The following is a 72,089-nucleotide window of genomic DNA, read 5'->3' as shown; positions in this document are numbered from 1 at the left end:
AGCCCCAAAATTCGACTTTTCCTATAAAAGCAACCGAATTCTGATCGCAATTCATAATAATTTTTTTTTTCTTCTTATCATACGTAAACGATATATATATATATATAATTTATATTTTAATTTTAATTTTAATTCTAATAATAAGGGTATGTTAGCGAATGTTGTAAGGGTGTAAGTCGAAATTCTGTCCGTGTAACGCTACGCTATTTTTAATCATTGTAAGTTATGTTCAACCTTTTTATATTAATGTCTCGTAGCTAAGTTATTATTATGCTTATTTAAAACGAAGTAATCATGATGTTGGGCTAATTACTAAAATTGGGTAATTGAGCTTTGTACCATAATTGGGGTTTGGACAAAAGAACGACACTTGTGGAAATTAGACTATGGGCTATTAATGGGCTTTATATTTGTTTAACTAAATGATAGTTTGTTAATGTTAATATAAAGATTTACAATTGGGCGTCCCTATAAATTACCATATACACTCAATCGGACACGATGGGCGGGGTACTTATATGTACGAATAATCGTTCATTTAACCGGACACGGGAATGGATTAATAGCCACTAGAATAATTAAAACAGGGGTGAAATTACATTCAAGGGTAATTGGTGTAATTGTTAACAAAGTAGTAAAACCTTGGTTTACACGCAGTCGATAACCTGGTGTATTCATTAAACAAAGTATTAAAACCTTGTTACAATTCGAATCCCCAATTAGTTGGAATATTTAACTTCGGGTATAAGAATAATTTGATGAGGACACTCGTACTTTATATTTATGACTGATGGACTGTTATGGACAAAAACCAGACGGACATATTAAATAATCCAGGATAAAGGACAATTAACCCATGGGCATAAAACTAAAATCAACACGTCGAACATCATGATTACGGAAGTTTAAATAAGCATAATTCTTTTATTTCATATTTAATTTCCTTTATTTTATATTTAATTGCACTTCTAATTATCGCACTTTTATTTATTGTTATTTAAATCGCACTTTTAATTATCGTACTTTTTAATTATCGCAAGTTTATTTTATCGCACTTTTATTATTCGCAATTTCATTATCGTTATTTACTTTACGATTTAATTTAAGTCTTGTATTTATTTTATATTTTACATTAGGTTTTAACTGCGACTAAAGTTTTAAAATCGACAAACCGGTCATTAAACGGTAAAAACCCCCCTTTATAATAATAATATTACTTATATATATGTTTGTATTTTTATAAAAGTAAACTAATATAGCGTTAAGCTTTGTTTAAAGATTTCCCTGTGGAACGAACCGGACTTACTAAAAACTACACTACTTTACGATTAGGTACACTGCCTATAAGTGTTGTAGCAAGGTTTAAGTATATCCATTCTATAAATAAATAAATATCTTGTGTAAAATTGTATCGTATTTAATAGTTTTTCCTAGTAAAATATAAACTATTTCTTATACACTTAGCTTCGACATCAAGTATTTTTGGCGCCGCTGCCGGGGAACACTCTTAAACGCCGGAAGCGCAACGCTAATATAAAAATAAAAAAAAGGATTTTTTGTTTACTTTTATTAAAATTCGCTTTTATAAAAATACATTTTAAATATTCAAAAATATAAAAAGAAAAACAAAAATATAAGTATTTTTAAGATTTTGTTAAATATTTAAGTTTTATAAGTTTCTTTATTTTTATTTTAGTTTATAAAAAAATATAAGTTTTATTTAAATATCTTTTATTTATATAAAAAACAGAAAAAAATAAATAAATAAATAAATAAAGAAAAACGCGTTGAAATTATAAGCTGTCATCTGAATTTCTGAACCCCGCGACTCGCGGGGTTTTCTTTATAAATTACCGCAACTCGCGGAGGGTACCTGACACACGAACAGAAACCCTAATCCTGCATTTATTACGGTAATTATTAATTAATTATTATTAAACCCTAATTATTATTATTATTATAATTAATTTTATTTTAACTTTTACTTTTTATTTAATTTATGTATTTAGTATTAATTAGTTTTATTAAATTGTAAAATTAGTAGTTTTATTAAATAAAAAAAAATATAAAAATAATATTTTTATAAAAATTGTACTTTTTACAACTTTTTATATATTTTTATATTTTGTCCCTTTTTAATCGTTGTAGCATAACTTTTGTATTTTTAGCTCATATTTAATTTTAAACTTAGTTTTTGCTATAGTTATTTTTACTCCTAGATTTTTAGGCTTTGCCGTAGAATTCCTTAAGTGCTTTTTCTTTAGACTAAGATTTAGGTGCTTTAGAATTTTGCGACGCCTTTTTAAGTTTTAGTTTCTTTTTAAGTTATTTCCATTTGGGATTTAGTTTTTCTTGTAAGCTTTAATATTTTTAGACACCTTTTACTATGTATCAATTATCATTCCAATTAGTAATTTGAATTTGCGATTATAATTTTAAGTTAGTTGTAGTAATAAGGTTAGGTTAGTTAAGTATTTTTAAGTTTTGATAAGTTTCTTTTATTTTTTTTCGTCAATTTTTTTTTTCAACCATTTTTTCTTTTTCTACCTTTTGCGACGAACTCTTTTTCTCTCTCATTTCTCGCTATTCTAGTTTTAGGACATAGATTTTTTCCACTTCTTATCTAAATTTTCTTAAAATTACGAAAATTTATTTTAAGTGGTTAAATTAATAGACATCAAAATTTTCTGGTTCGTAGTAATAGTTGGATTTGTACGTGGACCGGGTTATTGGAGCCAAACAGTCCTCAATTATATTGAGACCAAACGAATCCTGCCCCTCTGCTGCATCTTTTGGCTATTCGAAACGTGGGCAAAATCAGAAAAGTCTATTGATTGGATAACTTATTATAATTTTTCTTTCCTTTTTAAAACTAATAGGATATTCAGTGAATGCACCGAGCAAGACGTTCATCACCTTTTGTACGTTCACCACCTGTAACTAGATCAAGACATTTAGCAAATATAACCGCCGTTGATTTTTCTTTAGAATCGTCATCCAGTCGACCAAGTACTTCAGTTCAAATTTCCGATAATCCATTTTTTGAACCCAACATCACAATTGAGAATCCGGAAAATATTCAGGAACGGTTCGTAGATCCTGAACCACTAAACCTTCCTCCGGAACCACTAATCATTCAAACAGAGATTGTTGAGGAACGAACCATTAAATCAGAATCATCTAGTGATACCGATTCAACAAATTCAATTATGGAGAATCTGGAACCTTTAAGTATGGAAGACCGAATGAGAGCTAAACGCACTGGCCAAGGTCACGCAATTACTCATCCAGACATTAATGCACCAGATTATGAAATCAAAGGACAAATTCTACACATGGTGACTAATCAATGCCAATTTAGTGGTGCGCCGAAGGAAGATCCAAATGAACATCTACGTACCTTTAATAGGATCTGCACACTATTTAAAATCCGAGAAGTGGAGGATGAACAGATATATCTCATGTTATTTCCCTGGACTTTAAAGGGAGAAGCCAAAGATTGGTTGGAATCATTACCTGAAGGGGCGATTGATACATGGGACGTTTTAGTTGACAAATTTCTTAAACAATTCTTTCCTGCATCTAAAGCCGTAAGACTTCAAACAGAAATTGTTACGTTCACACAGAAGCCAAATGAAACTCTATATGAGGCGTGGACTAGATATGGAAAGTTGTTAAGAGGATGTCCGCAACATGGTTTAGACACCTGTCAAATAGTACAAATATTCTACCAAGGATGCGACATCACTACAAGAAAAGACATAGATATAGCAGCTGGTGGTTCTATTATGAAGAAAACCGAAACTGATGCTTACAAAATTATTGATAATACTGCTTCCCACTCACATGAGTGGCACCAAGAAAAAGACATCATTAGATCATCTAAAGCAGCTAGAGCCGATTCTAGCCATGACTTAGATTCCATTTCCGCAAAGATAGATGCTGTGGAGAGACGAATGGAAAAGATGACTAAGGATATTCACTCAATACGAATTAGTTGTGAGCAGTGTGGAGGACCACATTTGACAAAAGATTGTCTCAGTATTGAATTAACAATGGAACAAAGAGAGAATATTTCATACATAAACCAAAGGCCTGGAAATAATTATCAGAATAATTATCAACCGCCAAGACCGATTTACAATCAAAACCAGAATTATAACCGAAATATTCCATACAACAACCAACAAGGTCCTAGCAATCAACAAGTATCCAATAATACTTACAACCAGCAAAGACCTAATTTTCAAAACAAACCACCACAACAAACCGATGATAAAAAGCCGAATTTAGAAGATATGATGACGAAGCTAGTTGAAACTCAAACGCAGTTTTTCACATCTCAAAAACAAACTAATGAACAAAATGCTCAAGCATTTAGAAATCAACAAGCTTCTATTCAAAATCTGGAACAAGAAGTAAGTAACCTAGCAAGATTAATAGGTGAAAGAAAACCGGGAAGTTTACCAAGCGATACAAATGCTAACCCCCGGAATGAAACAGCTAAAGCTATTACCACAAGAAGTGGTACAACACTTAAACCACCCGAAATACCTGTAACTTCTGATGAAACTATTCCTACTCCACAAGAACCACAACCTGATCAAGATAAGGAAAAAGAACCGGTAGTTGAAAAAGTTAATGAAGATAACACAGTTAAGGATAAACCTTATGTTAAACCATACCAACCACCACTTCCTTACCCGAGTAAAATGAAGAAAGAAAAACTTGAAGCCGAGCAATCCAAATTTTTGGATATGTTTAAACAGATAAATGTAAATCTTCCTTTCATTGATGTGATTTCAGGAATGCCAAGATATGCTAAATTCTTGAAAGATCTAATCTCAAATAGAAAGAAAATGGAAGAACTCTCGGCTGTTACTATGAATGCTAATTGTTCAGCAGTGCTGTTGAATAAGATACCAGAAAAACTATCTGATCCAGGAAGTTTCACAATTCCATGTTTTCTGGGTAGTCTTAGTTCAATAGAAGCATTGGCAGACTTAGGTGCTAGTATAAATCTAATGCCGTATTCACTATACGCTAAACTAGACCTTGGAGAATTGAAACCAACCAGAATAAGCATACAACTAGCCGATAGATCAATAAAATATCCTAGAGGGATAATGGAGAACATGCTAGTTAAAGTTGGTACTTTAGTATTTCCAGTAGATTTTGTTGTTTTGGACATGGAAGAAGATTCTCAAGTTCCTCTCATATTAGGAAGACCATTCTTAAACACGGCTAAAGCAATGATAGACGTGTTCGGTAAGAAACTGACCCTAAGTATAGAGGATGAGAGTGTTACCTTTTCAGTTGATAAAGCAATGCAACAACCACAATATGCAGATGATACATGTTATTATATTCAAACTATAGATGCACATGCAGAATTATTAGAAGAATTTCCAGAATTACAAGGAACAGGAGAATGTTCTTTAGGAGAAGGTAATGAACCAATTGATGAAGCTGAAATGTTAGCTACACTTATAGCTAATGGATATGAACCAGCAACAGAAGAAATTCAAATGCTAAAAGAAGAAGACAGATATCGATATAAATCATCGATAGAAGAACCTCCGAAATTAGAGTTAAAGCCACTTCCAAACCATTTGGAATACGCTTATTTACATGGTGAATCTGAATTACCTGTAATAATATCGTCTTCTCTTACTGAAAATGAGAAATCACAACTCATTTCTGTGTTAAAAGCTCATAAACCAGCCATTGCATGGAAGATTCATGATATTAAAGGAATAAGTCCTTCGTATTGCACACATAAAATCCTTATGGAAGAAGGTCATAAAACGTATGTGCAACGCCAACGAAGACTAAATCCTAATATGCAAGATGTAGTTAAGAAAGAGATTATTAAACTGCTAGATGCAGGTTTAATTTATCCAATTTCCGATAGTCCATGGGTAAGCCCAGTTCAATGCGTACCTAAGAAGGGTGGCATGACTGTCATTACAAATGAGAAAAATGAGCTTATTCCTACTAGGACTGTAACAGGATGGCGTGTATGTATTGATTATAGAAAATTAAATGACGCCACCAGAAAAGATCACTTTCCCTTACCTTTCATAGATCAAATGTTGGAAAGATTAGCAGGAAATAGTTACTATTGTTTTCTAGATGGATTTTCCGGATATTTTCAAATTCCAATAGCACCCGAGGATCAAGAGAAAACCACATTCACGTGCCCTTATGGTACTTTTGCTTACAAACGCATGCCATTTGGACTTTGTAACGCCCCTGCAACCTTTCAAAGGTGCATGATGGCGATTTTTCACGACATGATAGAAGAATGCATGGAAGTATTCATGGATGACTTTTCAGTCTTCGGTGATACATTTAAATCATGTCTAGTTAATCTGGAACGAATGCTAATTAGATGCGAAAAATCAAATCTAGTACTTAATTGGGAGAAATGCCATTTCATGGTTAAAGAAGACATCGTTCTTGGACATAAAATTTCAAAAGAAGGAATTGAAGTGGATAGAGCTAAAGTAGATGTAATTGCTAAACTTCCACATCCCACCAATGTTAGAGGAGTTAGGAGTTTTCTAGGGCATGCCGGTTTTTACCGACGTTTCATAAAAGATTTTTCTAAAATTGCCACTCCTATGAATAAACTCCTAGAAAAGGATGCGCCATTCATCTTTTCAGATGAGTGTATCAAATCTTTTAATATTCTTAAAGAGAAACTCACTAATGCGCCGATCATGATAACATCAAATTGGAATCTACCATTTGAACTAATGTGCGATGCAAGTGATTTTGCAATGGGAGCCGTTTTAGGACAAAGGATTGAAAAACGATTTCAACCTATATATTATGCTAGTAAGACGTTACTAGGAGCACAAACAAACTATACAACTACTGAAAAAGAACTCCTTGCTATTGTCTTTGCTTTTGACAAATTTCGATCATATCTCGTTCTAGCAAAAACGGTGGTCTATACCGACCATTCTGCTCTTAGATACCTATTTTCAAAACAAGATGCTAAACCAAGATTAATCCGTTGGATCTTACTCTTACAAGAGTTTGATATTGAAATCCGAGATAAAAGAGGAGCAGAAAATCTCGCCGCTGATCATCTTTCTCGTCTTGAAAATCCCGAATTAGAAGTTCTAAATGAATCAGCCATACAAGACAACTTTCCTGATGAATATCTATTGAAGATAGATTATAAAGAAATCCCATGGTTTGCAGACTATGCAAACTACTTAGTTTGTGGATTCCTTGAAAAAGGATTATCGTACCAAAGACGAAAGAAATTCTTCAGTGATATAAAACACTATTTTTGGGAAGATCCACATCTGTTTAAAAGTTGTCCCGATGGAATAATACGCCGATGTGTATTTGGAGATGAAGCTAGTAAAATTTTAAACCATTGTCACACAGGACCAACAGGAGGGCATTATGGGCCTCAACTAACAGCAAGAAAAGTTTATGAAGCTGGATTCTATTGGCCTACAATTTACAAAGATGCACACCTTCTTTGCAAATCCTGTGATGCATGTCAAAGGGCCGGAAAAATAAGTCAACGTGATGAAATGCCACAAAATGTCATCCAAGTATGTGAAGTATTTGACATTTGGGGTATTGACTTTATGGGTCCATTTCCAAAATCTAATAATAATCTATATATACTCGTAGCCATTGATTATGTATCTAAATGGGCGGAAGCACAAGCTCTCCCAACTAACGATGCACGAGTTGTAGTCAACTTTTTAAAACGTCTTTTTGCAAGGTTTGGAACACCGAAAGCTTTAATAAGTGATCGGGGTACTCATTTCTGTAATAATCAACTTGAGAAAGTTCTTAAAAGATATGGAGTAACTCATAAAATCTCCACCGCATATCATCCACAAACAAGTGGACAAGTTGAAAATACCAACCGAGCTTTAAAACGTATTCTAGAGAAAACCGTAGGATCAAATTCGAAGGAATGGTCCATTAAATTGGAGGATGCACTCTGGGCTTTTAGAACAGCCTACAAAACTCCAATTGGAACCACACCTTTTAGACTTGTTTATGGAAAAGCATGTCATCTTCCAGTAGAAATTGAACACAAAGCATTTTGGGCTTTGAAGACATGTAATCTTGATTTACATGAAGCCGGACGTCTACGATTAAGTCAACTAAATGAATTAGAAGAATTAAGACATGAAGCATACGAAAATTCGTTAATCTATAAAGAAAGAACGAAGAAATGGCATGATAAAAGAATCAGAAGTTCAAAAGAATTTAAAGAAGGAGACAGAGTTCTTCTTTTCAATTCACGATTCAAGCTATTTCCTGGAAAATTGAAATCAAGATGGTCTGGACCATTCATAGTCAAAAGAGTTTTCCCATACGGAACGATAGAATTAATAAATTCAAATGGGATTGAATTTAAAGTTAATGGTCACAGAGTTAAACATTACATACATGGTCCGATGGAAGTCGACAACGAAGTTAATCACAATTTCGACACCACAGCTAACTAAGTGTGGGGAGAATCAAGTCTTTAAAGGATAATATGTATTTCTGTTAGAGTTAGATTGTCTGTTTTCGTGTAGTTCTCGAAAATGGAACCCGAATGGTCTTTCCCTAGCAGACCCTAAAGAACTAGTCTTCTCCCCCCATTCTGAATTTTTATTTTTTTTAGGTTTTTACAAAATGAAGACTGCCTGTGAACTAAACCATGGTCTAATGCTACACGCTTTGATCACTAAAAGAAATAATGACATACTACCGAGTGAAATAGTATCAGTAATCAGAGAAAGAATGGACGGAGTTAGAAAAGAATCCAGATGCGAAGATAATAAGTTACAATTTGGTAAAGGAAAATCAAAATCCGCAGCGAAAAGAAGAGCACGACACCTAGAACGATGTCACAAATGCGGAAAATGGTCACATGGAGGTAAATGTTCCAATAATCAAACCTATTCAAATACCGAATTTGTTACTTTATGCAGAGACGGACCGTTCATATGTTTAGAAGAAAAGATACTGAATGCTCGAGGTTACGCCTATGTAGCCATGGAAAATCAATTAAACCGACTATCTTATGAATGGGATAGATCATATAACTAAGAAATAAATTCCACAGGTATGTCTATACAGTTTTTATTTTTATTTTTATTTTTAACCTTTTGATAATAAACGCTAATTTGTTCGCTAAAAAGTATTAAATTGGTATTAAATAAAATTAGGTTTGGCGACCAAAATTATTGATATCATTCAAAAATTTATTACATCACTGCGAAATTTAACGTTTATTCTTAAGGTATAAATATCTTTAATCAATCAACACAAAATATTTCAAAAATTCGTCATGAGTTAAATTAAGTCTTGGAACCAAAATTACTTTACCGAAAAGAGGGGCGCATATTTTTGATAATATTTGATTGATTAAAGTGGGATAAAAAGACAAAAAGATTTTTAATTTTATTTTTACCATGTTTTTTTAAAAAAATTAATATTTGAACCCTTTATAAATATTGTAAACTTTGTAAAATTAATATTTTTAAAATTGTAAATATTTGAAAAAAATTAATATAAGTTTGGTGTGAATTTATAATATGAATTTTTAAATTAATATTGGTGTGAACTTTTAATTTTTAAAATATGAATTTTTAATTTTATGCATTTCAAATTTTGAGTTTGGTGTGAATTTTTAATATTAATTTTGAATTTTATATTTAAGTTGTGTGAATTTAAAAACAAAAATTTACTTTATCTCATTAAGTTAAGAATATGATTTTTAAAATTCATCGTAAGTTGAAGACTAGGTCTTTGAACCGAAATTGCTTTACCCGAGGGAGGGATGAGAACTTTTAATATCATTATTTTTAATCTTATTGAATTAAAGTATGCCAAAAACATTAAAAAAAACCCAAAAATCTTAGCTTTTAAAACAATCGCTACAAAAAGACAAATTTTAAAATTTTGTCGAAGGACGGACTAGGACATCGATCCGAAACGACCTCGTCCTAAATAACAAGGGAAACAAAATTTTAAAATTAATTACTTAATTGTTTTAATAAGTTAATGATTATAAAAAAAAAAAAAATACCAAACTCCGCAACTCGCGGAGTTTGGAGCTTAAATCTCCGCGACTCGCGGAGGGACCGAAAATCAGAAAAAAATAAAAAGAGCTGAACGATCAGTGCACCACACAACTCAAACACTGCGAAAAATAACAGCGAAAAAACTCCGAAAAACCACCCAAAAACACCCCAAAAATCACAATTTTTAACCGTTAATCACCAAATCTTTTGCTAAAATCATGTTGAGAAGGATGCTATCTAAGAATTACTCAAGAAAAACGGTAAATTTCTACACCTAAACACCATTTAATTCGAAATTTGATGTTCTTGAGCAATTTTTTTCCCCAATTTGATTTTGATGCTTTTTAGTGTAATTAGGCTTAAATTGTTTATGTATTATGCTTGTATAACCTAGATTGATGCTGTTTAACATGATTAGAAGCCTTAAACTTCAAATTTCGAGTAATCTAGGGTTTGTGTTCTTGAGCAAATTTGGGGCTTTTTGATATAAACAGGTTATGGCCGATTTTTGTCATGAATTGTTGCTAAATTGAGTAGTGTAACATGTCTAAGTAGTTAAATGATCCAAACTTTGAGCCTAAACATGATTTTGAGAATTAAAGTGGACTTTTTCAAGTCTAAAATTCATGAACTTGATTTTTGAAAGATAATGCCATTTGAGACTTGTTTAATTGCTAGTAATGATTATTTTGACATGTTATTTGAGTTGAATTCTTATGAACTTGGCGAACATTTTCGTATATGCTTATTTGAAAAAGTGTAGATTTGATGAAAATATGAAAATGAGCTTAAGTTTGATATAAATTGATAATGTCATTGTAATTATTTTGATTGATGATTTTGCTGAAACTAATGCATATTTGGATGCACAAAAATTGTGTTTGATGTGTTTTGCAGAATGAAAGGGGTGAATCTTCATCCCAAGCCCGCAATGCTCCTGCTGAGAATTTGGAACAACAGGAGGTGGATAACTACTACAAGCAGGATATACCTCATCCAGTCATGACCTTTTCTGATATGCACTTGGAAGAGTTGCACCCGAACCTGAGATTTGACAGACTTTGGATAGATTATCCAAAATATCAAAGGGGTTTGCATACTCTTCATTCTAAGGTTGTTGAGGTACCAAGGGTCATAGAATGGGGACCCTTAGAAGCTGTAGAATTGGCCGGGCCAATTAGGGAATTACTTGTACAGAGGTATGGTAATTCTTCTTTTAATGACTGGGTACATTTATTCACCATACGTAGACCTGTATATAAAGTATGGTGTGAAGAATTGTTATGTAGTATAGAGTTGAATGATCGGGTAGCTAGTTTAACCGATCGTTCTTTTATTAGATTTTTGTTAGGCGGTTCGATGCGCCACATGTCTTTACTGGACATGGCTCAGGCTTTACGTATATATACGCCTGAGGAGTTAGCGTCTGCCGATTGTAGAGGATTGATACTAAACGGTAGAAAGATAGATGAAAATTTTGATACACACGGTGTGTGGAGTCAAATGACAAGCCATCACCGTTTCAAAGGGGGAAATTACTCTTATTTGGATATAGATAGAGCCGAATTAAGAGTGATACATAGGTTTTTAGCTAATTCGATTACACAAAGGGGTAAGAACAAGGAAAAAGTAAATGAACAGGATTTGTTTTACCATATGTGTATTCGAGACCCACAAAGCGCTGTAAGTATACCATATTGTGTGGGTTATTATTTATCAGCTATGGTTCGGGGGATGCGACCGCATAGCATAATAGGAGGTGGTATTTTTATTACTTTGATTGGTGAATATCTCGGTGTGGATATAAGTCGGGGGGGATTATTAGTAGAAGAACCAGAACCCCGCGATACTATAGGTTTAAATGTATACCATGGTACGAAAGTTTTGAAGAGGCGAAATAACGCCGCAGTACGATACCATGGTAGACATCCACAGGTGGAGAGAAACCAGCAGCAAGGTAATGTAGGAGGGGGGAATGAGATGCAAGAAATGCATAGGTTTATAGCTTCTCAGGAATACGAAAATGCTAGACAGAGAGCATTTGAAGATTGGCAAGTTCATCAGAACCAAATCATAGCTCATTGCCAACATATAGGTAGAAACTATATTCCTACACCGAAACCCATCTTCCCTCCCTGGTCTATAGAGATGCAGCCACCGTATCCTACGTATGACCCTGCCGAAGCATTCTATAGCACCTATGGTTATGCCTGGAACCCCTATTGGTACCAATATCATCCTTAGTATACTTATTATTTTTTTTATTTTTTATTTTGTAATTTGTAATTATTGATTACGTTTAATACTTTTGTTAATATTGTAATCATTTTTATAATTGTCTAACTTTTATTCTTAGATTTTAATAATTTTTGAATGTGGGGTAATATACCAAACTTCAAAAATATGTATATATATTTGCAGTTTATCTTATGTACACAACAGGGTAAAACAACGCATTTTCAAAGACTGGCATTAAGTTCAGCAAAAGCAACTAATTTTGACGACAAGATGCAAAATATATGTGAAATAACAACAAGACGGAATGAACAAATGATGTGCACCATTTATCATTCAGCAAACAAACGCCAATATATTTGGAAACTTTGGTAAAATTTAATCATTTTCACACAAATCACCCTCAATAATTTAAATTGTTACTGATTTCTTGCAAATGAGGGCATTGCAAGATCTTAAGTGTGGGAAGGGGTTAAATTCTTTCGGATTTTAAAATTTTTTACTTTATACACTTGGTTACCATTAAAAATACTAGTAAAGCAGTAGTTGTATTAGAATCTAGTGCTCTGTGATAAAAAAGAACAGCCCTAGTCTTATATACTGACTACCCAATTCTAGTAAAATTTTTCAAAATTTTCAATTAAACGAATTCAAAATCATGTTTATACATATTTATGAACGATAAAACTAGGTTTTAACACCGAAATTATTGTTACCTCGGAAAGGACATAAATTAAGAAACAAACTAAAATGTTAAAATTCATTTAAAATGGAATAGAGGACGATAAAAAGGAAAATAAAAGCCAAGTGTGGGAAAATTTACCAAGTTATCTTAAACATATGTCACATATATCTGTAACAAATAACTGAAAATACTTTTGCTTTGGACTAAACTAAACTGTTTTTACCCGATGAAAGAAAAGAAGAGATGGATCTACATGATGAATCAATTCCATCATTAAAAGGAAGTAAAGTCTTCCGAAAAAGACACGCGCTTCTTGATTTAGGTCATGAAGTTGTCGTCCAGACCAGCTGTAGGTTGACGAAAAATCTAGAAAAGTCATCACTAAAATCAGCAGGAAATCCACGAACCTCAGCATTAAACAGGGTCGCCAAGTGGTCAGATTTATCCTAACCATGAGAAGGATTTATCTCGTACAATGGGGGGCCACCATGCAAATTAGCTGGATAAGACTAATGAATCAGATCCCCAGAAAGGATAATCTCCTTAAAGATTAAAAATCAGCTTTTAAGACTGATATTACTCAATCCTAGAGATTGACCTTAAAGATTGAAAATTACAAACTCATGGAATTCAATGATATCTAAACTCGAGCTTGAACGAGAAAATATTTTGATCAAAATTACAAACCGATTTGTTTTCTGAAAACCCTATTTTCAATGCGTTCATTACCATTGAACGTAAAATCCTAGGAATTCACCTGGAATTCATTAGGTCACCTGAACTAAATCGGGTGTCAACCGTAAGAACGGTGGTTGCATAGCATGGTCAAAGACAGGACCTTGTGCCAGACCGAAAAATTATAAGGGTGAGCTTTACTATTGCTCCTACCAAGGATAGTAATTGTGTCCGACACGTTATAGACCATAATTAAAAGCATGTCAGGGGACATTGCCTTAACAGTTGCTTGTTCAACGCTTTCCTTTACAACCGGACGGTAGTTTACCGAAAGGTAATATACGGGACAAGTAAACTGGACGTGTTGCTTTCCAAATACAAGGTTAGCAAGTGGGTGACACAAAACCGCAAGTTTTGAGCTAAAATTTTCAAATCTGAAACCCACCAAACCCACAAAAATATTTTGCAAACACCGGTAAAGGGTTATTCCGGAAAACTTATCTAGGGTAAAAACTAGATTTCAAAGATCAAATGTTTTCATAAAGATCCAATTTCCTTAATGGATCTAAATTTTTGTAGTCATGTGGGACTGTAAACCATATCGTTACTACCATTGTTTATATCACCGTATAGAAATCACTGATGTACAAAGTGTGAAGAATAAAGAAGTGATTCTTGTATTTCAAGACGATATTGCTTGAGGACAAGCAACGCTCAAGTGTGGGAATATTTGATAATGCTAAAAACGAACATATATTTCATAGCATTATTCCTCAAGAAAGACAAGATTTTAGTTGCAATTGTTCTATTTACAAGTGATATTCGTTTAAATAATAAAAGGTGAAGACAAAAGACAGATTCGACGAATTGAAGACGCAAACGACCAAAAAGCTCAAAAGAACAAAAGACAATCAAAGAGGTTCCAATTATTGATAAGAAACGTCTCGAAATCACAAGAGTACAAGATTCAAAACGCAAAGTACAAAATATAAAATTGTACGCAAGGACGTTCGAAAATCCGGAACCGGGACCAGAGTCAACTCTTAACGCTCGACGCAACGGACTAAAAATTACAAGTTAACTATGCATATAAATATAATATAATATATAATTAATTATATTAATTATATATATATTATATATATATTATAAACCGTCGGTAAACAAAGAGCCAAACTCCTCTGAGCTGTAAAAGTAACCTCCGCGACTCGCGGAGTTTGAAGAGGTTTTCACCGCGAGTCGCGGAGCCCCAAAATTCGACTTTTCCTATAAAAGCAACCGAATTCTGATCGCAATTCATAATAATTTTTTTTTTCTTCTTATCATACGTAAACGATATATATATATATATATATAATTTATATTTTAATTTTAATTTTAATTCTAATAATAAGGGTATGTTAGCGAATGTTGTAAGGGTGTAAGTCGAAATTCTGTCCGTGTAACGCTACGCTATTTTTAATCATTGTAAGTTATGTTCAACCTTTTTATATTAATGTCTCGTAGCTAAGTTATTATTATGCTTATTTAAAACGAAGTAATCATGATGTTGGGCTAATTACTAAAATTGGGTAATTGGGCTTTGTACCATAATTGGGGTTTGGACAAAAGAACGACACTTGTGGAAATTAGACTATGGGCTATTAATGGGCTTTATATTTGTTTAACTAAATGATAGTTTGTTAATGTTAATATAAAGATTTACAATTGGGCGTCCCTATAAATTACCATATACACTCAATCGGACACGATGGGCGGGGTACTTATATGTACGAATAATCGTTCATTTAACCGGACACGGGAATGGATTAATAGCCACTAGAATAATTAAAACAGGGGTGAAATTACATTCAAGGGTAATTGGTGTAATTGTTAACAAAGTAGTAAAACCTTGGTTTACACGCAGTCGATAACCTGGTGTATTCATTAAACAAAGTATTAAAACCTTGTTACAATTCGAATCCCCAATTAGTTGGAATATTTAACTTCGGGTATAAGAATAATTTGATGAGGACACTCGCACTTTATATTTATGACTGATGGACTGTTATGGACAAAAACCAGATGGACATATTAAATAATCCAGGATAAAGGACAATTAACCCATGGGCATAAAACTAAAATCAACACGTCGAACATCATGATTACGGAAGTTTAAATAAGCATAATTCTTTTATTTCATATTTAATTTCCTTTATTTTATATTTAATTGCACTTCTAATTATCGCACTTTTATTTATTGTTATTTAAATCGCACTTTTAATTATCGTACTTTTTAATTATCGCAAGTTTATTTTATCGCACTTTTATTATTTGCAATTTCATTATCGTTATTTACTTTACGATTTAATTTAAGTCTTGTATTTATTTTATATTTTACATTAGGTTTTAACTGCGACTAAAGTTTTAAAATTGACAAACCGGTCATTAAACGGTAAAAACCCCCCTTTATAATAATAATATTACTTATATATATGTTTGTATTTTTATAAAAGTAAACTAATATAGCGTTAAGCTTTGTTTAAAGATTTCCCTGTGGAACGAACCGAACTTACTAAAAACTACACTACTTTACGATTAGGTACACTGCCTATAAGTGTTGTAGCAAGGTTTAAGTATATCCATTCTATAAATAAATAAATATCTTGTGTAAAATTGTATCGTATTTAATAGTTTTTCCTAGTAAAATATAAACTATTTCTTATACACTTAGCTTCGACATCAGTAGGGATGGGGGTGGTGGCCGACGGTCATGGGGGGCAAGGGTGGGGGGACCATCTTGGCCTTAGGTGGTGTGGTGCATGGTGGTAGTACATGGTGATGGTGACATGTTGGGTGATTTGAGACATCATGCAAGCCTTGGTACATAAGCATGCATAATACTTGTCTTATGCTTTCATGGGCTAAATCTTAATCACATGGGTTAATTAGTCCACTAACTAGCCCACTAAGTTGGGTGAGTTGGGCCATGGAAGTCCATTAAGGTGTTAAGTCCAATAAGGTAACTAGTAAGCCTTAGTAAACACTTAAGTATAATTAAGGAACCATAAAACTAAGTAATTGCCATTAATAAGTAACAATTACTTTTACGTAGCCATAATATCCCAATTATGGCAAAAGTTTAACGTGTGCCAACTTCGTAGCTCGCTTTAATCAATAAGTGACACTAACGGCCGTAAATGCAATCAAGGGTCACGTTAAGTAACTAAGTACCTAAAAACACATTGTAAGGCATTAACGAATGTAATTAACATAACTAATGATCCCATAATATAATCTATCTCAGTACGCACAAGTACGCAGTTTTGTGAAAGAAATAAACATAATTAAAAGTCGAAAAAGTCGGGTCTTTACATTACTTGTACTTAAAAATAAACTTAATCTTAAAACTAAAGCTGAAGAAGAGCCTTGTGATATTTGTTATAAAGCTAAACAAAGCAGAAGTCCTTTTTCTTTAAGTGATCATAAAACCTCAAGTTTAGGTGAACTTGTTCATCTGGACTTGTGGGGTCCTTTTAAAATTCAACCAAAAGAAGGTTTTAAATCTTTCTTAACTGTGGTTGATGATTATTCTAGAGCTGTTTGGGTTTTCTTAATTAAAACAAAGGATGAAGTGTTTGAAAATATTGTATACTTTGTGCAACTTATTCAAACTCAATTTCAGAAAAAGGTTAAAACTTTCAGAAGTGATAATGGAACTAAATTTATAAATCATAAATTTTCTAATTTTACAAATAGTAAAGGAATTATTCATCAAACCGCATGTGCATACACACCTCAACAAAATGGTGTTGTTGAAAGGAAACATAGGCACTTGCTAAATGTAGCAAGAGCACTTATATTTCAGGGGGGATTACCTTTAAATATGTGGTCTGATTGTATTCTAACTGCTTGTTATTTAATCAATAGGACACCAACTGATGTGCTAAATGGAAAGTCTCCTTATGAAATGATTTTTAAAGTTGAACCTAATTTCTCTCATTTAAAGTGTTTTGGGTGTTTATGTTTTTCTGTTGATTTAAATCCTAAAGATAAGTTTAGTAGCAGGTCAATTAAGTGTGTTTTAATTGGTTTTTCAAATGTCAAAAAAGGTTACAAATTACTTAGTCTTGAAGATAAAAGTGTCTTTTACTCTAGAGATGTAAAATTCTATGAAACTGTTTTTCCTTTAAAACTTAAGTCTGCTGCTACCAACAAGTTTTTAAATAAACACTTTTCTGATGATTTTTCAAATGATTCTACTTATTCACATTTTTTTGATGATATTTTTGAAAATCACACTCAAAACAATTCAAGTCCCAATGATGAAGGGAGAACAAATGATACATGTGATGGCAGTAGTGATAGTTCTCAGAATGAGAACAGTCCTACAGCAACACATAATGAAGATCAATCTTCAATCCCTGAGGGCAATTCTAATGACACTGATCAAGTTAATAATGTAAGAAGGTCTTTCAGAAACATTGTTTTTCCTAGAAAATATGATGATTTTGTTGTAGATGGTAAAGTTAAGTATGATATTGAAAGAGTTGTAAATTACTCAAATTTGAGTTCTGAAAACTTTTGCTTTGTTTCAAACCTAAATAAAACTCTTGAACCAAAAAAATATAATCAAGCTTGTAAAGATCCCAACTGGATTGAAGCTATGAATCTTGAAATTGAAGATTTAAACAGGATTAACACTTGGGAAATCACAGATTTACCATATAACTGAAAACCAATTGACTGTAAATGGATTTATAGAATAAAATATCAATCTAATGGAGAAATTGAAAGGTTTAAAGTAAGGCTTGTTGCTAAAGGATTTAGTCAAAAAGAAGGAATAGATTATGATGAAACTTTTAGTCCTGTTGTTAAACATGTAACTGTGAGATGTTTTATAACTATTGCAGTTCAAAATAATTGGCCTTTATATCAGCTTGATATCAATAATGCCTTTCTTTATGGAAAATTGAATGAAGAAATTTATATGAAATTACCTGAAGGATATTATACTGATTACAAAGATAAAAACAAAGTCTGCAAGTTAACTAAATCACTTTATGGTTTTAAACAAGCTCCAAGGTAATGTAATGCTAAACTTAATGAAGCTCTTTAAGAAAATAATTTTGTTCAGAGTAAATCAGACTATTCTCTATATACAAAAACTTCTGGAAATAATTTAATGGCATTACTTGTATATGTAGATGATATTGTTATTACTGGAAATGACATTGTTTAAATTGATCAATTCAAGAGTTTTTGAAGTCTAAATTTATGATAAAAGACTTAGGAGAACTTAAATATTTTTTAGGAATTGAAGTTCTTAAAACTGAAAAAGGTATTTGTTTATCTCAAAGGAAATATTGTCTAGAACTTTTAAATGATTATGGTTTGTTGGGTTGTAAACCAATGAGCACTCTTATTGAACCAAATCTGTGTGTTAATTGTGATCCTATTGATAAAGATCAATTGTTGACCAATATTACTGAATATCAGAAATTAGTTGGCAGACTGGTTTATTTAACATTAACCAGACCTGACATTTCATTTGCTGTTCATATTCTAAGTCAATACATGCATGCACCTTTACAATCTCATTTAAATCTTACTTTTAGAACTCTTAAGTACTTAAAAGGTTCTCCAGGTAAAGGAATTCATCTTGTTAAAGGTAATAATCTTGATCTTTATGCATATTGTGATTCTGATTGGGCTAAATGTAAAATGAACAGAAAGTCAGTTACAGGCTACTTGGTATTTTTTTGTGGGTCATTGGTTTCATGGAAAAGTAAAAAACAATCTGTGGTTTCTAGATCTTCTGCAGAAGCAGAATATAGATCTATGGCTAGTACTGCTTGTGAAATTATATGGATAAAAAATTTGCTTTTAGATTTTGGTATAAAAGTCAGTTTACCAGTTTAACTTTTATGTGATAATAGTTCTGCAATTCAAATAAGTGCAAATCCAGTTTTTCATGAAAAAACCAAACATTTTGAGATAGATTTGCACTATTTAAGGAACAAAATTACAACTGGTGTTATCAAAGTTTTAAAAATTCAGTCACTTAATAACTTAAGTGATATTTTGACCAATGGTGTTTCTATAAGACAACATCATCAGTTGTCTAATTGTTTAGGTCTTATTGATTTATTCCAAACTAAACTTGAGGAGGGGTGTTAAAATGTATTATTGATTATAACAAGTTTAGTTTAGAATATTATGTTTCATTTATTCATTTGTGGTATTTCTAGAATGTTTCAGGTTCAATGTTGCTGTCTCTAAAAGTTCAAGGACTCAAGGTGTCAAAAGGCTGAAAGATTATGAGCTGGATTGATGGACTATGCTTATTGGGCTCTTGAATTTAATTTATTGGACTGCTCCTATTGAAGCCCACATTCATTTTCATGATAGTATTTATACACCTAATTTCTTGTTAGGGTTATCATTCTGGCAGCTTTTTCATTCGATTGTTTTCATCTGCATATTCAATTCTCTCTAATCATCTTCTTGATGAATTAGTTCTTTAGATTCTGTAATAGTGATTAAGAGATCAGTTTTGTGTTTCAATCTTTTGTTCTTGAAAGATTGATTTCAGTTTCTGTATTTTGTAAAGGATCTTGCATAATTTGGAGATTAAGTGTTTGATTATGATAGTTATAGTTTCTGTTTATGATCTGTTGATAATTCTTTCAATAACACATACCAGATACATGTCGTTTCAATTATATGTCTCGATCATAGAACAAATGAATTGCATAACTCTTTTGCTTTTCTTTTAACAGCGGAAGAAGATATTACTATAAATATACAACTAGCGAGGAGCTAGAAAGAAATATAAATTACAAAGCATTTATGGGGTCTAGTAACCTTTACTCTATTCTGTTTGAATCTCGAATACAACCAATAAAAGCTCGAAACAACAATGCTACCAAAATCATGACAATTTCGAAACTTAGGATCTTTGAAGATGAAACTATTCTGAAATCATCAAATGTTCCATAAAGTAGCAATAACAATGACCCGGATGTGACATTTTGCTTTATTAACATCACTATATACATTAAAAGAGAGTCTCGATTAGCTAATAAATGTTTTCAAAACCCCTTTAATCACCGTTAGATTAGAAAATTACATTACAATACCCCTTGATCCAATGGTTCTTAATCATCCACTAAAAATATTATCTAATAAATCAATTTCTTAACAATGATATCCTTAATTGTCCCTCAAATTAGACGCAATATAGGAAAAGCACGGGAAGAAAATCCCTAATTATTATCACGAACAGAAATCTCGCCTAATTCCTCTTTTCTCTTATCAACCAACTCACTATTATCAACCCTATTCCTTCATCATCTGGATTAAATGATTTGTTGTAACAACCCGACTTCATAACCCAAAAACGCGTACCAAAAAAAAAATTTTAAGGCAGTGCATCTGGACGGCGTCCAGCTCAGAAGGGTGGGACGGCGTCCAGAGTTTTGGGACGGCGTCCAGCTCAAACAACTAGGACGGCGTCCAAGAAATTGGGACGGCGTCCCAATGGCCTTCCAGCCACTGATCACGGGTCCAACTCACACGAGCGGAAAACCCGCTTCCCGACACTTTCAAACGGAAACCTTTTTACCACAAGTCAATATAAGTGAAACTAAGAGATTTTCATCATCAAATCAAGTTTTACATCAACGGGTCCACATCGCCCATTTTACGAGTTTCGTTCTAAAGTAAAAGTTTCGACCAAGTATAAGTTTAAGTTCCAAACAACACTAGAGCATGGTGTTTGGGGTTAAACTACCCAATCTCGGTCGAACTCCAAAAGCTAACACCCAAAAGCATCCCCTAACAAAACAAGCGGGAGATCACTAATCCAATTGAACGCTCTTACCCTTGTCAATGCCCGAGCCTATAAAAAAGTAAACAACGAGAGGGTAAGCAAAGCTTAGTGAACGCAATAATTATACGAATACATATATAATTATACCTACTTGCATACACTTACACAACCGCAAACATGCTAGCAAACCACATTAGCTTATCGTCGCAATAACAAGCTATAATTCACCAATACCCCCAAGCTAGCATAACATCAGAATATAAATATAACTCGAATAATATAACATGCTTACAACACAAATAACCATGGTTAACCAATAGTACAAGGGAACGGCGCTCGCGAAAACACCATCGGTGTTCGTAAAATCCGTTAGGGCACTTAACACCTCGCACCACTAACCCCTAGGGTGGCACCTTAACACCTCGGCACATCACCCCGAGTGGCATCTTAACACCTCGATGCATTACTCATTATTTTACGGAGTGGTGTCTTAACACCTCGACACTACACTCCTAGGTGGCATCTTAACACCTCGATGCTACACCCGAGTGGCATCTTAACACCTCGATGCTACACTCTTCACGTGAAATATGGTGTCTTAGCACCTCGACACTACACATTTCACGCTACAACAAATAGATACATTATATACCTACACATATAATTATTCCACTCACCTCAAAGTCTTCGTGTAAGATAACCGAACTTGCAACGTCAATGTAACGTACCTATTACATTTTAGCACATAATCAATTCACAACTCAAGTCGGTCAAGCAACTCACTTAACAATCTAGAGTCTTTTGACCCTAAGTGCAATCCCGACCCATTTTGCACCTTTAACCCTAATAATGGGTTAACTTCACCAAAAACCCTAACTTTAGCCAATTAAGGTCTTAACACACTTTTAACCACAAAGTTAACTCGTTTTCATACATGCAAGACAACCTAGGTCATCAAAGACCCATTTGACCCATTTCTAGGTCAACATACCCATTTAGGTCACCCACAACCCAAATGACTCCCACTAACACTAACTATAGGTGTACTAGTGATCTATTAGGCCTTTAAGACCCATTTACACATTTCAACCTTTCCAAAACCCTAAGTTAGTCACCATTTGGGTCTTCATGACCCAAACTTACCCAAAAACCCTAAATTACTCACAAATGGGTTTTATGTGCAATACAAACCCAAACCCTAACCCTCAAACACATTAACTAAGGAAATCAAGTTTAGGGCTTACCACAACAATCAAAACGTAGCTAGGAGGAGATGAACAACTTTAACTCCCGAGTTCTAACCCGAAATGAGCTTCTTCCTCCCTGATTTAAGCTTTCTCACACTTAACCACCCCCTCCCTCTCTAGAATGAATGGATGATGTTTGGTGGTTGAGAAATGAAGTAATGAGCTCACCAAACTGATCCTAAGGCCTTTAATTCATCCACCAAGTGAAATTACCAATTTACCCATCTAAAATATTTAAAAACAAAAAGACATGCCTGCCAGCCATCCTGGACGGCGTCCAAAAATGTTGGACGGCGTCCAGGTCTTCAATCTGGGACGGCGTCCCAAATATTTGGACGGCGTCCAAACCCAAAAAGAAGACAGGATCTTACAACTCTCCCCCACTTGAACCGGATTGCGACCTCGCAATCCACGCCGCATGACAAGCAGGAAGATAAACCAAGACAAACTCTTCGGGCTCCCAAGTAAACTCGGAACCTTTACTTCGCCGCCATTGAACCTTGAAAGTTATCACCTCTTTATTCCTCAACATTTTCACCTTCTCGTCAGGGATAGCAATCGGTTCCTCGACATATTCTAACTTGTTGTTTAGCTCGATCTCGTCTAAAGGCATCCATGAGGAATCATCCGCAAGACACTTACGGAGGTGGGAAACATGAAATGTATTATGGATCCCCGCAAGCTCTTCGGGTAATTCCAATCGATATGCAACTTCACCAACACGAGCTGAAACCTTGAACGGCCCAATAAACCGAGGAGCTAACTTTCCCCGTTTTCGAAATCGAATAATACCCTTCCATGGCGAAACCTTAAGCATCACCATATCGCCTTCTTGGAATTCAATCAATCGCCTACGTCTATCGGCATACGACTTTTGCCTATCTTGAGCCTTCTTCAAATGTTCCCGAATCAAATCGATCTTGCTATTTGTCTCTAAAACCAAATCGGTACTCCCGATCTCTCTTTGACCCACTTCTCCCCAACAAACGGGAGTTCGACACCTACGCCCATAAAGCATTTCGTAAGGTGGCATCCCGATACTAGTATGATAACTATTATTGTACGAGAATTCCACCAAAGGCAAATGCTCATCCTAACTACCACCAAAGTCAATGATGCACGCCCGTAACATATCTTCCAAAGTTTGATTCGTACGTTCGGTTTGACCGTCCGTTTGAGGATGATACGCCGTGCTCAACTTCAATTGCGTACCCATATCTTCATGAAACGTTTCCCAAAACCGAGATGTAAAACGGGTATCTCGATCCGAAATAATAGATATAGGAACCCCATGTCGCGAGACCACTTCCTTGATAAACAACTTAGCCAAGGTCTCTGACGATATAGCTTCTTTAATGGGAAGAAACAAAGCGTTTTTTGTCAATCAGTCAACTATAACCCAAATCGAATCGAATTGGGTTCTTGCCGTTTTAGGTAACTTTGTAATGAAATCCATGGTAATGTGCTCCCATTTCTATTTCGGGATTTCTAACGGTTGCAACTTACCATACGGCTTTTGGTGTTCGGCTTTTACTTGTAAACACGTGACACATTGCTCAACATACTTCACAACATCACGTTTCATGCCCGGCCACCAATAATCTTTCTTCAAGTCAAGATACATTTTCGTCGCGCCCGGATGAATGGAATATTTTGACTTATGTGCTTCATCAAGTAGCACCCGTCGGTAATCACCCATCTTAGGCACCCACACCCTTCCTTGAAAGGACAACAAACCACGCGAGCCCATAGTAATGAACTCCGATTGGCCCACAATTCGTTCCGCATGCTTGATGTGAACGTAAGCCTCTATTTGAATCTCGCCAAGCCTCTCAAGAAAATCGTTGGAAATAATCAAACGTAACGATCCCACTTTTATCGCCGGATGTTGACTCTTTCGACTCAACGCATCCGCGACAACATTCGCCTTACCCGGATGATAAAGTATCTCACAATCATAATCTTTCACCACATCCATCCACCTACGTTGGCGATAATTCAAATCTCGTTGATTAAAGAGATGTTTCAAGCTCTTATGATCCGAATAAATCGTACACTTGACACCATACAAGTAATGGCGCCAAATTTTCAACGCATGCACAACCGCCGCCAACTCAAGATCATGAGTCGGATATCTCGTTTCATGTTCCTTTAATTGTCGAGAGGCATAAGCGATGACTTTATCTCTTTGCATTAGAACACACCCGAGACCATTTAAGGAAGCATCACAATAAACCACCATATCTTCTACCCCTTCCGGCAACACTAACACCGGAGCTTGACACAACTTCTCTTTTAACAATTGAAAAGCAATCTCTTGCTCGTTCACCTAATTAAACCTAGCATTCTTTCTCGTCAACTTCGTCAATGGAGAAGCAATCTTAGAAAAGTCTTGGATAAACCGACGATAATAACCGGCCAATCCGAGAAAACTTCGGATTTCCGTAGGCGTAGTCGGTCGTCCCCAACTCTTCACCGTCTCGATCTTCCCCGGATCTACTTGAATACCGTTTTCATTCACAATATGACCAAGGAATTGAACTTCCCTTAGCCAAAATTCACATTTGGAGAATTTTGCATACAACTTCTCCTTTCGTAGCATCTTCAATACTTCACGCAAATGACGTTCATGCTCGTTCATACTTTTCGAGTAGACTAGTATGTCGTCAATGAACACTATTACCGACTTGTCCAACATAGGTTGGCACACTCGGTTCATAAGATCCATGAATGCCGCCGGTGCATTCGTAAGACCAAAGGGCATAATTACAAACTCATAATGCCCGTAACGCGTTCGAAAAGCCGTTTTCTCTATGTCTTCCTCACGGACCCGCATTTGGTGATAGCCGGACCGTAGGTCGATCTTAGAGAAATACGTTGCACCTTGAAGTTGATCAAATAAATCGTCAATCCTAGGTAATGGATAATGATTCTTGATCGTCACTTTATTCAACTCACGGTAATCAATGCACATACGCATACTACCATCTTTCTTCTTCACAAATAACACCGGAGCGCCCCATGGCGAAGCACTCGGTCGAATAAAACCCTTCTCGAGCAACTCTTGGGGTTTGATTTAACAACTCTTGCATTTCCGTTGGTGCTAAACGATAAGGAGTTTTAGCAATGGGAGTAGCTCCCGGAACCAACTCAATACGAAACTCAACTTGTCTTTCCGCCGGAACACCCGGTAATTCATCCGGAAAAACGTCTTCGAATTCACTAACAACCGGAATTTCACGAATAGGTGGTGGCTCATTGCGAGTATCAACAACATAAGTAAGGAAAGCCATGCCACCGGTAACAACAAAATGACGTGCCCGTGCAAAAGTGCATATCGGCACCGGTCTCCTTCGCTTATCACCATGAATAATTAACTCTCCCCCACTTAGGGTCTTCACACGAATAAACTTATCATGGCATGCAATATCGGCTCTATAACGATCGAGCCAATCCATACCAACAAAAATATCAAAGTCGCCCAAGGTAATTGGAATAAGATCAATTTTAAAGGTTTCGGCACCAAAAACAACATCACAATTTTCACACACATCAACCACTAGCACCGTCTTGCCGTCCGCTATCTCGACTTCTATCGGACGACTTAACTTAGCTAACGGTCTATTAAGTTTAGGCACAAATTTAGGAGACACAAACGACAAATTTGCACCGCTATCGAAAAGAATCCTTGCCGGATTAGAATTAACCATGTAAGTACCTGAGACAACTTCGTGCGATTATTTGGCTTCATCATTGGTCATCAAATAGTTGCGACCCCTAGCCATACCCGCCTCCTTCTCTAACCGCTTCACATTATCATTTCGCAAATCGGGACACTCCTGCTTCTTATGCCCCTCTTTGCCGCAATTAAAACAAGTGACTTTGTTTCCGAAACGTGGTTTCGGACACTCACGAGCAATATGACCCGGTTGTCCACAATTGTAGCACGTATAAGAAAACCCACCGGTAGTGCCCTTCTTTGCACTATTGACACTTTCGGCCCCCCTCTTGCTCTTGCTCTTCTTGCTTGAGGCGTTAGAGTAACTAGAACCTTCAAATTTTCTTTTGGAAAACATGAAATCACTCTTTCTTGGAACCTCCGGCTCAAAACCCCGAGCCAACTCGAACAATTCATCAAAAGACTTAGCCATACCCCGACTAATCTTCCCCTTGTACTCATCATTCAAAGTACGGTAGAAATCCTTCATGAGCTTATGATCATCACCAACGTATTCCGGGCAAAAACGAGTCTTTGCCAAGAATGTAGACTTAAGAGTAACTAAGTCCATTGAGCCTTGTTGCAAATGGTGCAACTCGTCCCGGATTCTATCGAGATCGAAAGAAGTTCGGTATTCCTTGAAAAACTCCTTCTTAAACTCTTCCCACGTCAAGCCCATACATTGTTCCTCACCATACAAGTTGATTTTATCATCCCACCATAACTTAGCCTCTTCTCGTAGCATGCTAGAGCCATACCTCGCCTTCTTCTCGGGAGGACATTCCGAAGTACGGAAAGCTCCCTCAATATCGGAGATCCAACATGTACTTTTTAAAGGATCCCGCACCCCATTAAACATCGGGGGTTGAGCATCCTTGAAGTTCTTGTAGTGGAAGTCCCGCCTTCCTTCACCTCCTTCACCGCGAGGGTAGATATTCCTAGCGTCAAGGGCCTCTTCGATAGTGGCCTTCATTCGTTCATTTATCAAATCGGTCACCTGCCCATCGACCGAATCTTGAAAGACCTTTCGGACGTCAGTAAGAAAATCCGCTTTTAACTTTTTAAAGACGGCCTCAACCTTGGCCGAAAACTCGGCGTCCTCGCTTGTACTTTCGTTATCATGATCGGGACCGTTTCTCGTCTTCATTCTATAAAACGAAATAGGTTAAACCACAAAAACGAAAGGACAATTACATGTGTATATACATATATGCCACACTACTCCATCTCGCTCAACAATCGTCGTACATTGCTTGTTTAACACGATTTGCACCCGTAACAAAGGTAGCTACTCGTTGTTACGCGAGCACGTCGCATTCACTTGCTAGTACAACATCCGTCTTGCTTGATGATTGCTAAACACAACACAAAACAATTAGCACAAGGTTAATTCTCATAAACCAAAGCACTAACAATTTCTGGTTAGACCCAAAGTCCTACAAGTCCCGCATAAGGCGCTCACACAATAAAGTCTAAGTCTAGGCACCTATCTCAAGTCGCCTAAATCCCTTAGACCATGCTCTGATACCACTTGTAACAACCTGACTTCATAACCCAAAAACGCGTACCAAAATTTTTTTTTTTTAAGGCAGTGCATCTGGACGGCGTCCAGAATCCTGGAAGGCGTCCAGCTCAGAAGGGTGGGACGGCGTCCAGAGTTTTGGGACGACGTTCAGCTCAAACAACTGGGATGGCGTCCAAGCAATTGGGATGGCGTCCCAATGGCCTTCCAGCCACTGATCACGGGTCCAACTCACACGAGCGGAAAACCCGCTTCCCGACAGTTTCAAACGGAAACCTTTTTACCACAAGTCAATATAAGTGAAACTAAGAGATTTTCATCATCAAATCAAGTTTTACATCAACGGGTCCACATCGCCCATTTTACGAGTTTCGTTCTAAAGTAAAAGTTTCGACCAAGTATAAGTTTAAGTTCCAAACGACACTAGAGCATGGTGTTTGGGGTTAAACTACCCAATCTCGGTCGAACTTCAAAAGCTAACACCCAAAAACATCCCCTAACAAAACAAGCGGGAGATCACTAATCCAATTGAACGCTCTTACCCTTGTCAATGCCCGAGCCTATAAAAAAAGTAAACAACGAGAGGGTAAGCAAAGCTTAGTGAATGCAATAATTATACGAATACATATATAATTATACCTACTTACATACACTTACACAACCGCAAACATGCTAGCAAACCACATTAGCTTATAGTCGCAATAACAAGCTATAATTCACCAATACCCCCAAGCTAGCATAACATCCGCATATAAATATAACTCGAATAATATAACATGCTTACAACACAAATAACCATGGTTAACCAATAGTACAAGGGAACGGCGCTCGCGAAAACGCCATCGGTGTTCGTAACATCCGTTAGGGCACTTAACACCTCGCACCACTAACCCCTAGGGTGGCACCTTAACACCTCGGCACATTACCCCGAGTGGCATCTTAACACCTCGATGCATCACTCATTATTTTACGGAGTGGTGTCTTAACACCTCGACACTACACTCCTAGGTGGCATCTTAACACCTCGATGCTACACCCGAGTGGCATCTTAACACCTCGATGCTACACTCTTCACGTGAAACATGGTGTCTTAGCACCTCGACACTACACATTTCACGCTACAACAAATAGATACATTATATACCTACACATATAATTATTCCACTCACCTCAAAGTCTTCGTGTAAGATAATCGAACTTGCAACATCAATGTAACGTACCTATTACATTTTAGCACATAATCAATTCACAACTCAAGTCGGTCAAGCAACTCACTTAACAATCTAGAGTCTTTTGACCCTAAGTGCAATCCCGACCCATTTTGCACCTTTAACCCTAATAATGGGTTAACTTCACCAAAAACCCTAACTTTAGCCAATTAAGGTCTTAACACACTTTTAACCACAAAGTTAACTCGTTTTCATACATGCAAGACAACCTAGGTCATCAAAGACCCATTTGACCCATTTCTAGGTCAACATACCCATTTAGGTCACCCACAACCCAAATGACTCCCACTAACACTAACTATAGGTGTACTAGTGATCTATTAGGCCTTTAAGACCCATTTACACATTTCAACCTTTCCAAAACCCTAAGTTAGTCACCATTTGGGTCTTCATGACCCAAACTTACCCAAAAACCCCAAATTACTCACAAATGGGTTTTATGTGCAATACAAACCCAAACCCTAACCCTCAAACACATTAACTAAGGAAATCAAGTTTAGGGCTTACCACAACAATCAAAACGTAGCTAAGGAGGAGATGAACAACTTTAACTCCCGAGTTCTAACCCGAAATGAGCTTCTTCCTCCCCGATTTAAGCTTTCTCACACTTAACCACCCCCTCTCTCTCTAGAATGAATGGATGGTGTTTGGTGGTTGAGAAATGAAGTAATGAGCTCACCAAACTGATCCTAAGGCCTTTAATTCGTCCACCAAGTGAAATTACCAATTTACCCATCTAAAATATTTAAAAACAAAAAGACATGCCTGCCAGCCATCCTGGACGGCGTCCAAAAATGTTGGACGGCGTCCAGGTCTTCAATCTGGGACGGCGTCCCAAATATTTGGACGACGTCCAAACCCAAAAAGAAGACAGGATCTTACATTTGTTCAAATCAATAACTTCAATCCAATTCTACTAATCCTATAATAACAGACAATTTGAGTTTGATTTAGTAGGTTTATAATATATTTTGCATCGTTTGTTGTTGATTTGTGATCCATCTGGTTTATTATATTTGGCACAGTATTACTGCATAGTAGTTAAAGTACAAATTTATATTATTGTGCTTGAAATTATTATCTATTTGAAATTACAATCTCTTATTAAATATAAATTCACTTGTGAATGCAAGGTCAATGCATACATTGTTTTTGAGACATAGGATCTTCTAAGCTCTAAGCTTCTTAACAGTTACGATCCACTAAGCTTTTGTTATAATTTTTATTTTAAATTTTTTGGTTTATACTTGAGCATTTATACATTGTTGTGCTTTGAGTTAAATTAAGACATGGTGGAGTTCTCATTCATGTTACACAATTTTCTTCAGACTAACCTTTCTATAGATTTTATAGATAGTGGAATTAAACCTGTGACGACCCGGGAATTTTTGACCAAATTTAAACTTAATCGTTATATGTTTCCGACACGATAAGCAAAGTATGTAATGTTAAGTCTAGAAAATTTTGAAACGATGTTCATATATTCAATTGACTTTCGACTGCTCTTGACGATTCACGAACCATTAATTGTAACCATAAATGTAAATATAAATAATTATATATGTAAATAATTACATTAAATATATTAATGAACTATTAATTAATATAGTTATTATGAAAGATAACTTTAAATAACTAAAGCTTGTTATTATGAATATAAATAGTATTACTACTTGTATTATATATTATAGTTTGTTATTGTTATGATTTACGAACGCGATTAACTAAACTTACATATTTTAATATTAAACATTATTAATATATAATTTTCCATCATTTGCAAACTTGGGTGAAACCGTGTTATGAAATTGATATGATAACACTTTTAAAATCAAGTCCACGGACTGTTGTCACTTGTTTACTCACATTATTATAAACCTACTCTCATCATTTATTATATTCATGGATTCAAGAAAGGCCTCATCCTTAATGCTATATTCGATTACCAAATTATCATCAATTTGTCACTAACCCACACTTGCTTTAACTTTTGACAAATGCGTACATACATACATCACACGAATTAAACTAAACAAAAAGCGGGTCTCAAACCAATCATTCATGCTATTATTATCATGATATGTATATAAAATTATAATATGTGGGGCTAGTTTCTTGTTAGCTTGCATGAACTAAAATGAAATGTAGATACATTCACGTGGCTTTGTCATCCACCACCACACCACAAACTTTTTCCATTTGTCTTTTGTTGATAATATATATTATCTTCATTACAAATACTAGTTCATTTATTGATGCTATGAAGAACATACGAATATAGTTTACAAGTTTATAAGATCATCAAAGCTCATATCACCACTAACACGAATCTTTACTCTACCTATGCTGTACTTATTTCTGTTTCTTTTCAATGTTCAAACCATCACCTACAATCTGCAAATACCACCTTACATTGATCACTTCAATCACCATTGTTGCAACTGATTCTGTACCATTCGAAACAACCACGACTGCAGCCACCCTTGTTACTGCTACTGCAACTGTTAGACACCCAAAAGGTCACCTAAACACCAACGTTATGTTACTGTTTTGCTGCTGCCAATTCTGTTTTATCACAACCAAAACCACCACAGCCCACGGCTTACTATGGACTCAATCACCATGAACAACCATTACTAGCTGCCTACTATTTCTGCTCAACCATGCAATACTGCTGTTACTACTTGCAGCCGCCACAAACCATCAATCTCATCACCATAACTGCTATACCTGCTGCTGCAGTGTTTTTCCTGTTTCAGTCCAAGAACACCCCTTTAAACCACCCTCCTCGAATCATATCAGCACCACTGCAATCCTTGCTCACCATTTTCCCTATCATGTAATCACCATCAATTAGTGTTACTGCTGCTGCCATTTTCAGCTATCCATAACTGTCACAATCATCATCAAGCTACTATGTTCTTGTTTCATTCGAAGACCTTCACCATCATTATACCTGCAACATAACCAAGTACACTGCAACTAATATGGTACATTTCTTGTTTATGATGAGAATAAAACAACAGACTATCCTTAATCATCATCATCCATATCTATCTATATCTCTAATTTACATATATACCTTATACACATAGGAAACACCTAAAGAAACCAAAAATTACCTCTTTCACAACCACCTTACACCACCACGATCACCATTCCATCATCACTTAGGCTGTTACTGCTACCTGGTTCTGTTTCAACTGAAGTCAAAACAATCACCACATCTTCTTGATTGATTCTTCTTCGTGAACCTCAAAACCATCACAAACAATAATTCTTTAAACGTTACCTGCTACTACCTTGTTTCTGTTTCATGAAGGAACTACCTGCAATCAACACAAACCAACATATTAACAATCGTTTCCTCTACTGCAAATTTCTGCTATATTCGGTTTTAATTCGAACAACCACAGACCACCATTAACAACTAACATTTAAAATACCACTTGTCATCATCGATTGCTACATATATACTTCTATTCAACAATCAACACAACAATATAATATAAAACCTGAAACTATTACTATTATTATGAAGATAAAGGATCGATTACCTGCTATGTCAATTCTTCTATCTCAAATAACAACATCTGCTAGAACAAATTATTAGTTTGATGCTTTAATCAATCCACTCCTGCTCCTATCCTATCGACAAACATCATCAACGGGCTAATAAAGATGATTGAATGAGGATGATGACGATTAGGGTAGATGGTGACGATTTAACGATGATGATGATGAATAGATGGCCTGTTATACTCCGATGATGGTTGATTGATCGATTGATCAATTAATCGATCGAAGAACCGAAGACCCAAGAACCCTAATTTATTCTGCCTTTTTCTTATTATCTCGATCTGTTTTTGGAAGCACAAATAAAACGCGTGAGCTGTTATATATTAGGTATCATTATCATTATTATTATTATTATTAATTATTATTATTATTATTATTACTAATAAAAATTATCATTTATGTTACTAAAAATATCATTTTTATTAAAGACTATTTTTTTTAAAATATCATTTTTATTAATACTAGTATCATTATTTTTATCATAACAACTATTATTATTATTATTATTATTATTATTATTATTATTATTATTATTATTATTATTATTATTATTATTATTATTATTATTATTATTATTATTATTATTATTATAAAAAGAAACAACTTTATGGGTATTATTATTAATATTATCAAATAACTATTAGTTATATAAAACTATACTTAATACATATAATATAACTATATTTTATTTATTAAAGTACATAAAATGAATACATTTACGAAATATATAAGTTAGTAATGTAAAATGATATCATTACTAAATATATATAAATTTATTCGATTACAATCATATGTGTTAATATATATATAAATGATATAGGTTCGTGAATCCGAGGCCAACCCTGCATTTGTTCAATATCGTAATATGTATTTTTACTACAAAACACATTAGGTGAGTTTCATTTGCCCTTTTTACTCTTTACGTTTTTGGGCTGAGAATACATGCAAATGCTTTATTAACTGTTTTACAATACTTATATGCGTGAGTTTCATTTGCCTTTTTACCCTTTATATTTTTGGGCTGAGAATACATGCGCAATTTTTATAACTGTTTTACAAAATAGACACAAGTAATCGAAATTACGTTCTATGGTTGAATGATCGAAACTGAATATGCCCCTTTTTAGTCTGGTAATCTAAGAATTAGGGAACTGACACCCTAATTTACGCGAATCCTAAAGATAGATCTATCGGGCCCAACAAGCCCCATCCAAAGTACCGGATGCTTTAGTACTTCGAAATTTATATCATGTCCGAAGGAGGATCTCGGAATGATGGGGATAATCTTATATGCATATTGTGAATGTCGGTTACCAGGTGTTCAATTCATATGAATGATATTTTTGTCTCTATGCATGGGACGTATGTTTATGAGAAATGGAAATATGAAATCTTGTGGTCTATTAAAATTACGAAATGATTATTTTTGTTAAACTAATGAACTCACCAACCTTTTGGTTGACACTTGAAAGCATGTTTATTCTCAGGTATGCAATAAATCTTCCGCTGTGCATTTGATCATTTTAAGGACATTACTTGGAGTCATTCATGGCATATTTCAAAAGATTTTGCATTCGAGTCGTTGAGTTCATCAAGATTATTATTAAGTCAATTATAGTTGGTTATATTATGAAATGGTATGCATGTCGTCAACTTTCGTTGTAAAGAAAGATTGTCTTTTAAAATCGAATGCAATGTTTGTAAGATGTATCATATAGAGGTCAAGTACCTCGCGATGTAACCAACTGTTGTGAATCGCTTATAATCGATATTGACTTCGTCCGGATGGATTGGGATGGGTCATTACAAAACCCGTATTAATAAATTGTTGTTGTGCTGTGAAATATTGTATCAGGGTGTTAAGGAAGTTCTTGTGAACTTGGTGGGAGAGGATCGGTTTTATTTACTGAAGGAGAAGAACCGATTAAACAAGGGATTATAGAGGCTGAAAAAGTCCTTGATACAACTGGTGCAGGTGACACGTTCACGTTTGCTTACGCGGTTGCGTTTGTGTAGGGGAAACCTAAAGCTGAATGCTTAAGATTTGCTGGTGAGTGTAATCTTGTTTGTTGTTATTTGGTGGCAACTTTGACCCATTTACTTATGGTTGGGTTAATTCACCCTCTATCTTATCTGTAGGTAAATGATTGTATATTAATAGCAAATAATAAAAATACAATTAAAAAATGGGCTTTTTTTATAAAAAGCCTTAGGGTTGTCGATAAGATGCATTAGTTAGTTATGGAATATGATTAACGTTGACTTTTAAATGGCGGTTATGATGTGGGACCTTGAAGGGACAATTCGTCAGGTTGAAGACGAGGCAAACGTTGACCAACTTTGACTTTTAGTAAAAATAAATTAAACACACACACACACATATATATATATATATATATATATATATATATATATATTTATAAATATATATATATATATAATATATATATATATATATATATATATATATATATATATATATATATATATATATATATATATATATATACACACACACACATAAATATATACTCAGTATCATAAAACATAAATAATTTAAACCTGTATATAGGGCACAAGTGCGCAACATCTAATCTTAAAAAATATGAAAATATTAACATAACTTTGACCAACTTTGATTTTGACCAACTTTGAATGACTTAGCCCGAATTTGAGCCAACGTTTTAGCTTTTTTAAAAGGAAAGGTTTAGAATCACTGACGGAGATAGAAACCACCCACCGGATCATATTTCACGCACACACGACCAAACCACTGACTCCACCGAGTTTTTTTTTACACCAATGATTGTAGATTTGTATATACATTAGATATATAAAGTGATCTGTTTATGGCTTCTCATTTACAGATAGGAACCTTAAGAGAAATTCAACGACTCTATGACGAGCTTGGTAGCTCAGTACATGCATGTCATTTGGATCGCTATTCTGATCCTGGAAAAACGTGAAGGTAATAATGTTATTAAATCTAAACTTAAACTTTGTTATTAAATGTGAAGTTACACTGTTAAATATTTGATATTCAGAGATCAGACATGGAATGACCAGTGCTTATTTTGATTTTAGGAGTAGGTGGTTATAATCCCGTTTTATACCTCAGTCTTCGGTCTCACCGGTCAAAGGAGTCTATCTTTATGGCGGAGTTGGTACTGGAAAAACCATGTTGATGAACTTATTTTTTGATCAATTGTAAGTATTATATCACACCTTGTTAAATGTTTTATGTTGGTTTACTATCTTGATAGAGGATGGGTCAGGTGGGTCAAGTAATGCATCTAAAACGGCTAACTTTTGGTATGGGCCAACACAACAGGCCGGGTTGGGTTGACATTTCTGCTTGAATTGTTATTAATACCAAGCATATATTTTTACAATGATCCGGTCAGTAAAATGATAATTTGAAAGAGATTGTAAGCATTGATACACTTTAGTGACTTTGACCGACTTTGACCTTTTTTTTTTCATGCATTACCCTTTTAAAATATGACCGGTCATGCATTTTCATCAACATGCCCTGCAATTGGAGGAAAAAGAGAATCCATTTTCATGACTTTATGTTAAACGTTCACACCAGTTTGCAGGTCAAATGCTTACACTCTATTCTAATTGCCTTTGTACAAAACTTTATTGGTAAAACATGCACATTTTGACTTTTGAAGTCAAACACAGTGATTTATGGCTTCAAAATGTCTTAAAATGTTTTATACTTTTCAAAATGCATACTGTCAATTTAATTGAACTCTGTAAACTAATATTGTATCCACAAGCTGATTTTATTATTAAACTATGATGATTATAATCACTTAAAATATTAAGTTGGCTTCTCTTTTGTAATACAGAGATACAAAGGAGTATCTGACCCCCTTGAAGTTGTTGCAGGCGAGATTTCTCATGAGTCCATTTTGCTATGTTTAGATGAATTCATGGTACATTACGATTAGCGACATAATGTCTAAACTTACAGGAACCTCAGCTAAGTAATTTGGGATATCATTATTCACATCTCACTAAAGGTGCATTATCTTTCACAAAATTCTTCTTTTGGTCATTTATATTAATATTAATTTTTGAGGGTTGATTTTATATTAATAATTAATATTAAATTAATGTTTGATGTTTAATATTTATAAATGATTATTTGACTAAAACAGAAATTGAGGCAGTTTTCAACTCTGCAATCCGTGATGAAAGTAAGAAGACAGTTATACGCTTAGTAGAAACGGAGCTTCATACTTGACTATGGATTTCTTCCAAAAAATTCGGCAAGAAGTTGAGAAGGTAGGTCCCGGTGGTGTTCCTCCACTAGGAGACCGCCGAACCTCATCTGCAGATCGCAAAAACCCTCAACCAGACCGAGGTTTCCTCGGTGGAAACCGTTTGCCTTCTTAGCTTCATCAACTTCCTACACAATTAACAGGTCCAAAGTCAAACTTTATGTTCTTTTTTTTTCGGTTTTAAAATATTACTAAACGATTATGATTCTTGAAGGAATTATATGTGAAATCGTGACTGTGTTTTAACACTACAATTATCAAGTTAGTGTAATATTTTAGTAAGTGCATTTATTTCCATGACATTCATTGTTATAGACTTCAATATAGTATACAACTATCTCTCAAGGATGCACAAAAGTTCATGTATTTTGAAGTTTATATGCTAGAAGTTAGACCTTCACTAACTTAAAAAATTGCAGTTCGTTGATACAACCATGCTTCACGATCTTTCATTGTTCTTATATGTGATGTTTTTAACATTGTTCCTCTATAAGTGTTCCTATACAAGATTTCGCTTTTACATGTTCACTATTTTTCTTCTAGAGTGTTTTTTAGAATTGGGGTCTGAGTTATAAAGAAACTAATGTACATCAAATGTAGTCATGAAATTAACCCTTATATACTAAATCTCTCGCCAGATCCTGTCATTTTGTTTTGTAAGCCCTGTCGTTTTGACTGGGCTAAATAATAAGTGGTATGTTTAGTACACAGCTGGGAGGTTAGTCTGGATGGTCGAGTGTTATAAGTGTCTCAAGGTTAATCCGGGTTCAAATCTGGGCGGGGTTTTTTTGGACCTCTTCTATTTTGGCTCCATGTGTTGTACAAATGTCTTCATATTTGTGCTTTTCCTCTTTTCTTTATTATCCGTGTCTTATTATTTTACTCATTCAAAAAATATAAACTCACCACTAAAGCTCATCGACGTTACTCAATTGCATTCCTCATTTCAATCGTTTTCTTCTCTGATATGCCATCGTCTTATCTGGAACTCACTTTGTAGGCCTTTTGCTGTTCATCGATTGCTTAGATTTTTGAATCAGCTTCGTTATCAGGTATTGTGATTTTTTAGATAGTCAAGTTTTTTTCTTTTTTATTCTTCTGTCTGTGTTACATTTTGTGAAATTGGATTAGATTGTTTGTTAGTTTTTGAGGTTTTTCCAATGTGTAAGAATATAGACCTGATGTTTGTTTTTGTATCAAATTCGTTTAAATGGAGTTGATTTTGTAAGAATTTAAGCCTCATGTTTGTTATTATTGGTTTTATACTTTTATGAATGGTAAGTTAAACTCATAGTTGACTTGGGTGGACTTTTGTAGCTGGTTTATTTGGTGTACTTTTGCTACAAACATTTAAATGTTTCGACTAGAACCCTTCTGTGTATGTTTCATTACAGGTGGCAAAATGAGTGGATCATTGATAAGTATTTGGATTACATCGAATCAATATGGCCCCATTATTGCAAATTGATCAGGTTTCTAAGAGGGCCAATTTCATCTAGGTTTCAAAGATGATGATGACGATAATGATGTTATTATTTTAAGCCACTTTTAATTCGTGTAAATGTTTTGGAGTAGGGCGGATATGAGGCAAGAGGTAGGAAACCCCATTTTGAATTGGAGTTTATCTTAGTCTTGAGGATTACAAGCATAAAGGAAAACAAATTGGTACTTGTATATTGAAATACGTTGTTATACAAATATATACATGTCCAAGGGATAAGTTGACACAATTTTAGTTAATTTGGTTCTGCAGATTTTACATGTATTCAAGGATTACGTTAAAATTCTCATTATAGGTGTCAATATGGGTGGCTTTTATAATTAGTCAAGTGGGTAATATATTACGTTAAGATTCTTATTATATGTGTCAATCTGGGTGGTTTTTTATTTATTTATATTTTTAAACATTTGAAATGTTATATTATTTATTTGTGTTCGAAAGTAATTTATTACAACATGTAGGGTTTAGGTTTAGGGTTTATATTTTAGGGCTTAGAGTTTAGGTTTAGGGTTTAGAGTTTTTAGGTTTTAGGTTAGGGTTCATGGTTTAGGGTTTAGATTTAGGGTGTAGGGTTTAGAGTTTAGGTTTAGGGTTTAGATTTAGCGTTTAGGGTTTAAATTTTAGGGTTTAGAGTTTAAGTTTAGGGTTTAAATTTATGGATTAGGGTTTTGGCTAGGGTTTAGATTCTAGGGTGTAGGGTTTTGGGTTTAGATTTAGGGTTTAGGGTTTAGATTCTAGGGTTTAGGGTTTATATTTTAGTGTTTAGGTTAGCGTTTAGGGTTTATATTTAGGGTGTAGGGTTTAGAGTTTAGATTTAGGATTTTGGGTTTGAATTTAGGGTTTAGGGTTTAGGTTTTAGGTTAGGGTTTAGGGTTTAAATTTAGGATTTAGGGTTTATATTTTAGGGTTTAGAGTTTAGTTTTAGGGTTTTGGGTTTAGATTTATGGTTTAGGTTAAGGTTCAGGGTTAAGATTCTAGGGTTTAGATTTTAGAGCTTAGGGTTTAGGGTTTAGATTTAGTTTTTAAATCAAAGGATTTAGAAGAGTTTAGGGTTTAAGGTGTAGGGTTTAGATTTTAGGGTGTAAGGTTTAGATTTTATGGTTTATATTATAGTGTTTAGGGTTTATGTTAGGATTACCTAATATTATCATATGTGATCTGTAATATGTACATTGGTTTTACTAATTAAATGTGTAATTTGTATATTATGTATATTACAATGTATTTTTACTATAATTATTTATGGGTTGAGTTGGTTTGACTTGGTTACATTCTTTGTTGTGATTCGTTGATATACACTCAACATTGTGTATGTGTATCTGCAGGATCATGGACATCATCTCAAGAAGCCAGCAAGTCTCCATTACAGTTTAAGGTGAAAAAGAATTTGAAAATTAAATCAAAGAAAGCAATCAAGCGAATTATCCCTTGGACAAGTATATATTTGTATAAGAGAGCGGGGAAACATGTCAACTTATCACAAGTTGCACAAAGTGTATTTTGTAATGCCTTATCATGAAATTCGTAAATTACCATTGGAATGATAAAATAAAATTATTAGTCTTATTTGTCATTTGAATTAGTTATAAACATGTTAAAGATAGAGTGTTTTAAATCATCCTAATATAACATATTTACTCGACCGGGCCATTTTTTCCATCTATGTTAGCATTCTTCTAATAATTATTGTTTTGTGAAATAGCGAGTAATTTTAGTTTGGAGATGTTAATTACAAATTATACATGGAAATAGATTTAGCTAGGGAACTTATCAAATGGCAATATTGGATTGCACTTCAAGAGTTTGATCGGCTACGAATAGAATTAGAAGACGATGTAGTGATTCAAGGGTGGAGATAAGGGAACATCGAATTCTCACCACTTATAAGTACTCCATATTTAATTGCAACTGCTACTCGGGTACCCTTCCTAGCATAACAGGAGAAAAGCAAAGGACACCAGTATGGTATGCACATCTTTTATATATATATGTGCACATCTTTTAAATACATCGTTATTAGGATTTTAATTTCGTAATTCTGAGAATTCGCCGGTATTAAACATACTGATATGTATGTTAATTTGTAGACATGGTTATCTAATTTGGAACACAAAGTGCACAACTTAACAAGGAAATACAACTAAAAAATGAACTTTCTAAAGCAGGTACTTTGTAACTATATATTTTATGTGATATATATAACAACTATATATCGTTTATTTGATTATTGAATTGTTATTAAGTCCGTTACTTTAATTTGAACATCATTTATTTACATTGGAACTTTTGAAATATTATATTGGTATTTGTGTTATCATGGTTAAAAATTGTCTTAAAATATCATCATTTCATAAAACTCGCGAAACTGCGGGTCTTTAACTAGTTAATTAATATAATAATCAATATTAACATGGCGTGGTCCAAAAGCGTTTTTTTCTCTTTGGGTGGGCTTATGGATCCAACTGAACATTATGAGGGTCGCAAAGATGGTGATTTCAAAGCCATTACGGTTTACTCATGTGGGGTGTCTTAAATTATTTCATGTTGGTTCATATAATATTTTTAGAAGATTAAAGCTAATTTAAAAGTGTAAGGAATTATTATTTTGCCCCTCATTAAGTTGAGTTACCCAATGTCCAATGAGGGTTCTTTTTACCTAATAGAATTTATTCTGATTTTATTATATATTATGGGTGACCACATCACATGCCGTAGTTTTATTTTAGTATATATCCATTATAAGTAACTTTTATATGGGTCGTATAGGGATTAATTCCCCCCCCCCCCCCCCCCCAAAAAAAAAATCAAATTTTATATTTCCACAGAAACTCAAAAGAAGATTAGATGTTTAACTTGGAGTGACAATAAGGTAAAGTGGTCTTCTTTATCTTTACACACTTTTAAGTTTTAATGATCCATATGTCAAACGCATGTACATGTGCCCTCACATGTCAATGATAGATCGAGAGTTTGGTTTGCTGATACTACTAGAAAACATGTCACCAATGGCACACCATCAAAATTAAATATTCAATTTTTTTTTTTACGAGAACCCCCTAGCGACGAGTCATAATGGTTCCCCTCTAGTTGGTAAACGGCAAGCCAGGCCCCCACCGCTACCAGACAAAGCATCCTCTAGTCAATCAGTCACTAAATGAAGCTCGCCCCAAGGTATTTTGCCTTGAAGGGAATCGAACATGTGACCTCTTGCTTCATTGGAAGTCCTGGTGGCCATCCAGGCTATGCCTGGATGGTTAAATATTCAATTTTTCACTTGGGTAAATCGTAAAAAGTTAATTGTCTGTTATATTTACTAATTACACTTCAAATTCGTTATTTTTAACCTATATCTTCGTTTACCAGTCTAAGTTTGTTATGCTCATTAATGCAAAAAATAATAAAATAATAAAATAATAAAAAAAAAAAAAAAAAAAAGAAAAGAAGAAGAAGCAAAGTTAATTCTGTGTAATATGTAGATTTTATAAAAGATAAATGTTACACTCACTATAAATTGTACAAAGTGATTTTCACAAAATAATGTGGCATCATTCATGATCAACTCAAATTAAATGTTACCCGGTAAAGTTAATATTTTTCTATGTCGATTTATTAGAGATAGTCTTCCACATAGACTTAATCTATCGGGAAGAGGTTTGAAAATTTATGCAATTAGTTGTGTATTGTGCAATCAAGGAGTCGAAAGCGTGGAACATTTATTCTTTTAGTGTGCGTGTGCTATTGAAGTCTGGCGGGCTATATTCTTGTGGATCGATCATCCATTCTAGCGATTTTCTTCGTGGCAAGGGATTTTGAGTTGGATTGATTCGTGTAACTTGCCAAGTGGTTCGAAGGATCGGCTTATTTCTATTTGTGTTGGGACGTTATGGTTGATGTGGTGTTTAAGGAATTGTTTGTCATTTAATGATAGATCGTTGAAAAAATGTATTATAGTAGATGCGATTAAGTTTTTTTCGTTTGCTTGGCTTCATTTTAAGGCCAAAGGTTCTCTAATTTGGAATACTTGACATTTATGCTCGTTGTAATGTCTTCTAGCATTGTGCTAGAGGGCTACTTGTTTTTTATATAATAAAAGTCCGTTATTCCAAAAAAACAAAAAAGAAAACTGAAATTACATTAAACTTTCCCTTTCTTATTTATCTATCCTAATTTAATTTGTCGATGTTAATTGGTAAATTTTTTGTGAACTTAGTATATCTCATTATATGTTGGATTGTTTTGTCAAACCTGATGTATTAGTGGAATGTATAATACCACATACTCCCTTTTTCCAACTTTAAGTGTCTACATCACTATATTAGGACATTATATTTTAAACGTTCACTTTATATTTAAAACGATCGTAAAAAGTTATAACGCAAAACTATAAACGCTTGCAAAAGAATATTACAATACTTATAAAGAATTATATTTTGAATACTAAAATTACTCTAACTTTCTACATCATCAAGATGATTAAGTAGACGAACATGAAGAAACCCTAAATCGTGAGAGAAATAAAAAATAAATAAATAAATAAATAAAAAGAGATGAAAAGTGATCGTGTCAAGCCTCAATTGACACTTGCTATATATATAAATGACGAGATGCCAACTCTGGCCCTTCTTAATCTTCTAACTTCCACAAATGTTCCTTGATCAATCCATCTTGTCTCCAGCAATACTCCATTTTTGCCGCATATCCACAATCAGTCCTTTAACTCTGCTTTATTGCAAACATAACTTTTCATTCTAGAATGACCACAAATGAGACAATAAATAAATACATGCTAAAACTAAGCTTGATACGATTATATAATTTACATCCCACGTTAAGCTCAGAGACGTCTTTGGGCATAGGTAATAGTGCTCCAAATAAACATATATTTAATATCAATATCCTTCCAATATGTAAAGTTTTCAGTTACAACTGTTCTATTTTCAAGTAATATTCGTTTAAATAAATAAGTGCAAAGACAAAAGGCGAAAACGAAGATTTGAAGAAGCAAACGTCCAAAAAGCTCAAATGTACAAGATATCATCCAAGTGGTTCAAACTATTGATAAGAAACGTCTAAAAATGACAAGAGTACAAGTTTCGGAACGCAAAGTACAAGATATTAAATTATACGAAAGGACGTTCGAAAATCCGGAACCGGGACCTGAACAAACTATCAACGCCCGACGCAACGGACCAAAAATTATGAGTCTACTATGCACAAGAATATAATATAATATTTAAATAATTATATAAATTATTTATTTATTATATATTTAATTAAATATAACGTCGACAAGCTAGCAAACAAAGCAATTGGGCATGGCCAGGCTGGCCATGCGATCGCATGAGATTAACACTGAGAACTCATGCGATCGCATGAGCCTCAGGATCAGACCACATCTATTAAAGGCAACGAGTTTTGGCCAGAAATATATATATATATATATATATATATATATATATATATATATATATATATATATATATATATATATATATATATATATATATATATATATATAGTATATGGTAGTTTTATATTAGATTAGTTTGGGTTATGTAAAAGTTATTTTACGGGTTTTGAAGTCGAAACCCTGTCCGTGTAACACTACGCGATAAATAATCAATGTAAGCTATGTTCTCCTTTTTAAATTAATGTCTCGTACTTAAGTTATTATTATGCTTATTTAAGACGAAATAATCATGATGTTGGACTAAAAATAATTAAAATTGGGTAATTGGGCTTTGTACCATAATTGAGGTTTGGACAAAAGAACGACACTTGTAGAAATTAGACTATGGGCTATTAATGGGTTTTATATTTGTTTAACTAAATGATAGTTTGTTAATTTTAATATAAAGATTTACAATTGGACGTACCTATAAATAACCATATACACTCGATCGGACACGATGGGCGGGATATTTATATGTACGAATAATCGTTCATTTAACCGGACACGGGAATGGATTAATAGTCTATGGAATTATTAAAACAGGGGTGAAATTATGTACAAGGACACTTGGCATAATTGATGTAGCGACCCGACCAAATCGTCATTGACGGCGCCGTCTACTTAGGTCCCGTTACGTGGTCATAAGTCTTTAAAACAACGTTTGACCAAAAGATATGTCGCCTTCATTTCAAAATAAGGATTGTTCCCAAAGTTTACAAGAATTGTTCAACCAATAGTTAAGTTACAACGTTATAATACGAATGAAATCTAGGCGACACGGTTTAAAGTAAAGTCAAAAGACGCTCCATGAAATGCACATATACTCGACATCCAAAGCAAGTATCAAATAATGAGCGGAAGCATGTATCATGTATCGTTCAAGGACCTGAGAAAAACATAGAAATCTGTCAACGAAAACGTTGGTGAAATCATAGGTTTAAGTAAGTAAGTACAAGTGAACCACAAGATTTGCATCAATGAAATAATAGTAATACATTCCAAAAGTTTGTTTCACGAGCACCCAATTATCAAAGCTTAACATTCCTTCCATTGTATACCCCATCACTTAGTGCTAGAACAAACACTGATTCTCGAAAATATATTTCATCCGTAGACGGTAGCGAACCGTCAAAGATGAGGGTTGTCAACCCATATGGCCATATAACATAAGTTCTCGCTTACACCCGGCAAGTGTAACTAATGATAATCGAATTGAGGATTTTTGTTCTAAACTCGTATGTAGAATGTTTGTTTTCCCGTTCTTGTGTTCACTTAGTTCAAAAGAATCGTTTATGTTTTCTCATCCCAATATAAGTTCAAAAAGAGTAAAAGTGGGACTATGATCTCACCTTGAGTGCACGAGTAGTAAAGTACTTCAACAAGTAAACGTGTGCAAAGAACAATGCTAGTCTTGACCTAAACAATAGGTTGTATCAATAACGGTAAACACGATAGGTCAAAGATGTTCAATTAGTCCTATGGCTCGTTAAGACTCGATCATAATAGCATGTGAATCAAATTGTCATGTTTCATGCAAGGTACAAGTATAAAAACATGTTAGAACGATTGCACAAATATTTGGTTAAGTTTGATTAAAAGTCAAACTTTGGTCGGTCAAAGTCAACGAAAGTCAACACGTTCGGGTCGGGTTCCGAACTATTTTTCTGAGGTTTTTAATCATATATGAACATGTTAGAACAAGTTTCATGTGAATCGGAGGTCCGTAGTATGCCAAACATTTTTCGTAATTTGGACATGGTGGTCAGAGCCTGACCAAGGCTTATGTCGCGCCGCGACATAGTCTGGCCGCGCCGCGGCATTGGCCGTGCGCTGGTACCTGGTCAGTCTCAATTGTTCAAGTCCCAAATCAAAACTCTTTCAAGCATAAATTACAAACCGCTAACATTTAGAACTCGCACCTTATATCGTTGGAAAGGTAATTTGACAAAGAACACAACTAAACACATTTCATCAATCAATCTACCTATTATAACAACCAAAACCGCATCTAATGCTCAACATTAATCGCATACAAGTTCATAAATGCAATTCAATGATTCGGGCAACCCATTTACATGAATGATATGCCGTTTCGAAGGTAATCAAGCATACATTCTAACTAAACACTTACCAACCATAATCCATGGCATTCAATGCATCAAAAGTCCATTTCAAGTTCATCAAACCCTAACCCAATTTCACCAAAATCATAAATCGAGTTCATGAACTTTTCTAAAGCAACCTACACATCAAATTGAAGCTAGTGATACTAGTAACACAATTATAACATCAACTTTTAACATCTAACAACATATGATCATCCAAGATTCAAGAACAACACACCAAAATTCAAGTTCATGCTAGTTACACTAAATCAACGAGATCGAGCATATAAATCATATATTCATGTTAGACTTGAGCCATAGACACTAATTAACACTTTTATAAGTTAAAAACATTAAGAACACAAAATCTAGTGATTTTAGAAAGTTACCCAAATGAGATGAAGTTGGTACCAAAACGAAGAGGATGAAGAGAGGATCACGAATATGTAATTTATTTTGTTGTAAGCCTCCTAGATCGAATTTAGATGATGATTGAATGAATATGGTTTTGGGTGTGTGTGTTCTTGCTAGAGAGAAAGAGAGAGAGATGAAGATGAAATGAATGGGTGAAAGGGGTTTGACCCTTTGACCTAGTCAAGGGTTTGACCCCTTGTCAAGTTTAGTCCCTCAACTTTCGCTCGGGTGCGGGAATTACCTAAACGAGATAATTTAAAACGCGTATCAACGGAAGATGTTATAAACATATAACGGACTTTATATTAGTATAACGGAAAAATAAATGGAAAAAGGCGGGATGTTACATTACCTACTCCTTAAAAGAAATTTCGTCCCGAAATTTAAGTAGGCGTAGTAGTCGTTGTTTCTTCCTCGAGATCTCGCGTTTCCGAATTCACGAATAGATGAGGATACTTCCTTTGCATTTGATCTTGTCTTTCCCAAGTAAACTCGGGTCCTCTTTTGGCATTCCAACGAACTTTGACAATCGGAATTCGGCTTTGTTTCAATGTCTTGACGGAGGTGTCCACGATTTCAACCGGTTCCTCCACAAAATGAAGTTTGTCATCAATGGTAAGTTCTTCGAGAGGGATGACGATATCGGGTTCGGCAAAACACTTTTTCAAGTTAGATACATGGAAGGTAGGATGAACGGAGTTCAATTGAGGCGGAAGATCTAAACGATAAGCAACGGTTCCAATACGCTCCAAGATTTCGAAAGGACCAATATACCGCGGATTTAGCTTCCCGCGTTTCCCAAAACGGATTACACCCTTCCAAGGTGCGACTTTTAACATTACTCGGTCACCGACTTGAAATTCGAGATCGTTGCGTCGTTTGTCGGTATAGCTCTTTTGACGACTTCGGGCCGTTCTAAGCCTATCTCGGATTTGAACGATTTTCTCGGTGGTTTCGTGAATGAGTTCGGGTCCGGTAATTTGCACGTCGCCTACCTCGGCCCAACAAAGAGGTGAACGACATTTGCGGCCATATAGCGCTTCAAAGGGTGCGGCTTTAATACTCGCGTGATAACTATTGTTGTAAGAGAACTCGGCGAGAGGTAAGTGCTTGTCCCAAGCTTTTCCGAAATCAACCACGCAAGCTCGTAACATGTCCTCTAAGGTTTGAATTGTTCGTTCGCTCTGTCCATCGGTTTGAGGATGATATGCGGTGCTCATGTCTAAACGCGTTCCCAACGCTTCTTGCAATGTACGCCAAAATCTAGAAACGAAACGGCCATCTCGGTCGGAGATAATCGATAAAGGTACACCGTGTCGGGCTACGACCTCCTTAATGTAAAGTTGCGCAAGTTTCTCCATTTTGTCCGTTTCTTTCATGGCAAGGAAGTGTGCGGATTTGGTGAGACGGTCAACAATAACCCAAATGGTATCATAACCGCCCGTCGTTTTTGGTAGCTTGGTGATAAAATCCATCGTTATCCTTTCCCACTTCCATTGCGGGATCTCGGGTTGTCGAAGTAGTCCGGACGGTCTTTGGTGTTCGGCTTTGACTTTGGAACATGTCAAACACTTGGAAACATAAGTAGCTACGTCCCTTTTGATGTTCGGCCACCAATATAGTTGTTTAAGGTCGTGGTACATCTTATTGGCACCGGGGTGAATCGAGTATCGTGACTTATGGGCTTCATCTAAAATAAGGCTTCGTAGGTCCCCATAACTAGGCACCCAAATTCTTCCGGCGAAATATCGGAGTCCGGTTTCTTTAACTTCGAATCGAGAGGTGAGGACGTTCAAGTGTTCGAGAGAGATGTTTTCATCCTTGAGAGCCTCATCTTGGGCTACCCGAATTTGGCTATTAAGGTTGGTGTGAATGGTGATGTTTAAAGCTCGGACACGGAGAGGCACCGCCCTTTCTTTTCGACTTAAGGCATCGGCTACTACATTTGCCTTCCCGGGATGGTAACGAAGCTCGCAATCGTAATCGTTTAAGGTTTCAATCCACCTTCGTTGTCTCATGTTTAATTGCTTTTGATCGAAAATGTGTTGAAGACTTTTGTGGTCGGTAAAGATAGTACTCTTGGTTCCATAAAGATAGTGTCTCCACATTTTAAGTGCAAAGACAACGGCTCCGAGTTCGAGATCATGTGTCGTATAGTTTCGTTCATGAATTTTGAGTTGTCGAGAAGCATAAGCAATGACTTTCGTTCGTTGCATCAATACACACCCAAAACCATGTTTTGAGGCATCGCAATATACAACAAAGTCATCATTGCCTTCGGGAAGTGACAAGATAGGAGCGGTGGTTAGCTTCGTTTTCAAGATTTGGAATGCGGATTCATGTTCGGTCGCCCAAATGAATTTCTTTTCCTTGTGAGTCAATGCGGTTAGAGGACGTGCAACCAAAGAGAAATTTTCGATGAATCTACGATAGTACCCGGCGAGACCCAAAAATTGACGAATGTGAGTAGGAGTAGTAGGAGTCTCCCATTTACTAATGGCTTCGATCTTTGTGGGATCGACTTTAATACCTTGGTCACTTACAACATGACCAAGAAATTGAACTTCCTTTAACCAAAATTCACACTTGGAGAATTTGGCATAGAGTTGTTCTTGTCTTAAAAGTTCAAGCACAAGTCGGAGATGCTGTTCGTGCTCTTCTTCATTTTTAGAATAGATCAATATGTCATCGATGAACACAATAACGAATTTATCGAGATACGGTTTGCACACGCGGTTCATAAGATCCATGAACACCGCCGGTGTGTTAGTGAGACCAAATGGCATGACAAGGAATTCATAACTACCATAACGAGTTCGGAAAGCGGTTTTGGAGACATCTTCCCCCTTAACCCTCAATTGATGATAACCCGAGCGGAGATCGATTTTCGAATATACACAAGACCCTTGTAGTTGATCAAAGAGGTCATCGATGCGAGGAAGAGGATATCGGTTCTTAACCGTCAATTTATTTAGTTCACGATAATCAATGCACATTCGTAGGGATCCGTCTTTCTTTTTAACAAACAAAATCGGAGCGCCCCAAGGTGAATGGCTAGGTTGGATAAAACCTCGATCAAGTAGTTCTTGGATTTGACTTTGCAATTCTTGCATTTCAGATGGAGCGAGTCTATATGGTGCACGTGCTACGGGTGCGGCTCCCGGAATAAGATCGATTTGGAATTCAACCGGTCGATGAGGCGGAAGACCCGGCAATTCGTCGGGAAATACATCGGAATAGTCACTAACAATTGGCACATCATCGATGTGCTTCTCATCGGACTCGACTTTCTTAACGTGGGCAAGGATCGCAAAACAACCCTTACGGAGTAGTTTTCTAACTTTAAGGCACGAAACGAGGTTGAGTTTGGTGCAACTCTTATCGCCATAAACAATCAAAGGTTCACCATTCTCGATAGGAATTCGGATTGCGTTAAGATCACAAAGAATGTGAGATTTCGTTTTGACTAACCAATTCATACCGATTATTACATCAAAGCTTCCTAGTTCCATGGGTATCAAGTCAATTTCAAATTCCCTACCCAAAATGTTTAACGTACACCCCCGGTAATATGTGTCGGCACTTAATAGTTTTCCGTTAGCCACTTCAATGGTATAAGTGGTATCTAACGGAAGAGGTGGAGTGCTAAAAGAATGAGTCAAAGTCTTGGATACAAAGCATTTATCGGCACCCGAATCGAATAAGCAAGAGACATAAGAATTGTTGAGAAGAAACGTACCCGTGACTAGTTCAGTGTCATCCCGGGCTTCCTCGGTGTTTATGTTGAAAGCTCGGCCACGCGTATTGGGGTTATCTTTCCTCTTCGGGCATGCATTTCTATAATGGCCCGTTTGGCCACATTCATAACAAGTGCCCGTCTTTGGTGCATTGGGCCATTTTCGAGCGACGGGAGTGGCACTTTTACAATCGTTGGCCTTATGACCAATTCCTTGGCACCGGTGGCAAATTAACTTACTACATTCGCCAAAGTGATGTTTGTTGCATTTGTTGCAAAGAGGTAGGTTCCCGGCATAACCCTTCTTGCCGTCGGAAGTGAAAGATTTCTTGGCAAAGTTGTTGTTGCTTGATTGGGAGGGTTCCCATTTTCTTTTGTTGCCGCCCGATTTATCCTCGGCCTTAGGTGCCGGAACTACGATTTCGTCAACCGTTTCAATTAGTTGGCGAGCCATGTTCATAACGGCTTGATGAGTAGTGGGTTTGGATGACATCACCCCTTGTTTGATGCTTTTTGGAAGACCGAGCATGTAGAGCTCAATCCTTTGAGATTCGGGGTTAACAAGATTAGGACACATCAAGGATAGTTCGGCGAAGCGTTGATTATAAGCTTTAGATCGTTTCCGACCGCTTTCAAAGCTCTTAGTTCTTCCTCAAGCTTTCGGGTTTCTTCGCGCGGAAAGTATTCAACAATCATCTTTTCCTTTAGATCGGCCCAAGAGAGGGCATGAGCTTCATCGGTACCCACCGATTGAACATAGGTGTTCCACCATGTTAGAGCAATTCCGGAGAAAGTGTGAGTGGAGTATTTGACCTTGTCTTGGTCCCGACAACCGCTTATGCTAAAGACGGCCTCGGTTTGTTCAAACCAACGAGTAAGCACAACCGGTCCCCCGGTTCCATCATAAGTGTGGGGTTTGCACCCCATGAAAGCTTTGTAGGAGCACCCTTCGCTAGAGTTACCGGCTCCTTGGTTGTTGTTGTTGTTGTTGTGGTTGTTATTATTATTGTTGTTGGATGAGTGACCGGCCATGGCCGCATCTACGGCGGTAGCTATCATCCGTTCGAGAGCTTGTTCGGGAGTTTCATTTCGGCGTACACGACGAGGAGCCATTGTTCCTTCAAGACACAAGAATATCATTGATTAGTATTCTCAATAATACTAACCGTGATATAGAATAAAGATAAAGAGAAGTTTTTTTTTTTTTTTTTTTTTCGACTCGCCTTAAATTCTTTATGTCATAATGTCGGAACGTTCATACGAGTCACCGTAATATAATCCCGGAAATTATATTACCCTGATTCATATGTGCATTCGACATCATTTCATATAGTCAAGGTGGCGTGTCAATCAAATTAAACAACGTGAGATTAAGATGAACTAAGAGTAGATATGAGTAGAAACGTTCGAGTATAAATGCACAAGTAGTCAAGTAATTCCTACTTCAAGTCTATATGCCGGTTGTAGTCTAGACTCACCAATGTACCCTATGACTCGGGGTTGACACTAATGAGCTCTAAATCCCTACAACCAACGCTCTGATACCATCTGTAGCGACCCGACCAAATCGTCATTGACGGCGCCGTCTACTTAGGTCCCGTTACGTGGTCATAAGTCTTTAAAACAACGTTTGACCAAAAGATATGTCGCCTTCATTTCAAAATAAGGATTGTTCCCAAAGTTTACAAGAATTGTTCAACCAATAGTTAAGTTACAACGTTATAATACGAATGAAATCTAGGCGACACGGTTTAAAGTAAAGTCAAAAGACGCTCCATGAAATGCACATATACTCGACATCCAAAGCAAGTATCAAATAATGAGCGGAAGCATGTATCATGTATCGTTCAAGGACCTGAGAAAAACATAGAAATCTGTCAACGAAAACGTTGGTGAAATCATAGGTTTAAGTAAGTAAGTACAAGTGAACCACAAGATTTGCATCAATGAAATAATAGTAATACATTCCAAAAGTTTGTTTCACGAGCACCCAATTATCAAAGCTTAACATTCCTTCCATTGTATACCCCATCACTTAGTGCTAGAACAAACACTGATTCTCGAAAATATATTTCATCCGTAGACGGTAGCGAACCGTCAAAGATGAGGGTTGTCAACCCATATGGCCATATAACATAAGTTCTCGCTTACACCCGGCAAGTGTAACTAATGATAATCGAATTGAGGATTTTTGTTCTAAACTCGTATGTAGAATGTTTGTTTTCCCGTTCTTGTGTTCACTTAGTTCAAAAGAATCGTTTATGTTTTCTCATCCCAATATAAGTTCAAAAAGAGTAAAAGTGGGACTATGATCTCACCTTGAGTGCACGAGTAGTAAAGTACTTCAACAAGTAAACGTGTGCAAAGAACAATGCTAGTCTTGACCTAAACAATAGGTTGTATCAATAACGGTAAACACGATAGGTCAAAGATGTTCAATTAGTCCTATGGCTCGTTAAGACTCGATCATAATAGCATGTGAATCAAATTGTCATGTTTCATGCAAGGTACAAGTATAAAAACATGTTAGAACGATTGCACAAATATTTGGTTAAGTTTGATTAAAAGTCAAACTTTGGTCGGTCAAAGTCAACGAAAGTCAACACGTTCGGGTCGGGTTCCGAACTATATTTCTGAGGTTTTTAATCATATATGAACATGTTAGAACAAGTTTCATGTGAATCGGAGGTCCGTAGTATGCCAAACATTTTTCGTAATTTGGACATGGTGGTCAGAGCCTGACCAAGGCTTATGTCGCGCCGCGACATAGTCTGGCCGCGCCGCGGCATTGGCCGTGCGCTGGTACCTGGTCAGTCTCAATTGTTCAAGTCCCAAATCAAAACTCTTTCAAGCATAAATTACAAACCGCTAACATTTAGAACTCGCACCTTATATCGTTGGAAAGGTAATTTGACAAAGAACACAACTAAACACATTTCATCAATCAATCTACCTATTATAACAACCAAAACCGCATCTAATGCTCAACATTAATCGCATACAAGTTCATAAATGCAATTCAATGATTCGGGCAACCCATTTACATGAATGATATGCCGTTTCGAAGGTAATCAAGCATACATTCTAACTAAACACTTACCAACCATAATCCATGGCATTCAATGCATCAAAAGTCCATTTCAAGTTCATCAAACCCTAACCCAATTTCACCAAAATCATAAATCGAGTTCATGAACTTTTCTAAAGCAACCTACACATCAAATTGAAGCTAGTGATACTAGTAACACAATTATAACATCAACTTTTAACATCTAACAACATATGATCATCCAAGATTCAAGAACAACACACCAAAATTCAAGTTCATGCTAGTTACACTAAATCAACGAGATCGAGCATATAAATCATATATTCATGTTAGACTTGAGCCATAGACACTAATTAACACTTTTATAAGTTAAAAACATCAAGAACACAAAATCTAGTGATTTTAGAAAGTTACCCAAATGAGATGAAGTTGGTACCAAAACGAAGAGGATGAAGAGAGGATCACGAATATGTAATTTATTTTGTTGTAAGCCTCCTAGATCGAATTTAGATGATGATTGAATGAATATGGTTTTGGGTGTGTGTGTTCTTGCTAGAGAGAAAGAGAGAGAGATGAAGATGAAATGAATGGGTGAAAGGGGTTTGACCCTTTGACCTAGTCAAGGGTTTGACCCCTTGTCAAGTTTAGTCCCTCAACTTTCGCTCGGGTGCGGGAATTACCTAAACGAGATAATTTAAAACGCGTATCAACGGAAGATGTTATAAACATATAACGGACTTTATATTAGTATAACGGAAAAATAAATGGAAAAAGGCGGGATGTTACAATTGATAACAAAGTATTAAAACCTTGGATTACACGCAGTCGATATCCTGGTGTAATTATTAAACAAAGTATTAAGACCTTGTTACAGTTTAAGTCCCCAATTAGTTAGAATATTTGACTTCGGATATAAGGATAATTTGACGAGGACACTCGCATTTTATATTTATGACTGATGGACTGTTATGGACAAAAACCAGACGGACATATTAAATAATCCAGGACAAAAAACAATTAACCCATGGGAATAAACTAAAATCAACACGTCAAACATCATGATTACGAAAGTTTAAATAAGCATAATTCCTTTATTTCATATTTAATTTCCTTTATTTCATATTTAATTGCACTTTTAATTATCGCACTTTTATTTATTGTCATTGTATTTAATTGAACTTTTAATTATCGTACTCTTTAATTATCGCAATTTTATTTTCTCGCACTTTTAATTATCGCAATTTCATTATCGTTATTTACTTTACGCTTTAAATTAAGTCTTATTTTTAATATATTTTACATTAGGTTTTAACTGCGACTAAAGTTTTGAAATCGACAAACCGGTCATTAAACGGTAAAACTCTCTTTTATATATTATTATATATAATTATATATATTTTGTACAAATATAATTGTTTAAAAATATAGTGTAAAATAAGTCTTTTCCCTGTGGAACGAACCGGACTTACTAAAAACTATACTACTCTACGATTAGGTACACTGCCTATAGTGTTGTATCAAGGTTTAGGTATATCCCATCTGTAAATAAATAAATAACTTGTGTAAAATTGTATCGTATTTAATAGTATTTCGCAACAAAAATATAACTATTTTATACACCACCTCGCACACATCAATAGGCAACATAGGTAACCGCATAGGGTCCAAAAATTAGAAGGGCCCAAAATTTTTCGCAAACAACTGGGAAGAAACTTGGAGGCTTATGTTGACGATATGGTGATCAAGAGCTTCGAAGAAAGCACTTTATTGAAAGATATTCAAGAAACCTTCGACACCTTGCGGACAGTCAACATGAAGCTAAACCCCAAGAAGTGCTCGTTCGGGGTAGAAGAAGGAAGATTCCTAGGATATTACATCACTAAGAAAGGAATCTTAGCAAACCCAGAGAAAGTAGACAAGCTACAGCAACTCAAAACTCCAACCACGGTCAAAGAAATGCAGAGCTTAAACGGAAAGCTAGCGTCATTAAGCCGTTTTCTGTCCAAGGGGGCTGAAAAGAAGTTACCTTTCCTCAAAGTTTTAAAAGGATGTTTGGGAGAGAAAAAGATATCGTGGACCGAAGAAGCAGAACAAACCTTCGTTGATATGAAGGCACACATAGCTAATCTGCCAACCCTCACGTCTCCAAAGCTAGGGGAAACACTCTATCTCTACCTAGCAACGTCCAAGGAATGCATCAGTACAGTGCTAGTAGCAGAACAAGAAAGGGTACATGTCCCAATATACTTCGTAAGCCGGGTTCTACAAGGTGCGGAAGTAAACTATTCAGAACTCGAAAAGTTCACGCTCGCCCTAGTTCATACCGCCAGGAAACTACGAAGGTACTTCCAAGCTTATCCTATCATTGTGTTAACTAACAAGCAAATTAGGCAAGTACTTATGAAGCCAGAAAAGTCGGGTAGAATGGCCAAATGGGTCATAGAGCTCGGGGAACAAGACATCGACTTCCAAGCTTGTCATTCTATTAAGGCCCAAGTGCTGGAAGACTTCATGGCAGAAACAACAGAGACAGACGAAGAGAGTGACTCTACCTTTGCACAAATCATCACTCTGTCTGTTGAAACGAAGGAATGGAAATTGTTCACCGACGGAGCTTCTAGCTCTGATGGCTCAGGGGCAGGGCTTATGTTAATTAACCCAGAGGGACAAGAGTTTACATATGCACTACGTTTCGAATTCAACACGACCAATAACAAAGCAGAATATAAAGCTCTGCTCGCCGGGCTCTGAAAAGCGAAAGAGATGAAAATTGAGCATTTGCAAGCCTTTGTAGATTCCCAACTCGTTGCTAACAAGGTTCTAGGTATCTTCAAAGCAAGACAACCTACCATACAACTCTATTTGTCAAAGGTCAGGGAACTAGTAGAAAGCTTCAGAAGCTTCACCATCGAACATGTGAGAAGGAGCCAAAACAAGAAAGCAAATGCTCTGAGCAAGCTAGCTTATATCACCTTCGCACACTTGGCGAAAGAAGTATTGGTCGAAGTGTTAGAAAAAAGGTCCATCGAAGCGCAGGAAGTCCATGACTTAATCACCGAAGAAGAAAACACATGGATGAAGCCACTAAGGGGATACTTGGAACTCGGAATTTTACCCGAAGATAAAAAGGAAGCACGAAAGATCCGGATCAAAGCACCGTCATACAAAATGATGCACGGAGCCCTGTATAGAAAATCTTTCCTTATCCCTTGGCTTCGATGTGTCGGGCCAAACCAAGCTTCGATGATCATCAGAGAAATGCATGAAGGTATATGTGGGCTTCATTCCGGACCAAGGTTAATCGTGGCAAAGATACTAAGGATGGGGTACTATTGTCCAACCATGCACGAAGATACAGTCACACTTTTACGAACCTGTGAGCCATGTCAGATCCACGCCAAAGTTCAAAAATAGCAAAAGCAAGAGATGATATTGGTGCTATCAGCATGGCCTTTCTCAAAGTGGGGCATAGATCTAGTAGGTCCACTCATCGAGGCACCAGGAGGCTATAAATGGTTGGTAGTTGCGATAGACTACTTCACAAAGTGGATGGAAGCAAAACCACTAAATACCACGACGGGGAAACATATAGAAAAATTCATCTGGGAGCATATCGTGTGCCGGTTTGGGATACTCCAAGAAATTGTTTCGGATAATGGGAAACAATTCGCCGAAGGTATCTTCCCGGGGTTCTGTGAGAAATTACAGATAAAGCAAACCTTCACTTCCGTTTACCACCCACAAGGGAACGGACAGGTTGAAGTGATCAATAGGGATATCTTAAAAGGCCTCGAGAAGCGATTGGGTAAATGCCACCAAGGATGGATGGAAGAACTCCCCTTAGTTCTATGGGCTCACCGAACTACACCCAAAAGGAGTAATAGAGAAACCCCCTACAGTTTGGTTTACGGTACTGAGGCGGTAGGTATTAACCAACAGAACCGCGAACCTTGAAGAGAACGTGGAGAACCTCCGTCTTAACCTTGACCTCATGGAGGAAAGAAGGGAAGCTGCGCTGATTCGGGAAGCAGCCTACAAGAAAACGATTGAGAAGTATTACAACAAGCGAGTTAAACCATCGGTATACAAGGTCGGGGACTATGTCCTAAGGCTTAACAGCACTAACAAAGTGGAATACGAGGGGAAGATGGGTCCAACTTGGGAAGGCCCATACATAATCTTCGAAGCTTTTGGGAATGGTTCATAAGAACTTGAAATCACGAAAGGAAAACAGGTCCTCATAACCTGGAACGGGGTAAACCTTCGAAAGTTTAATTCTAGATTTTTAGTTGTATGTAAGTAGAAAAATTTGTAATGGGTAGTTGAAACTTATACGCTTCCTACCACAAGAAATTTGAATGTAATCCTACTATCTTTTGGAAACACTAAGCCTAATGTTGTAATACTTGCCATACTTAAGCAATATGCAAGAGGTAACCCAAGAGGTATACCGAAGCTATTGAAGAGTATTCCCAAGAGGAATACTTCTCATACTTAAGCAATATGCAAGAGGTAACCCAATAGGTATATCGAAGCTATTGCAGAGTATTCCCAAGAGGAATACTTCTCATACTTACGCAGTATGCAAGAGGTAACCTAAGAGGTATACCGAAGCTATTGCAGAGTATTCCCAATAGGAATACTTCTCATACTTAAGCAATATGCAAGAGGTAACCCAAGAGGTATACCGAAGCTATTGCAGAGTATTCCCAAAAGGAATACTTCTCATACTTAAGCAATATGCAAGAGGTAACCCAAGAGGTATACCGAAGCTATTGCAGAGTATTCCCAAGAGGAATACTTCCCATGCTTACGCAATATGCAAAAGGTGACCCAAGAGGTATATCGAAGCTATTGCAGAGTATTCCCAAGAGGATTACTTCCTACACTTAAGCAATACACAAAAAGGAAACCCCGGAGGTATGCCAAAGCTATTGCAGAATATTCTCAAGAGGAATACCTCCAAGGAAATAGTGCACATATTTCGGCACTAAAGGGTCACACCTAGATAACCAAAAAGCAACCAAAAAACTCAAAGACGTGACCTGCTTAAAAGATTAATAGAGTAATAACACATAGATGGGCATGACAACCCACAAAATACATAATACAAATTGTTTATAGGCAACAAAGCCCCAAATCAGTAGGCACGCATGCCTGATAAAAGTCCATTAAGCATAAGATAACTAGCATACAGGTCACTGCAGCAAAAGAGGAATATAAAATAAACCAACCACAAAGATCATTGCTCCGCAACCAAGACAAGGAGCTCTACAGGCTTAGCATCAGAGTGAGCAGCAACAGAGGCGACATAGTTGAGCTCAGCATCTGAAAAACGAGTACATGCAGCATCGACAAGGGCTGAAGCCTGATCGGTATACTCCGGATAGCTGCTAAGCTCAAGCTTGCCCTGCTTGGATAGCTCAGTCAACAATTGACACCTCTCCTCCAGTTTGCTAGCAAGAACAACATCACCAACAAACATGCTCAACTCTTTGCTACGAATAACCTGCGTGCAAACATGTGGAATGACCTAGGTAATCACATCAGAATAATCTGCTTTTAAACCATCAAACCTCTTCTTCTGATCTGATAACGCTTTCGATTCCTGACGGAGAGCCTTGTTCTCTTCTTCCAAGTCAGCAATCCTCTTTTCATCAAGCTTCTGTTTCTCCTGCATGCTCAAAATCTCACTCTTGGCTGATTTCACCTCCTCTTCCCAAGACGTGTTCAATAACAATCGCTCTTGAAGTTTCTTCACAGACCCTTTGGAGGATGCATTGACATCCCTAAGCTCTTCTGCCTCCTTCTCTAGGCACACAACTGGTCATATACATAGCATTATATATGTATATTTTATTTGCTAAAGGCTAATGGCAAAAGTATGCGAACTATGATGCGAAGCTATAAAATTTTCGCTGAAAATAAATACAGCGGTTGTGTTTTCGCGCAAATAGATGACTGCGGTTTAACCCGCTGAGTTTCCGCAGACAGTTAAGTGATTCGCAAACCGCGGATATCTCGAATACTATAAATAGGGAGCTTGGCCTCTCATTTATAGGTTGTTGATTCTCTGCCATTTTGCCTAAGCCTTCGTAATTTCCACTTGTGATCTTGCCCAAGGGATTTTTACACCGCGCAAAGGTGAATTAAGCTAATTAATAATCAAGATCGGGTCGGGGTGGTTGATCACTTGATAGTTAAAGTGAAAGACGAACATCGGGGCCCAAAATAATCATCAAACATTCCATCCTCCATTACATTCTTATTGCACTCAATCCGTAATTAAGTAACATTGCTAATTAAGGATTGATCAATTGGCACCATCCGTGGGACCCGTTTTATGAATTAAACTGAATTTTTTTTGTTTTATGTCGTTAAACAATTAATTCGACGGTTTAATTTCAATCATGTTTTTTTGTTGTGATGATTTGAAGGTGCTTTTGGAATACGCAATCAGTCGATCTGCTCGACAATCGCGATGACAAATGCAAAGCAAGCTGGCGTTTCTGCGAATGCTGATGCACTGCCCGGTGATTCACAGAACGTTGTGATATTTCCATTGCAAACAAATGCTAGTATAACCGCGGGAAAATCGATTAAGGAACCGATCGCTAAAACACCTGCTGAAAACAATGCTAGTGATTTGCAGCCAGAAGTTGCTGCTGAAAAAATGATTGCGCGAAGAACTTTGCTGCAAAATCGTAATGAAATAATCGCTGATGGGAAGCGACTAAAAGCTTTGTCTGGAAAATCTAGTCTGCGAACTGACAAAATTGTTGGTACTGCAATCGAGCAAGCTAAGAGAGATGCTAAGCGTAATTGTGAATCTCGCATACCGCGCACTTACTTATGGCCATTGAATGATTCAGGATCACAAGTTGATCGTCTAGTTCTTGAGCATAATGATAGCGATAGTGACAATGCAGAAGATCGCATTCATTTGAATTCTATGTACAAATCAAAAATGGCAAAAGCACCAAGAGAAGAGTGCGAATTTTCTGATGATTCGGACAGTGTAGAAGAGTTTGTTAAAAATCCACAAATTAAGCGAAAGTGACCACCAACACCTTTCCCTTGCTATGGGGAAGAAGTTGACACATCTGATGCTGCTCGCAGAGAGAATGCTCAGAATTTTTTGGCGGATGCTTTCAGAAGCATTGCGCCAAAGTCCATGCAACATAAGTTTGATCAGCCAAACTTTTTGCAAGACATGCTTGCCAAGTTTTGTGCGGAGAATGCAGATACTCGCACAAAGAAGGCAACAGAAATCACTACTGCTGCGGACAAGTTTGCCCAGCATATTTCTGATTATCCAATTGTTTCTCCGCCGATCGTGCCGGCAACTCTGGGAGTCTATTCGGGTCTAACTGATCCTTTGGATTTTCTGCAACGCTTCGAAGGCGTAGTAAGCACTTATAACTGGGATGAACCAGTCGCGTGTAGGGTATTCCCCATGGCCTTGCAAGGGTCAGCAAGGGAATGGTTTCATAGTTTGCAATCTCGTAGTATCATTGGCTTTGTAGATTTGCGCGAAATTTTTTTGCTGCAGTTTCAAAATCTATTACCGCAGAAAAAGACGCACATAGAATGTCACGATATTAAGCAAGGCAACAAGGAGACTTTGAACGCATTACTTACGCGGTACATTTATGAGTGCCAAAAAATTCCACGATTGAATGAAGATCAAAAAATTTCTGGTTTTTTGCATGCTATTAACCCACAGCGACATCCTACTCTTGTGCGGAGATTGCGAAGAGACGTTCCGCCGACTTTTGCAAAAGTTCAACCGGAAACATATGATTATCTTCGCGGTGGAGAGGATTGCAATATAACCCCTGCGTGTGGATGGGGTAGAGACAAAAGTTGGCGAGATGACAATGACTCTTTTCACGATGGTAACAGTGATAATTACCGCGGATCAGGTTTTCCGTGAAGAAATGGCGGTGGTGGATACCCGCGAAATGACAGGTTTAAAGGCAAAATGATAACCATGGATATGGCCGCCGTGATCGCTATTCTACGCGAAAGTGGAGCAATGAATCATTCAACGTCATTCAGACGTTAACAAAAACGCCCAAGGAAATTTTGTTGCAAGAAAGAGTTGCTAAGTATTTTCCTGATCCGCAGCCTTTGGGAGAAAATAGCAGGCGCGATAGATCAAAATTTTGTGTTTTCCATGACGATTACGGTCATGACACCAATCGTTGCAGAGATTTGGCGGAATTCATTGCAGAAGCATACGAGCAAGGCAAACTGGACCATTTAATCGCACAAAACACCGCGAATGCGATTATAATGCCTACAGAAGCTAACACCTCGAATGCGTCAAACGCGGTTGAGCGAAAGGCTCCCGCAGTAAAAAATCTGGGAGTAAAAATGGTGAGCAAAAAAGAAAATCAGCGCAGAATCCAGGTAATCAACGTGGTAGAAGTGCAGGGCGAAACGTCGGTAATGCAAATTTCAGAACAGATTGTCAGTTGGAAATGTCCTTATATTACGTTTCCTCCTGCAAGTTTGACCGCGGATAATGATAAACCTGTAGTGGTTTCATGTCGCGTTGCAAATACTGGAATAATGATAATGAAGGTACATGTGGACACAGGTAGCAGTGTCGACGTCATGTACGAACAATGCTTTAGCAAGTTGCCCGCGAACATTCAAGCTTTGATGAAACCTACTGCGGTTTCACTTGCCGGGTTCTCAGGAGAGTCATCCTGGCCCGTTGGCCAGTTGGAATTACAAATGGAGTTAGTTGATGACAGCGATGAGTCACTAAGGCGCCAAGCTTTATTGAATCTGTACATAATGCGAAATCAATCGCGATTCAATATGATACTTGGGCGCACAGCTTTGCGCATGTTTGGCGCTATACCATCTACCATACACGGTATGCTAAAATTTTCTGCCAACAAGGGCATTGGCACGCTGATTTCTGCAGAAGTGGAGCCATTCTGCGCCATGATTATGGCAAATAAGAATTTGAGTATTGAAGGACGTTCAGTTAATCCTGAGTAGTATGAAAATTTAAAAAGTTGTAATAAGATGCTAAGGCAAAATTCATAAATGCATGGTATTAAGATGCGAATATCATAGTTGTGTTTATGTTTCGAATGCGAAATAGTAATGAATAAAGCAAAGTTAATTTCAGTGTTAGTAATTGTTTCTTTACAAAGCGAAAACACTGCGTGTGGCCACGCGTAGTGCTTATTTCGCAGAATGCAATTACTTGTCTTTTACAACACTAAGTTAATGTTTGTTCTGCGGATATTTTAAGTAAGGTGGCATGATTTTCGTAAAGCATAGCCTGCTTAAGTGTTATGAAAATGCAAAACTGCATTGCAGAATAGTTTGCTAAAAACCAAGTGATGAAATTGCCCACTTGTGTTAATTTGAAAATAATTGCGAAAGGATAACACTTCCTAAGTATTTGATCTTGCCAATACTTAGATGCTTCGCAATGCTAAATTTGCCTAACGATCGTTATGGCAGACTTAGAAGATTCATAACATATAAGTATATACGCATACAGTTTGTTTCGCAAAAGTACACATTTATTATGTGCACAATAATAAAAGTTGGAAATCGCAAAGGACAAGTCCGTGTTATGAATATTGATAATAAAGCGCTATATAAATAAAAGAAGTTGCAACTGCGAACTGTGAATAAGTGATTAATATTAAGCGTGTACGCAACGCGGATTCTTACAACAAACGCAATTCGTAATTGCAAAAATACATTCAAAAACAAATTAGTTAAGGCAAAACTAAAGTTCTAATGCTTTAATATCTGCAAATGAAATGCCTTCACGCTGACTGAGCTCCTCAAGAACATGTATGCTAATTTTCTCAACCTCCTTCTTCGCCCTCTCGAGTATTTCGCGAGCATCATCGGTGGCACATATTTCTTACGCCATGTCAGAAGGAAGAGGTTGCGAAAGATCACCAAGTTTGCATAATAAATCATACCACTCGCAGCGAGTGGCAAGCTTTGCTGCTTGAGCATATGTTTGAAATTTTTCAGTGACTGGCTCGGAGTCCATCACTTTATCCGCGAATGTTGGGAGATACTTGACTAGCTGTGCGAACTCATGTTCCGCGACTTCTGCCCTTCTTTTGAGTTTAGCATTCTCTTCCATCACCTTTTCAAGACGCGTCTCAGCCCTTTGCGCCCTTCTCTCTTGTGCATTGGCGGCTTTCACTGCTTTATCATACTCGTCTGACATCTCGGTGAAACGCTCCATGCTGCCGACTGTCAGATAAATTGCATTGTAACAATTATGTAGTCATTGTCTGGCAGCCTCGGGATAAGACAATTTGCGATATTGCTCCCTTGTTTCTTCAGGAACAAATTTATAAAGCCTTTGGTATAGTCTAAAGGCCCGATTTGCTACTGCAGTTTCTTCCGCATCAGCTTCTCCTTCCTCTTCCTGGTTGGACGTTTCTGCGTCAGATGGAAGAGATAAATCTTCATTCCTGGGTTCATTAAGAACATTTGTAGGGATTCTCCCTCTAATGTTGTAAAGCGGTGTAGCTTCAGCGGATGACTCTGGAAGAATAGCTGTAAACAGATAAGCAAATATAGCAAGTTTATGCTAAAACAAACAATGCGTAATAAAATAAATACTGCGAAATAGCATTTGCTTACTTTCTTCTTGTTCAGAATGAGAGCGTAGACGTTTCTTGCGTGGAGTGGGGGTAGTTTCCGCGACCTTACGCTTGCCGCGGTCCTCTCCTCCAGCAATATAACATGTATTGATGATCGGTTCATCAATAAGAATAATGTCACCGTCGCCATTCTTTAGGCGACGGGCAGGGCTAATCCTGCTTATATCAGTGGACCTCATGATAAGGTCAAGTGCAACCACTGTAAAAATAAAAGCGCATAGTGTTATGCAAAGCAAAAATATTGCGAAAAATGTAAGTGTATTATGTTAATATACTGCGATAAATTTCAGCGGCATACCATTTTTTGATTGGTCAACTAAAAGCGCATCATGGTCGCTCCATGGCCATTGAATTGACACTCTTCCAATGTACAGTGGTACATTCGAATAAGCTCGTAGAATTAGGCCTGCGTTTTTAGTGTCTTGAGAGTGTCATTCTCAAGATCATCGAGTACAGGCCTCTCATTGAGGTCGGGATTAAGCTCTGTACACCAAGCTTTGGGAATAGCACTGTCCAAATAGGCGGTGTCGTTATATAAAAGAAGGAACTGCGCCAATTGCCAATTGAATCTTTTGGCGAAGTCATTATGCCAAGTTTACTGCGGAAAGAAAACCACCCCACATCGTATAGCACCAGGCTATTGCACATACGAAACACGTTCAGCAGCAGTGGTTAGCCGGTGGCATTGCAGTACATCTCGAACAGCACAATTTTATTAATCACGTTCAGATGCAACTGTGCCATGACAATCTTATAGTATTCGCAAACACTGCGGAAAAAGGGGGTAAGTGGAAATCGAAGGTTGCCTTGAGAAATGGCAGCCTCGTAAACAGAAATCATCCCTTTAGGGGGAGTATCGGCTCGCTGTTCTGCCGCAGGCGCGGTAGGAACAAATTGGGCAAGTGGCGGATACCATTCTTGTAGGGTTTGAAGTTTTGTTTCCGTCATATAAGAAACATAACCTCCGGGAGTATGCATAGATGAAGACGACGCCATTTGCAAAAAGGAAAATAAATTGGATGATAAAATTGAAGAAATTAAAGGTTGGAATTGTTAATTGCACGGTACGATTGTGATTCGAGGAATTTGATTGCAGATGAAATCGAAAGAGAAAGAGTAAAGTTTTTATGCGGATTATTGCGTTATTTATAATCGGAAGTGGGGCGAGTAAGATGGAAAGGTAATGATTACATTTAAACGGCTAAAATTACCGCAACGTGTAAACGGTAATTTTGTAGCCGTCACAGCATATTGATTTGACAGAATAGCGAAAAATTACCGCTGTAATTACGTGTTAAGCCTAACAAAAACAACGGTAATAAATGGGCAGTAAAAAAAATATTAAATATTGTTTGCGAAATATTTTAAGAAACACTTCTTTATTTTTAGAGTTTATCATGATGCATTGGCTTCGCGAAAATGTATCATAATAAACTAGGGGGACTTGATCATATACATAGCATTATATATGTATATTTTATTTGCTAAAGGCTAATGGCAAAAGTATGCGAACTATGATGCAAAGCTATGAAATGTTCGCTGAAAATAAATACAGCGGTTGTGTTTCCGCGCAAATAGATGACTGCGGTTTAACCCGCTGAGTTTCCGCGGACAGTTAAGTGATTCGCAAACCGCGGATATCTCGAATACTATAAATAGGGAGCTTGGCCTCTCATTTATAGGTTGTTGATTCTCTGCCATTTTGCCTAAGCCTTCGTAATTTCCACTTGTGATCTTGCCCAAGGGATTTTTACACCGCGCAAAGGTGAATTAAGCTAATTAACAATCAAGACCGGGTCGGGGTGGTTGATCACTTGATAGTTAAAGTGAAAGACGATCATCGGGGCCCAAAATAATCATCAAACATTCCATCCTCCATTACATTCTTATTGCACTCAATCCGTAATTAAGTAACATCGCTAATTAAGGATTGATTAATCATCGCCAGATTTCTGCTTCAAACGGGACAGGACGAGGTGGTTATAAATAGTAGAATGATAGCAATGAGCGGTGTAAACATCAATGAGCTTGGAGGTATCCACGAAGGCATCTTCGAACTCAGAAGGAATCATTTCATCAAACATATAGAAACAAGCTTCTAAAGAAGGGACATCAGGAATATCACCTACAGAGGCACAAAGATATATTTGAGAACAAAGCATAGTTCAAATAGAAAACACTAATAAAAAAGCATACTCAAGAGAACATTGTTTCCAGAACCTTCAACAGGAGCTTCTTCATCAGTATCTTCATCTCGAAGGGCGAACTTAGATTTCTTCAGGGGAGAACCAGAAACAACCTCTTTCATTTTTCTGGCAGCCTTCTGACGCCTAGATGCCCTAACAGGGATGCTCTTGGACACGCCAGGCTCCGCATCAAGATCAATAGGCTCGTGCTCCGAAGCGACCTTCGCGCTGTGTTGAACCTTGGAGGCACTAGACTAAGCCACTTTCTCCGATTTACTGTCCACCTCCATAAAACCAGAACAAGAAGGAGAACCAAGCTCCTTAACCACAGTGCTAGCACGGACAGCTTCAGTCATCTGTTTCACCCCAAAGGACTTGATAACATTCCGCAAAGACATCTCTGCAAAAGCAAGCAAGGTCAGAGAAATAAAGTAAAAAGGTCAAACAAAAATAAAGCCCAGGGCATGCAAAATCTACCCCTTTCCCCACAAAAAGTACACATGAATAGCTTTGCCTCTTTCCTGCGAAGGTACCATGCCGAGCTTAAAAAGGAGAAAATTCGGAAGAGTTGAGGGTATTATAGGATGACGACAAATTCTACCGTAGAGAGGATCATTTTTAGCATCCTCAGAAACAGGATCACTATATTGCTTGGGAACAGTGGCCCACCTGCTATCAACGGCATTGAGAAATTTGTCCGGAAAGAAAAAAGATTTCTTGATATAGACAAAGGAATTTTTCCAATTCCTTACATCAGGAATGGAAGAAGCAAAACACAAGGGAGTATCGATCACACTACCCCTCTTTTTACGACGCTTGGTAATTGTAATCCAATTCCCAGCATCACCAGTTTGAAAGAAGCAGCGAAATAAGTCAACAGAAGGTTGGCCGCCATATGCTTTGCACATATATTCAAAAGCCAGGATCTTTTTGATGGTAAGAGGGTGGACAATCGAAACATGGACTTTAAAGTAATCAAGAACACTAAGGAAAAACGATGAAATGGGGATCCTAAGGTTGCACTCTGTAAATGATTGCGTGTACATTCCGACGTAATCTGCCAGAAAATCCAGCATGAACTTACCGGATTCCGGCAAAATTATGTCATCTCCTTTAAGACCTAGGGTTTTATGGAGGCGTTCACAGCGTTCGGGGGTCACAACACTAGAAACAGATCGAAGCCCTACTTTAGCCATAACAAAAAAACAAAAAAAGATAGCGAGTTGGGAGCAATACCTTTTTGAAAATTAAGGAAGATGATCGGATGATGAAGAGAAGCAAAAGAAAAAGGAAAGGAAAAAAATGAAAGAGAAAATCAAAATTTAACTCTTTATTACCCCTAAGCAGAAAGCTGTCCCATCAGTTACAGAGTTACTTTGGTAACCGTACCAGTAAATTACCGTTTCACCCTTCAAGCCTATTTAAACAGAAAAGATTTAGCAGGGGCAAAAATGTAATCGTACCCGGGTAAATAATTGCTGAAATCAGAAACGTCAAATCAGGTAATCAAGTGGCAGTTTGAGTTTAATTCAACATAGCTTGGTCAGAAAGCTTCGTAAAATTAAACTGGGGGGGGGGGGGGGGGGGGCTTGATAGTGTATCTCCCCATTAAGATAAACGAAGCTAAGCTAACAAAGATATCACACCTAACGAGGATAGATGACATAAGATCGGATCACAAGAACACATATGTCAAATACAAATCAAGAGCGGGATATCCTCAAACTCAAATAATGGCGCCCAAATGATAAAAGAAGAATGCTACCAAAATATAATCCCAATATTCAGAGTTGGTATGAAACCACTTCCGTTATACCAAGCGATAGTAACGAAGGAACGTGATGACGAAGGGATCACGGTTACCAATGGACAAGGACTTCTCCTAAAGTCACAAGATTACCTAGACTGAAGGAGAGAAGTAAGCGGGTTGACCAAACTTGCTTCCACTAACATCCAAATGATAAAAGAGGAATGTTGCAGGGAAACTTTCTTGAACCAGCAGGAGTTGCAGTCGGCCGAAGGGAAAGTCCCCTTTGTCTCATCAGAGATCGCCTTGAAGACTGATCCCACCTAGAAAGCTGGTGATAGAGCTATTGCCCAACGCTATAAAAGGATAACATGATCTCTGGAGTTAGCATTCACTCTAAGTCGCAATTACTCACATACAATACTCTCAATGAGTTACCTTCATATCTTGGTGGCGTAAAGTACGATACCTTCGTACTACCTTCGGGGAATCGCCAACAAGCATACATTCATCATCATATCCTGCTATATCATCCACTCAGTGATCAGATCTCAATATCCTTGTTCCATCGACAAGGATTACCAAGAACTGTACAAACAAAATGCAAACTACATGCAACTGAAAGTATGACGGATGTAAACAAGTTACACCAAATGTCTAAATTACTAAAGACATAGGTAGTAATGAAAATAGGTATATAACGAACAGTAAATTTCATGAATCTGATATTATCATATACACACGTTATATACTTGATAACGAAAGTAAGAATCTAAAGTAAAGTAAATTTCATGCAGCTACTATAATCATATAAACACATTAGTACTAAATTAGTATTTAGTAATTACTAATAACGAGTACTAATTACAAGATGGTATATATGAATTTAAAATTAAACAAACTAGAAAGGAAGCGATGATGAACGCTAGTAGGCATTTTCAGGTGTATCTGAAGGGTTAGAGTGTTTTGATGGTGGATGGGAGCAAATGGACGAATTTGCCCTCACATGTGTGGCACATGTGAGGGTTAACAATCAAAACTTAACGGAGGTAATGTTGGAGTACCAATAACGAAACTTAATCAAAGCATAGGTAACGACTATGTAAAAAATAAACTTTAGGTGTTGTCAAGATAGTGTAAAGAAACAACAGGTACTAATGACGTAATTTTTTTAAACTTATTATATACACGCTTCTTTTTTTTTTTTTCCGGCGAAAAACAGAAAGTATTATAAAAAAGAAGCCATTCATCAAAAGAATGAAGGCTTCAACAAACGTACAAAGGCAAAGTAAATCGGCTAACAATAATAAAACTAACAACATGAGCTTCCTAAGCCGATCTACAAAGCAACCGGGACTAAAATCCCTTACAAACAGTTGAGGAACGTGACAATAAATGAAAGTAAAAGCACATACGTGACACCTTGATCTTGATGTTGAGAACCTTGACCCAAACATTAACTCACATTGAATATCTTAGATGAAAAAAAGGGAGCTTCCAAATTCCAAAATATGTTGAATAGAAATTGTTGACATGTTGATTATAACCCATTCAATTTCAACAGGAGGATGCTCAAGGGTGACAGAGAATAGAGATCAAAGAAATTAGAGTGCTTATTCTTCAAAGAAACACGCGTTAACATCCCATGTGTCTAAGATTTGTGTCCTTGTACGCTTTGACAAACCAAATGCTCCCATAAAGCATTCAATGAAGGATCCTGATCTTTAATTACCATGAATCATAAATGGATAAAAATTTAACTTGCAAATGACTAACCATTGTACACGTCAAATGACCTCTTGCAAACGAATAGCCATTGAACCCGCCAAACGACCTTTAATAGTGTATGAGTCCCCGTTGATTGTGAACGATTACCATTTTTTTCTTAACAATGTAGCAATCCAAAAACGGTTGGTCCATTGGTTCAATAAGGTGAAGCAATCGTCGCGCCATATTGAAAGAAGACCACCGGATCGTCTTTGTGAACTAACTTGAACGTGTTCAAAAATTTGATTTTTCCATATAGAATTATATACACGCTTCATAACATACTATTCAAAGTTTGAATTTTTAACATTAATTTATAAATTTCCACCTCTTTTATTGTCAACGTGGATACAGTTATTCTAATATATTGAGAAAACCGTTACACACGTTTCAAGAACGAATCTTTTTGTGCGTTCCCAATATTAACTGACCTTCTTCTATGCAACTTGCATCAGACTTTTGTTATACAGTATTTTATACTTGAAGTTAAAGCAAAGTGGACTGCTCCAAAAACGCCCCTGTAGTTTAAAAGAAGTACACAACCAATCCCTCTAAGTTTCCTCATTACTCAAATGTGTATATGATAAATTTGCGTGAATATGTGTAAACATGCATCGAGTATTCAATAAGAACGACGCCACGACCACGATGTCTATGTTACTTCACGTGTCATGCATGTGGGCATGCCTTCGTAGTTCAATCGGTTAGAACTATGTTTGCCGACATTTAAATCATATTTACATTACATTGGGGCAGGTTCAAACGAGAACCACAAAAAGAGCGAAAACTGCGAAAACTCTTTAATTTCATAGATTTTATGCATTTATATACAACAAATTACATGCAAGTGTTAATTAGTGCTCATATCATTAACAAACATATGTTCATTACCACAAATTATATGTTAAATTGTTAATTATATGAAATGTTCACATGTTTACAAAACAAATATGCACATGTTAACGAGAAATTATATATTAGATTATATAGGTAAAATTTAAAATTTTCAAACTTTTTTATTTTCATTTTTACTCTCCATCAACATTTATAGGTGATTCAATTTACTCACAAGTTAAAATCTATTTAAATTAAAAGTTCTCGCAGTTCTCACCATTTCTATGGTTCCCATTTGAACTTTTGACTGCATTACATATATTTTAAATTGAATTTTCGAGTATGCAATTACCAAAAAATATATTTGTTCAGATCATGCATTTGATAACAACAATCATGGTGGTCAGTCGTACTTTGTAAAGTTTATTCTTGATTTAATGAACAAGATGAAAAAATTAGGGTTTGTGATTCGTGGTGAAAATGATTAGGTCGAGAGTTTCTATATGTTGATAATAACAAATAAACATTAGGTTTATAGCTAACATTGATATTTTTGAACATATAATTTATATCGGAACAAAAGTGAAAGTATGCGACTGATTCATAACCTTAACGCAGTGGCGAATCTTGAATTGGTGGTCACTGGTGTCACCGGTTAAAACTCCAAAAAATTTTCTAGTAGAAGTCTTATTTCAATGGTGTCACTTAAAATATGTACACTATCCAGTGATGTCTTTAATTAAAAATCCAAAATTTTTTCCACTACAATGTGTATTCCAGTGGTGTTCCGTGCTACCACTGGGCCTATAGTAGATCCGCCCCTGCCTTAACCCTTTTTAATATGTATTCGCAAAAAAAAGAGGTTGTGTTAGTGGAAAAAAGAAAACTAGGAACGCTTAAAATGGTTAACGAACACGAAATTATTTAATGCTAACCCTACAAAGAAATCGGTCAAGTGACTTGTTTTTTTCTCTCGAATCCTCAGTTGGCTCCTTTGGATAGAGATTAAATGAGTTGGTATCGGAATACCTTTTAGGAATGATTAAGTGAGTACTAACAAGACTTGACAACCTCGAGGTTATCAAACCACAAGACAACAAACGGATATATGCGATGAACACGAAGAAACTAGCAAAAAACGTAAAAATACAAAAATTTAACGAGGTTATATGTAATCAAACTTGATTACTTTAATCTCCGGCCAACCAAATAGTATTCTTATTATAAATTTCGTAGAAGTACATTGCAGGTTACATATGGGGTATTTATAGTGCAGACAACGAAATAAAGGAACATTATAGACCATTATAGACCGACTTGGACAGAAGTTAGGACGTCGAGGTCGCAACCCAATCATTACGGTCGCGATGCATGATATTCTGGAACTTTCGTTTGCTACCCAAACGACGCGGTCTCAATGCATCTATCCCTGTCACAATGAGTCTATCGTGGTCGCAATGCATATATCGCGATCACCACGTGACTGTTATCGACATCCTTCGATTCTCATTGTCGTTTATGAAAGGACCCGTTCATATACATTATAAACGATTCACAATAGTTGATTACATTGCG

At 36.3% G+C, this 72,089-nt stretch overlaps 2 protein-coding genes across 2 annotated transcripts; both read left to right on the top strand.

Annotated features, from left to right (window-relative positions):
* The first annotated feature begins 19,047 nt into the window (after positions 1–19,047).
* On the top strand, positions 19,048–19,969 carry LOC139859427 (secreted RxLR effector protein 161-like). The gene is made up of 3 exons (XM_071848220.1): positions 19,048–19,539; positions 19,696–19,808; positions 19,897–19,969. Exons 1-3 carry the CDS (start codon positions 19,048–19,050, stop codon positions 19,967–19,969), a joined length of 678 nt encoding a protein of 225 aa, XP_071704321.1.
* Positions 19,970–56,076: 36,107 nt separating this feature from the next.
* On the top strand, positions 56,077–56,727 carry LOC139859426 (uncharacterized). The gene has a single exon (XM_071848218.1). It carries the CDS (start codon positions 56,077–56,079, stop codon positions 56,725–56,727), a length of 651 nt encoding a protein of 216 aa, XP_071704319.1.
* The last annotated feature ends 15,362 nt before the right edge of the window (positions 56,728–72,089 follow it).

This window comes from Rutidosis leptorrhynchoides, chromosome 7, assembly GCF_046630445.1.
Source record: "Rutidosis leptorrhynchoides isolate AG116_Rl617_1_P2 chromosome 7, CSIRO_AGI_Rlap_v1, whole genome shotgun sequence".
Lineage (NCBI taxonomy): Eukaryota > Viridiplantae > Streptophyta > Magnoliopsida > Asterales > Asteraceae > Rutidosis > Rutidosis leptorrhynchoides.
This window is presented reverse-complemented; position numbering and strand designations above follow the sequence as displayed.

Bases quoted from the DNA above. Each gene is read 5' to 3' on its own strand.
- LOC139859427 (XM_071848220.1), top strand. From the start codon at position 19,048: ATGAGCACTCTTATTGAACCAAATCTGTGTGTTAATTGTGATCCTATT. The intron at 19,540-19,695 runs GTCAGTTTACCA...TTAAAAATTCAG, and splicing joins TTTTAGATTTTGGTATAAAA to TCACTTAATAACTTAAGTGA. The intron at 19,809-19,896 runs GTGTTAAAATGT...AGAATGTTTCAG, and splicing joins CAAACTAAACTTGAGGAGGG to GTTCAATGTTGCTGTCTCTA.
- LOC139859426 (XM_071848218.1), top strand. From the start codon at position 56,077: ATGAAAATTGAGCATTTGCAAGCCTTTGTAGATTCCCAACTCGTTGCT.